This window comes from Miniopterus schreibersii, assembly GCF_964146895.1.
Source record: "Miniopterus schreibersii genome assembly, chromosome: X".
NCBI classification, from domain to species: domain Eukaryota; kingdom Metazoa; phylum Chordata; class Mammalia; order Chiroptera; family Miniopteridae; genus Miniopterus; species Miniopterus schreibersii.
Genome location: NC_138104.1, coordinates 6,959,876 through 7,031,232, shown reverse-complemented (window position 1 = coordinate 7,031,232; position 71,357 = coordinate 6,959,876). Strand labels below are relative to the sequence as shown.

At 43.8% G+C, this 71,357-nt stretch overlaps 3 protein-coding genes and 1 pseudogene across 7 annotated transcripts in view; 3 read left to right on the top strand and 1 right to left on the bottom strand.

Annotated features, from left to right (window-relative positions):
- LOC308551709 (zinc finger protein 449-like) overlaps positions 1–7,931 on the bottom strand; it is a gene marked incomplete at both ends in the record, with an annotated part of 8,387 nt that extends 456 nt beyond the window's left edge. The window contains 4 exons of the mRNA XM_081126355.1: positions 1–287; positions 560–661; positions 5,093–5,285; positions 7,473–7,931. The exon at positions 1–287 is cut by the window's left edge and continues 456 nt beyond it. Coding sequence (XP_080982481.1) covers positions 1–287; positions 560–661; positions 5,093–5,285; positions 7,473–7,931 — 1,041 coding nt within the window. The remainder of the gene's footprint in view (positions 288–559; positions 662–5,092; positions 5,286–7,472) is intronic.
- Positions 7,932–33,782: 25,851 nt separating this feature from the next.
- ZNF449 (zinc finger protein 449) lies at positions 33,783–48,745 on the top strand. Of its 4 annotated transcripts, none has more exons than XM_081125604.1 (6): positions 33,799–33,838; positions 34,179–34,337; positions 35,889–36,333; positions 38,128–38,320; positions 45,525–45,638; positions 45,830–48,745. In XM_081125604.1, the coding sequence occupies exons 3-6, from the start codon at positions 35,980–35,982 to the stop codon at positions 46,711–46,713; spliced, it is 1,545 nt and encodes a 514-aa protein (XP_080981730.1). In that variant the 5' UTR covers positions 33,799–33,838; positions 34,179–34,337; positions 35,889–35,979; the 3' UTR covers positions 46,714–48,745. The 4 variants fall into 4 exon arrangements, with proteins under 4 accessions (XP_080981729.1, XP_080981732.1, XP_080981730.1 ...); XM_081125605.1 differs by lacking the exon at positions 34,179–34,337 and adding an exon at positions 35,103–35,289 and having other exon boundaries at positions 33,804–33,838; XM_081125603.1 differs by lacking the exon at positions 34,179–34,337 and having other exon boundaries at positions 33,783–33,838.
- Positions 48,746–49,518: 773 nt separating this feature from the next.
- Positions 49,519–55,471, top strand: LOC308551708 (cAMP-responsive element modulator pseudogene; annotated as a pseudogene). Its single transcript has 3 exons — positions 49,519–49,572; positions 53,365–53,642; positions 55,352–55,471. The product of its transcript is annotated as a cAMP-responsive element modulator pseudogene (transcript).
- A 6,758-nt stretch (positions 55,472–62,229) lies between these two features.
- Positions 62,230–65,912, top strand: LOC308551418 (small integral membrane protein 10-like protein 2A). The gene is made up of 2 exons (XM_081125919.1): positions 62,230–62,994; positions 64,634–65,912. The coding sequence occupies exon 1, from the start codon at positions 62,391–62,393 to the stop codon at positions 62,625–62,627; it is 237 nt and encodes a 78-aa protein (XP_080982045.1). The 5' UTR covers positions 62,230–62,390; the 3' UTR covers positions 62,628–62,994; positions 64,634–65,912.
- The last annotated feature ends 5,445 nt before the right edge of the window (positions 65,913–71,357 follow it).

The following is a 71,357-nucleotide window of genomic DNA, read 5'->3' as shown; positions in this document are numbered from 1 at the left end:
CTTTCCCAAATGAATTTTCAGGTGCCCCTTAAGTACCTTCTTAGAAACAAAACCCTTCCCACACTGAACACATTGGTGTGGCTTCTTTGGGGCACTCGTTTGCTCATGGGCCCTGGGGTTCCAAGGCTCTTCCTGGTTGGATCTCTCATCTCCCTCTCCCGGAGAGGGATTCTGATCATGGACAGGCAATGTGAGGTATCTGGGTAGCTGCTCTGTGGGAATTCCCAATGGATTGTTTGGCTCCTCGAGGTCTTCTGGAAAGTTGGGCTCAAGAAGTGCATTTCCATCTAAAGAAACAGAAAATGGATATACACTCTCCTCGTTTTTTCTGCTTTGACACATTTTCTCTGCCAATATCAAAATCAAGAGTATGGATAGAAACCGCAGATGTCACCATGTTCCAAGGGAAATGGAGAGCTAGGGACCGAGAAGGGTTACACTCAACGGCTAATGGTAAGACACAAACTTCCAGGTGCCATCCCCAACCTCTTTACAACCCTGGGAGTAAGGGTGAATCTTTCTTTAGTTTCTTCCCAGCAATCCATGAACCCTCACTTACCAATGTTGAAGTCAACAAATTGCAGTAGTTCTTCCAGTTCCTTGCAATCCTGTAGTTCCTTGGCCCAGGGCACTTCAAGTTCAGGCTTTGGTGGTGGGGATCCTGGCCATAAGTAGAGACGGGAGGGAGGATAGTTTGAGTCAACACAGGTTTCTGCAGAGTGCAGGTCTCTTTCTCGGACACGTGGCCTCTCCACATCTGCCTACTACCTTCTCAACATTGCTTCACCTGGAGCCTCTGGCAAGGCCTTTGTGTTGTGCATTTTTCAACGAAAAATAAGAATGCAACCCAAATGGCGGGGGGGGGGGGATCCTACTGTGCTCAGTTCAAAGCTATTTTCCTCCAATCTATGGAAGGGAAGCAATCAATTCTGGTGTGAAGTGAATGCACTGAATGAGCCCCACATCTGTTTGGGGAATGGAATTAGGTAGGTGAGGGCCAGACCGTGAATTCAATCTTCCTAAAGTGTTGCCATACCAAAACTGAGAAGCACTGTCCTACTCACTGCCACCTGAAGAGAGAGGGAGGCCACAGTGGGGGTTAGGAATGGCTACTGGAATAATTTTGGTAGGACTGTCAGCCTAAGGACAAGCAGGAGGCGTCTCTACACTCACTGTCACCCTGTGTCTTACCACCCTCTCCTCAGTGAGAGCCTCTCTGGCTCCAGCCTCTTTCCACATGCCTTCCTCAGCTCCAGCCAAGTTTAAGGGTCTGCAGTAAAGTGTGGGTTGGAAATGGCTCATTTCAGACTGAAATACAGGGCAATGAATAAATATTAGACTTAGTAAAATGACATGAGCAAAGTTAGTTTGGCTAATGTTAATGTGAAGGAACATTTAACTTTTAGGACATTGTACCAAAGCATAGGAAGGCAACTAAAATACCTTATTTTCTATTTTCATAAAGAAAAGACCATATGTTTCAAATGAAGAGAATTTAAAGTACAACTCTTCATTTTGTTTATGCTTGCATCTCAAAGGTAAGGTAGGGATGAGAGGGTATGAGCCCAGGTCAAATAAAACTGGATGTCATGGATCAAAGGACAGCAACCTTCAAGTGAAAGTGCGAGAAGTCTGGAAAGTGGGGGGTGGACAGCAGCACAGCCTTGGGGTGGCAGAAACCTGGAGGCCTGAATATCCCCATTAAGAGGGACGTGAACACAAGTTAAGAATGGCAGGATGTGTTCACATGCTGGTTCATGGACTTGATAGTCTTCAGGCTGTAGACTTCATCACAGATCACCAAGAAACCAACCCAGACACCTGCCCCTCAGGGAAAGGCAGCTAAAGACACAACTAGTCAAGGAATGAAGCAGCCCCGGAGGCAGGATCTAGCACCCAGGAGAACAAGGCCAGGAGTATCATCACCAGGCAGCTGCGTCTCATGGACTTACCACCAGTCCAGCTGCCCCTTTCTGTGCAGCACCAAACCAAAGAGGACTGAGAACTGTCACCTGACTCCCTCGCCCGGCACAGTACTCCTTGGTGCCCGCTTTCAAAGAGGCTGGCCCAAACTGGAGCTCCCTGGTGGTTGTTAACCTCACATGCTTCTTCACTGTCTACCAACCTCACCCCCACCCACCTCCCTCCTGTGTAACACTCAGATCTTTGTGGCTCAGGTGCACTCAGCCTTCACAGTCTGGACTCTCAAAGCCCTGCTCCTACCACTATCACTCACTAGTTTGCATTCCCCAACCTATGCTCACGCCCAGGTCAGCTAAGGGCAGTAACCATCCCCCTTTGACCCACCTCACACCCTTCTGACCTCAGTTCCCATCCTCTACTCATGCATTCAATAAAATACTGTCATAAATGCTGAATGAACTGGACACTGTTTCACAAGATTTTCACAGACGTCAGCCCACCTTCTGTCTGCCAACACGGGGAAAACAGCCACGGCGCTCATTACAAGGCAAGCCTGTGAGTGGAGGCGAGCAGACACTAGCACTCATAGGCTGTAGTGGGACGGTAAGTTGGTACAGTAATTTTGGAGGACATTCGGCCATGTCTATTAAAGTTTGAGATGTATATGCCCCCTAACCAATTGTTCCTAGCCTAGATATTTGTCCTGCTGACACATGCCCATGGAAAGATGCTCACTGTGTTTTATAGCTTGGCCCCAGGGCACTTTGGTCAGTCAGAAGTCATGCCTCGATGCCTACTTCAGTTGGCAGGGCTCTTCTCTTTACCCTCAAACGCCACAGTAACCAGTCCAGAGGTTGTGCTGGAAATGAGCCTAAGTTAAGGGCATGAAAGAGCCCTCTTTGTATTGGGCCCCAGATTGTTCATTTTTCACTCCCGGCTGGGACTCCTTACTCAAAAGCCTGCAGGCGCCAAACTCAAATTCTCACATATCCAATTACTTAAAAATTAGCCCCCAGAAGCAGATTTTTAGCCATTTAGAGCCGACCTCCTTTCCACAGCTAAGAAAATATCACCCCACAGCTGCTAGCCACTGAAAAGTTGGAGCCTTCTGGTTATATGACCCCAAATTGCTGTTGCCCTTTGGAATTCTCTGACCTATAGACTCCCAGTGTGCTACTGGGCTATGACATCACCAAGACAGGTAAGCCCCCGCCTCCCCCCCCCCAACCCTTGCTCCCTGGGGAGTTCCCTTGTCCTCCCCTTCCGACCCCTGGCTTCCCTCACAAGCACACCTGACAAAGAGTTGCCCAACAAAGCTTGTGTGTGCTACTGCCAACTCCTGGTCATATCTCCTTCCTAGATCAGCCCGCAGATCCCTTGGACCCTCTGCAAGTGGTAAGGAGGATGAGACTTTGGGGATCAGGAGGTAGACATGGAGACCTCCCAGTCAGTAGGACAAAGCATAGTGTATCATTTTAATCTGTGATGAGAAAGGGGTACTTTCCTCTCCTCCTAATGGATATTATTTTACTTGTTACATCATTCTATCTCTCCCTTGTTAAATATACTGGACTTTCCTGTGCTTTAGAGAAGGATGTATTCAAATCAAGAGCAATAGTGCTGCTCAGCATCATATATGATCTCTGTACCTGGCACTGTTGCTAAGAGAAGAATATTCACATGGGAATGTTCTACGGGAACTCATACGCAGAAAGATGTATAATTCAACCCACTGGCTAGGTTCTGACACTTGTTGCAGGCATACACACAGAGATACAGATTTTTAAAAACTTGTTAACGCATCAGAGATGTAGGTAAGGTAAAGAATGGGATATTAATGGCAATATTTTATGTAGTTTGGCTTCGACCTTAATGGATATACATATGTCCTTTTGGGTTTTTCCTCCTGGTCACCGCTATGGAAAACAAGACAGAGTCCATGTCCCTACATGCCCAGCACTTGCTAGAGCAAGCTACAAAACTCGTTACCAGGATGAAATGAATAAATGCGGAAAGCAAGACAAATTCGTGACCAAACAACCACACTGTGACAGTATGAGATGAATTCCATGTGGGTGGTGGCATTGCACAGATCACATATGGTCCTACTCTTGGTCCCCTGGAAGGGACCAAGCCATCTTTTCCAGGGAGAGGGTGGGGTCTCACACGTACTCTTCCCCATTGCCTGCCAGACACTCAGAGAAGAGAGATGGCACTTGGAATGGAAATCACAAGAGAGAGGGTAAAACCATAGGTAAGCACCAGAGCTAGAATTTCTATTGGCTTCAAGAGCAAATGGGTCCCAAGTGTCAAGGATACCCATTCTCATGCACTTAGGACACAGAAAGCAAGGATCCCAGGCAAGGTACCTGAAAGCTTAACAGATTTTTGAATTCATATATAACAATCTTTTCTAATATGATATCTCCCAGGGTCTGCCCAGAGAACCTTGTGCTTTCTCCCTCTATAAAATCCTGCCAAGTCCTCGACCACCCTCGAGACTTCCATGAACTTCTAGGAGACTTTCTTCCCCGGGACTTTCTCCCCCTGAACTAACTCCTGTATTGCCTGCAGCAGTGGTTCTCAAAGGGCAGTATGTTCAGCACTCACCTAGAGAGCTTGTTTAAAATGCACCGCAGGTGATCCTGATACGGAGAATCTGCTTACCACGCTTGGAGAAACGCTGTTCTATCCATAAAAATGGATAGGATAGGTATTTGTTTTACTGGCACAAGCAATTAAATCCTCTTAAAGGATCTGGAGTGAGTATATTAATAAAGTACCATGTTTGAATGTGGCTCTTATGTTATAAGAGCAACTGAGGCCCTTGGGACCCACAACACCACAGATTCCACGGATAAAAATTGGCTGGGGAGATTAATCTTCATTCATACTACCCAAACTCTCATCCATTTCCTGTATAACATTCTGAGTCAAAGCCTCCTTCCTGAGCAGGCTTATTAATTAGCTTAAGGGATTTTGAATCCTGTTCGATCCAATACTGGGCTTTGTGTCCAGATATTCCCCAAGAGACACTCCCTCCTACTACTCTTTATAAGAGCGATCCATTTTCATCCAGTATTCGGTGTTTCTAACCAACCCCAACCCTGGACAGCTCCTGAGCTCTCAAAATAGAAATCAAGGAAAAGAAATAAAACCCTTGCCTTACCAGGGTCCAGAAAGGACTGGCCTTCCCCAGCAGCATTGGGGCTCAGCTCCTGTAGAGTCCAGGCCTCTGCCAGTGGGTCCTCAGGGTCAGGTTCCATTGCTTGCAGTGGGGGTACCTCCAGGTGGACGTTTAAGGATATGTCTGCCATGTCAACCGTTGCCAAATCTGCCAAGAGCTTTTCCTGACTATCCATCTGGAGGAAATGCCAGAACACATCACTCTAAAGTCTATCTAGACCAGCAGTGCCCAGTAGCAACATAACGCAAGCCACCCAAGTCATTTAAAATTTTCCAGTGCTCATATGAAAAATAAAAGAAATAGGTAAAGTCGATCTTAATAATATGCATTATTTAACCCAATACATCTAAAATATCATAATTTCAAAATGTAATCAGTATGAAGAATTATTAGTGAAGTATTTCACCTACTTTATTTTTCACCTTAAGTCTTCTGAATGGGGTGTGCATTTCATACTTACAGCATATCCCAATTTGGACTAGCCACATTTCTAGTGCTCAAGAGCCACCCTTGGCTGGTGCCTACCATGCTGGCAATGCAGAATGAGACTGCACAAAGACAAAATTTCATGTGGTAAGCCAAACAAGGAAGGGAAACTATAAACTCATTCTACCCTAGGGGCAGGAAACTTTGGAAGAGTCCTGTTCATGCAGGCTAACTGCAGAGCCCCATCTACACCCAAGCCTCCAGTGCCCCTGATGCCCAACTGGAAGCACTTTCTCTCATCCCCAAAGATGCTGCCCTGTGCTCGGCTATGGCATGGCCTCAAAAACTTTTACTTGGTGGTTCTGAACTGAGGGCATGGCCACCGCCCCAGAAGGTGCTTTGCATATGATGGCAGGTGATGGCTTTCAGAACTAGTGGGCGGAGATGGGAGTATAGATAATTCTGGGTAGCTCATTTTGTTAGAGAGTCATCCCGATGAGCTAAGGTTGCGGGTTTGATCCTGGTTAGGGCACATACAAGAATCAACCAATGAATGCATAAAGAAGTGGAACAACAAATCAATGTTTCTTTCTCTCTCTCTCAAATCTATAACTAAAAGAAAATAATTTAGTGGGCGGGGATGGGAGTATAGATAATGCACAGAACACAGAATTGTTCCAGGTCCCCACCAACTTTGGAGTGTCTCTCGCAAACTTTCATGTAGGTAAAAAGAACCTGTCAAGACTCTCACCTTGTTGGTCATATAATCACAAAATATTTTTGTATATTTTAGCAAAACTATAATTTTCTAGGTGAGCGCTACTTTGGAAATCAAAGTCACGGTGATGTAAAGTACAGCATAGGAAATATTGTCAATAATATTGTAATAACCATGCATGGTGTCGTGTGGGTACTGGATGTTATCAGGGGGAACACTTTGCAATGTATATGATCATCTAACCACTATGCTATAGACCTGAAACTAATAGAAAATAATACTGAATGTAAGATTTGACTTTGGGCGGTGGGCACACAATGCAATATACAGATCATGCATGTGTCATAGAAATGGACACTTGAAAGCTATATGACCCTATTGACCGGTGTCACTCAATAACTTTAATTTTTTTTAAAAAGAAAAAAGTTTTAAAAAAGTTTTTTTTAAAAGAAAGGCTATACTACCAATTGCTCAGATTCACCAAGGTTTTTTCCCATCTTGGAAAATCACACCACCAGCAGCACCACTGCTCATAGTGTTTGAGCTGTATCAGTCTGAATTACTGCCTGTCGCCTTCACAGTGAGTCTGTGCAGAGGGGCAAGCATCTGACAACTTCATGAGGTCTTCTGGCGCACTCAAGCCCAGACATGTGCACGTTGAAATGTTTTCTTAGTTTATAATAAACTACCTACCTATTCCTTTATATTCCTTCTAGAGTCTACTTGACTCAGACTTGACCAATTTTGCTTGCAAAGAGTTATGTAGTAAATATTTTAGGCTTTGTGTGCCACATTCTGTCTGTCACTAACTCTCCTTCTTCCTCTTTTTTAAAACAATATTTTAACAGGTCAAATCCATTATTAGCTTACAGGGTATACCAAACAGGCTGTGGGTGGATCTGGTCTGCAGACCCTAAAGTGTAATACTGGTGATTTTTGAGGAATGACTGTAGGTAGGTTATGGGGTAGGTTATGTATGAATTTCATTTAAGTATATTTACTGGGGCATTAGGAAATATTTGTTACAGAAGGGGAATTGGCTATGATGAGGTTGAAAACCACTGACCCATATGTTTTCTCCAGCAGAAGAGAGCCATGAAAACAACTGTGGAGAAATCTTGGCCTGAAGAATGACACAGACACAAAAGTCTGATCCAATACCACCTGCCTCTGATACCCCTTTGGTCTAGTTACCAAGATCCCAAACTCTTTTCTCACCTGTGTCTCCAGTGTCTCAGGTTTGGTCTGTAAGTCTTCTAGGAGTGACACAACTTGTGTCTCCGGTGTCTCAGGTTTGGTCTGTAAGTCTTCTAATAGTGACACAACTGTCTCCGGTGTCTCAGGTTTGGTCTGTAAGTCTTCTAACTGTGACACAATGCTTTCTGTAGTCTCTGGGCATTGCTCTGTCACCCAGGTCTCTAGCTCCTGGGGTATAACTGTTAGGTATTGTTCCAACGTTAGAAGCTCCATCATCTGTGACTTAGAACGAATCTTTGGCTTCAGCCACTCAGAGCAAAGCTCCAGGAGTTTGTTGAAAACTTCACGAGGCCCGGCTGCTTCTTTGTACTGGAACTGCCTGAAGCACTGACGGAAGACTTCAGATTCTTTATCACAATCTTGAAACACCAAGCCCAGATTCAAGGAGGCCTGGATTGCAAAACTGAGGGCAGTATCCATTACCCCCTTCCCTCAGCATACAATTGACCTGGCATCTGAAGTCTCAGGTTCCAATTTGTTTCTTTGTGTATTTCCTGGGTGTAGACACCTACAGCTGAGGAAAGGGCAAATGAGAAAGAACCAGGGGTGGTTACCAGAGGACCTCATCTCCCTTATTTGCTTGCCTTTCAGCAAAGCCCTAAAGTCACAGGTTGTAATCTTTAGGGAAGTTTTTTAAATCTGATGAAAATGTTCCGGGACTTCTTTAAGAAGAAAGAAAGAAAAAGAAGATCAGTTATAAAGAATAAAATAGCAATAAATGCATACCCATCAATAATCACTTCAAATGTAAATGGTTTCAATGTTCCAATCAAAAGACATAGGGTAGCCCTAGCTGGTTGGGCTCAGTGGTCAGAGCGTCGGCCGGCCAACTGAAGGTTCTGCGGTTCGATTCCAGTCAAGGGCACCTACCTTAGTCACAGGTCAGATCCCAGGCCCCTGTCAGCGCACGTGCTTGCGGGAGGCAACCAATAGACGTGTCTCTCTCACATCGATGTTTCTCTCTCTCTGTCTCTCCCTTGCCCTTCCACTCTCTCTAAAAAATCAATGGAAGAAATATCCTTGGGTGAGGATTAACAACAACAACAACAACAACAACAATAAGACGTAGGACTGCTGAATCAATAAGAAAACAAGACTCGTATATATGCTGTCTACAAGAGACCCACCTCAGAAGGATAGGCAAACACAGACTGAAAGTAAAGAGATGGAAAAAGATATTTCCCGCAAATGGAAATGGAAAAAAAACCCTGGAGTAACAGTACTTATATGACAATATAGACTTTAAAACAAAGGCTATAATAAGAGACAAAGAAGGACACTACATAATGGTAAAGGGATCAATCCCACAAGGGGATATAACCCTTGTAAACATATATGCACCCAATATTGAAGCACCTAAATACAAAAAGCAAATCTTGATAGACACGAAGGGAGAGATCGACAGTAATACTGTCATAGAAGGAAATTTTAACACTCTTTTTCTCATCAATGGGTAGATCTTCCAGACAGAAAATCAACAAGGAAACAGCGGCCTTAAATGACACGCTAGACCAGATGAATTTAATTGCTTTTATCAGAGCATTTCACCCCAAAGCAGTAGAATATACATCCTTTTCAAGTGCACATGGGACATTTTCTAGGATAGACCACATGTTGGGAAACACACCAATCTCAATAAATTTAAGAAGGTTGAAATCACACCAAGCATCTTCTCTGACCACAATGGTATGAAACTAGAAGTCAATTACAAGGAAAAAAATAGAAAACACATAAACAAATGGAGGCTAAATTATATGTTACTAATTAATGAATGTGTAACAATGATAACAAGGAAGAAATCAAAAGATACCTTGAGACAAATGAAAATGGGAACAGAACAACCCAAAATCTATGGGACAAAGGGAAAGCAGCCCCAAGACGGAAATTCTTAGCTTTATAGGCCTACCCCAAGAAACAAGAAAAACCTCAAACAATCAAAACTTACACCTAAAGGAACTAGAAAAACAACAACAACCAAAGCCCAGAAGAGTAGAGGGAAGAAAATAATAAAGATCAAAGCAGAAATAAAGAAATAAAGTCTAAAACAGCAATACAGAAGATCAATGAAACCACCGACCTGGCTCTTTGAAGGGATAAACAAGGTTGATAAACCATTAACTACACTCATCCAAAAAAAGAGAAAGCGACCAAATAAATAAAATCAGAAATACAAGAGGAGAAGTCAAACTGAAACCAAAGAAATACAAAGAATTATAAGAAAATATTATGAAAAACTATATGCCAACAAATTGGACAATCTGGAAGAAAAGGATAAATTCCTAGACACATACAATCTTCCAAAACTGAATCAAGAAGAAACAGAAAATCTGAACAGACCAATTACAACTAATGAAATCGAAGCAGTAATCAAAAAGATTCCCACAAACAAAAGTCCTGGACTAGATGGCTCCACAGGTGAATTTTACCAAACATGCAAAGAAGAAATAACACCTATCCTTCTCAAACTATTCCAAAAAATTCAAGAGGAAGGAAGGCTTCCAAGCTCATTTTAAGAGGCCAGCATTATCCTAATTCCAAAATCAGATAAAGACAATGAAAAAAGAAAATTATGGGCCAATATCCCTGCTGAACATACATGCAAAATTCCTCAACAAAATATTAAACAAACAAATCCAGCAATACGCTAAAAAGCTCATACGCCATGATCAAGTAGGATTTATTCCTGGGATGCAAGGTTGGCACAGTATCCTCAGATCCGTTGACGTGATACACTACATAAAAAATGAAGTACAAAAATCATAAGATTATATCAGTAGGTGCAGAAATGCATTTCACATAATTCAGCACCCATTTATGATAAAAAGTCTCAGCCAAGTGAGAAAAGAGAGAACATATCTCAATATAATAAAGGTCATATATGATGAGCCCACAGCTAACTTCATATTTAAAAGGGAAGAACTAAAACCATCTTCCTTAAGATCAGGAACAAGACAGGGATGTCCACTTTCCCCGCACTTATTCAACATAGTACTGGAAGTCCTAGCCACAGTCATCAGACAGGAAGAGGAAATAAAAGGCATCCAAAATGGAAAGGAGGACGTAAAACTGTCATTATTTGCAGATGGCATGATACTGTATATAGAGAACTCTAAAGATTCCACCAACCCCCCCACACACAAAACCACAAACACACACACACACACACACACAAACAAAAAACAAACCCTTACTAGCACTGATAAATGAATCCAGTAAAGTAGCAGGATACAAAATAAATATCCAGAAATCGGTTGTATTTTTATACACCAATAATGAACTACCAGAAAGGGAAACTAAGAAAAGAATTCCATTTGCAATTACATCAAACAAAATAAAATAACTAGGAATAAATTTAACCAGCAAGGTAAAAGACCTGTTCTTGGAAAGTTATAAGACACCAAAGAAATACATTGAAGAAGATACAAATAAATGGAAACATACACCATGCTCATGGATAAGAAGAATTGACATCGTTAAAATGTCCATACTTCCCAAAGCATCTATAGATTCAACGCAATTCCTATCAAAATACCAATGATGTATTTCACAGAACTGGAAAAAATAATCCAAAATTTATATGAAACCAGAAAAGACCCCAAATAACCACAGCAATCTTGAGAAAGAAGAACAAAGTTGGAGGTATCACGTTACCTGCTATCAAACTAACCTACCAAGCTATAGTAATCAAATCAGAATGGTACTGGCATAAAAAGAGACATACCTAGATCAATGGAACAGAGAGCCCAGAAATAAACCCACACCTACATGGTCAGTTAATATTTGACCAAGGAGGCAAGAACATATAATGAGACAAAGACAGTCTATTCAATAATGGTGCTGGGAAAATTGGACGGATACATGCAAAACATGAAACTAGACCACCTTATTACATCATATACAAGAATAAATTACAAATGGATTAAAGACTTTAATGTAAGACTTGAAACCATAAAACTACTACAAGAAAACACAGGCTGTAAAATCTTGGACATTTCTCTTAGCATTATTTTTTCTGATATGTGTCCTCAGACAAGAAAACCCAAAGAAAAAATAAACAAATGGGACTACATCAAACTAAGTAGTTTTTACACAGCAAAGAAAACCATCAACAAAATTAAAAGACAATATACTGAATGTGGAAAGATATTCCCCAATGACAAATCCTATAACAGGTTAATATCCAAAATCTATAAAAAACTCATCCAACTCAACACCAAAAGACCCCCAAACAATCCAATTTAAAAATATACAGAGGACCTTAATAGAGACTTCTCCGCAGAGGACATACAGAGAGTCAACAGACATATGAAAAAATGCTCGACCTCACTAATCACCACAGAAATGCAAATTAAAACCTCAATGAGATGTCATCTCGTGCCTGTCAGAATGGCTATCACCAATAAATCAACAAACAAGTGTTGGTGAGGATGTGGAGAAAAGGGAACCCTTGTGCACTGTTGGTGCAAATGCAGATTGGTGCAGACACTATGGAAAACAGGATTGGGATTTCTCAAAAAGTTGAAAATGGTACTGCCTTATGACCCAGCGATTCCACTTCAGAGTACATATCTGAAGAAACCCAAAACACTCATTTGGAAGACTAGATGCACCCCTGTGTTCATTGCAGCATTATTTACAATAGCTAAGAGATGGAAGCCACCCAACTGCACATCAATAAGGAATGGATTAAAAGAGTGGTGGCACACCCTGGTAGGTATGGCTCAGCTGGTAGGCCGTCATCCCGTGCACCAAAAGGTTGCTGGTTCAATTCTCCATCAGGGCGCCTGCCTGGGTTGTGGGCTGGATCCCCAGTAGGGGACATGCAGGAGGCAACCGATTGATGTTGCACTCTCACAGCGATGTTTCTCTCTTCTCCCTTCCTCTGTCTCAAAAAAAAAAAAAAAAAAAAAAAAAATCAAGAAACTGTTCTTTAAAAAAGATGGTGGTACATATATATAATGGAATACTATTCGGCCATAAAAAAGAAGGAAATGTTACCATTTGTGACAGCATAGATGGGCCGAGAGGGCATTATGCTAAGTGAAATCAGTTAATCAGAGAAAGACAAACACCATATGATTTCACTTATATGTGGAATCTAAAGAACAGTGTAAAGAAACAAAATACAAACTCATAGATGCAGAGAACAGACTGATGTTTTCCAGACAGGAGGGGGCTTGTGGGGTTGGGTGAAAAATGGGAAGGCATTTAGAAGTACAGGTGGCAGTTACAAAACAATCACGGGGATGTGAACTACAGCATAAGAAATATAGTCAATAATATTGTAATAACTATATATGGTGCTAAGTGTGTACCGGATATTTTGGGGGGAACACTTTCTAAAGTATATGATTGTCTAATCACTATGCTCTACAACTGAAAGTAATACAAAATTAAGCTGACTGTAAACTGTAAAAAAGAAAACGAAGGTATGTTAAAAATGTAAATGCTGCCCGGCCGGGCGTGGCTCAGCGGTTGAGCATCGACCTAGGATCCAAGCGATCGGGGTTTGATTCCCGGTCAGGGCACATGCCCGGGTTGTGGGCTCGATCAATGACTCTCTCATCATTGACGTTTCTCTCTCTCTCTCCCTCTCTTTTCCTCTCTCTGAAATCAATAAAGATATATTAAAAAAAAAAAAAAAGTAAATACAATTGACAAATAGAATTGTTCTTGGCAAAAAAAAAAAAGAGAGAGAGAGAGAGAAAGAGATTTGGATGAAAATTTTAGACATATTGTTTAAAAATCACTCTTTGCCAGAAATATAGTTATTTATATGTAGAAAATGTTTTGACTTATTGTGAGACATCTTACAATATAAAGCAACAACAACAAAAATCTGATGAAAGCCATGGACTCACTTGCTAGAAAAATACACACACATTTCCAATTCTGCATCCAATTTCTAAAAAGTTTATAAAATGTCCAAACCCATCCATAAACACTCTAGAACTATGTTTTCCAATATGGTAGGCACTAGAGCCATGTGGATATTTACATTGAAATTTATTAAAATAAAATGTCAGCTCCTAGCTACATTGCAGGGGTAATACTTACTATACTAGTGAGGAAACCTGAAAGTTCACCTAGCTTTGAGTAACCCTCAGTCACCTTCAGTCACCAGCATCTCAGGGAGAGCCATGCCCTGCAAAGGCAGGAACTCATCAACCCCTCATTCTCCTCCACTTCAGATGTGCAGTTTAGCCAACATCACCATGAACCTCATCGTGCAATGGCATTCCAAGTGGCTTTCTCATGAGAAAAACACTACACAGGGCAGGCCCTGAGTACAGACGAGGGCACTAAGGCTTGAAGCTTTGGAGGGCCGAATAACATGTCCCAGGACGCACAGTAAATGCCAGAGGGAAATGGCGATGAGGTTAGAAACCATAGACTCCCACAGTGCTCATGTCTCAAAACATCCGTACTAGCCCGGCCGGGCATGCCTGGGCGGTTGAGCATCGACCTAGGACCCAGGAGATGACTCTCTCATCATTGATGTTTCTCTCTCTCTCTCTCCCCCTCTCCCTTCCTCTCTCTGAAATCAGTAAAGATATATTTAAAACAACAACAACAAAAAACAACAACATCCATACTAGATCTAAAATATGAATTCAGCAAAGTAGCAGGATACAAAAAAAAATAATAATAAATAAAATAAAAATAATAATATAGATAAAATAAACAAAATTCATAAAATGAAATTAAACAAAATAAAAAATAATAAAAGAGATTAATCAAAGAACTTACATGCATTTATGGACACAGACAATAGTGTGGAGAAGGCCTGGGGGGGGTGGGGGCAGAGAGGATCAATGGGGGAGGAAAGGGGGACATCTGTAATACTTTCAACAATGAGGAAAATTTTTTAAAAAAATAAAAATAAATTAATAAAAACATTCAAATGTTCTTAGTGTGACCTCTGAGGTCACAGGTGTGAAGACTGGTACCTGCCCGTGTGCTATGGGTCCTTTCTCTCTGCATTTGCTCACACAACTCACGTACCTGTCTTCTTCCCCAGACGGTATCAAGAGAAAAAAATACTCATGACTCTCTTCCTGCCCAGTCATCAAAAAACTTCACTCTATTCGAATCTCATCCCCAGACTAGTTTCTTAAATGATACCCAGAGCCTCTCTCTGTAACATCCTCTTTTATAAAACCGCCTTTGGGGGATCAGATTGCATGGAAAGCAAACCGCAGTATGCCTGGTACAGAGACGGCTCTGCTCCGGAGAACTAATTCCTAGGAAGCTTCTATTCCCCAGACTAGGTACCTAAGTGTCGCTGGAGGGCATCCAGGAACCCTGCCGGTTTAGGCTGAGGGCCCACCTTTCATGTTCTCCAGCCTCACAGCTGGACAGCTCTTCCCTTACTGACCCAAACCTTACCCCACGTCTCCCACGGAATTGACCCTCCGGGTTTCCCTCCGACGGCCCTTCACTTCCCCACAGGCCTGATGGCTTCTTTCCAATGAACACGAGCTCACCGGGCCCGTAAACACAGAGGCGCGTGCAAAGAGACAAGGGGCTCTGTGAAAAGAGGGCACTAGGGGAAAGGATAGGGGGACAAGTCCCAAACCTTCTAAAAGCTGGTTTAAAACCCGAGACCAGGCTCTGTCGCTTGGGCGTCCTCCATGCACCAAATGGTTGCCAGTTTGATTCCGGCCGGGTCGCAGGCTCGATCCCCAGTAGGGGGCGTGCAGGCAGCAGCCAATCGATGGCTCGCTCTCACATCGGTGTTGTTTCTCTCTCTCTCAGTCTCCCTTCCTCCCTCTAAATCAATAAAAATTTTTTTAGAACTAAAATAAATAAAATCGGACGCCAGTGACGAGCACCCAGGCGAAGATGTGTCGCTCCCGGGAGGACCGACCCCTGGAAGCCAGGCCGGGTAGCCCGGGGCGGCGGCGAACCCCGCGGTACAGGGGCCTGCGCTCTCTGTTCCCACCCGCGTCCAGTGGAGGTAATCCTCTGACGCCCGCGGTCTCCAGTACTCTCTCTGGAACCGCGTGGACGAGGGTTGGACGTGAAAGTTGCTGTGCCTTCTGGGTGCGAAGGATGCCGCCTCTCCTTCCATTTTCTCTCTCCTTGGCGGGAAGGGGTCTGGTGCCCGCCGCTCCTCCATTTCCCGCTCGCGTTCAGAGTCTGGGGCGTGTGCCCTGCTATCTCTCCAAATCCCGGGCCGGCGAAGGGACCTTAGCCAGGTGCTCGGTGCCACAGCTCCTTCCATTTCACCCGCCAGTGAAGGGGGAGGTAGCGGGGTGCCCGCCTCCCACCGCTCCTTCCACATCCCCCGTCTGTAAAGGGACGGTAGCTCGGTACCCCCACCCCCCTCCGGCCCCGTCTTCGTTTCCCACTCCCGTTGAGAGTCCGGGCTGTGTGCCCCTGCATTTTCGCCGCCCGTGAAGGGACGGTAGCCCGGTGCTCCGTGACCGCCGCCCGCCCCTCCTCCATTTCCAGGTCCCATTTGGAGTCGGGTGCCCGCCGCCCTTTCCCAATCTCCCGCCCGTGAAGGGAAGGTAGCGCGGTGCTCCCTGCTCGCCCTCCTCCATTTCACGCTGCGGTTCAGGGTCTGGGGCCGTGTGCCCGCCGGCGTGTGCCTGCCGTCCCTGCATTTTCGCAGCCCGTGAAGGGACCGTAGCCCGGTGCCCGCCGCTCACCCCTCCTCCATTTCCCGCTCCCATTTAGGGTCCGGGGCAGGATGCCCGCCTCTTTCCATATCCACGCGCTTGTGAAGGGACCGAAGCCGGGTGCCCGCCGCGCACACCTCCTTCCACATCCCCCACCCGTGACGGGACCGTAGCCCGCGGCCCGGTGCCCCGCCCCCCCTCCTTCGTTTCCCGCTCCCGTTTCGAGTCCGGGCTGTGTGCCCGCCACCCCTGCATTTTCGCCGCCCGTGAGGGGACCGTAGCCCATTTGCTCGCCGCCCGGCGCTCCTTCATTTCTGGCCGTCGAGGAGGGACGGGCTGGGCGCCCGCCGCTACTCCCGGTCCCGCGCCCGTGAGGGGAGCGGCGCCAGCCACCGCTTACTTTCCCACGCGCACTGAGGAACAGAGGCCCCGCGCCCGAACCTCTCCCGAGCCCTCAGCCAGGTCGGTGCCCCGGTCGGCCCGTCGGAGCCGGAGCATCCACCCGAGCCCGCTCCCCACGCCCGCTGGAGTCGGCACCTCGGGTCACTAGGGACTCACCTCCTGCCAGACACCGACGCCGACGCGCGGAGCTCTCCTGGCAGGGCCGGTGCTGAGGGTCCTAGAAGTCCTGACAGCCTAGGCTGCTCCGGGACCCGCGCCACTCCGGCAGAGCGGCATTTTCTCCCTGGTGTCTGTGGGGGCGGGGCGAACAGGGTCTTCCTCTCCGCGCAAGTTCAGTGCCGAGTTAGGCGAAGAGGTGGGGGGAGGGGAGGTGGGAACTCGTGAATTTCACCGCAGAGCCTGATAAAAACTCAGGTGTCCGCGCCACACCCCAAACCCTGAATTTTAATAACTGTTCCAGGGATTTGACTGCTCTGTTCTTGTTCTAAAATTTGCGTTTTGACCCTTTAGGAGTTTATGCCTTATGAAACATGAGGGACCTCCAACTTGAGAGAAACAATGGGCCAGATAGAATTATTAAAAAGTCTCAAAAATTTAAATAGTTACCACGTGAACCAGCAATTTCACTCCCTAGTACGTGTACATCCAAGACTACTCAAAACCTACATGTCCACACGAGCAATCGCACACAAATATTCATGTCAACTTTATTCATAAAACCAAACAGTGGAAACAACACATATGTCCATTCATTCATTACTGGATCAGCAAAGTGGTACATCTGTGCAATGGAGGAGTACTTGGCCATATAAAAGAATGTAGTAGTGATGCATTCTACCACATGACTTTTGAAAACATTGTGCTACCTGAAAGAAGCCAGTCTCTCAGTACTCTACATTGTAGGACTCCATGTGTAGGAAATGTCCGAAATAGGCAAACCCATAGAGCCAAAACTGAGATTCCTTGTTGCCAGGACTGGTGGTGTTAGGGACCATGGTGATGATTGCTGAAGGGTATCTGTTATCTTCTGGAGGTGATGAAAAGGTTCTGGAACATGTAGTGATGTTACATGGCTGCACAGTTTTATGAATATACTAAAATCACAAAATTTTACATTTTAGAGGGTGATATTTATGCTATGTTAATTTTGTCTCTAAATGAATAAATCAAGTCCCCCGGAGCTTAGTTGGCCCTGTTTCTAAAAGTACCTCTGCTATTTCAACATATCCTGTTTTAAATTTTTTTAATTTGTTTTTCTAAGTATAGTTGGTATACAACCTTATATTGGTTATATTAGTTTCAGGGACACAATATAGTGATTCAACATATTTACACCTTGAAATGTGATCACCCCACTGATTCTAGTAATCATCTGTCTCTGCCTAAACTTACCAGAATATTATTGACTATATTCCCCTACCCCTTTCCCCCATTCCCACATCTCCTCCTTTCTGGTTACCATTCTTTTGGTCTGTGCTTCTATGAGTCTGTTTTTGTTTTGCTTTCTTTCTTTGTTTTGTTTCCTGCCTTATTTCACTTAACATAGTACCCTCTAGGTCTGTCCATGTTGTTGCAAAAGGCAAGATTTCATTCTTTTTTATTGCTGCATAATATTCCACTGTGTGTGTGTGTGTGTGTGTGTGTGTGTGTGTGTGTGTGTGTGCATGCACGAGCGCACACGTGCACATGCCACATTTTCTTTTCTTTTTCTTTTTTTAAAATATATCTTTATTGATTTCAGAGAGAGGAAAGGAGAGGGAGAGAGAGAGACAGAAACATCAATGATGAGAGAGTCACTGATCGAGCCCGCAACCTGGGCATGTGCCCTGACCGGGAATCGAACCCAGATCGCCTGAATCCCAGGTCGACGCTCAACCGCTGAGCCACGCCTGGCCGGGCGCCACATTTTCTTTACCCACTCATCTGCTCATGGACACCTAGTCTGCTTCCACACCTTGGCTATTGTAAATAATGCTTCAATGAACACAGAAGTACGTATATCTTTTTGAATCAGTGCCTTTCTTTTCTTTGGATGAATGTCAAGGGGTGGAACTGCTGGGTTGTATGGTACATCTAATTTTAGATTTTTGAGGCATCTCCATACTGTCTTCCATAGAGGCTACACCAGTTTGCAGTCCTACCAACAGTGCACAAGCGTTTCCTTTTCTTCATATCATCACCAACACATGTCATTTGTTGGCTTTTTTATAATAGCCATTCTGACTAGTGTGGGGTGGTATCTCACTGTGGTTCAATTTGCATTTTCTTGATGATTACTTGTGCTGAGCATCTTTTCATATGTCTGTTGGCCATCTGTATGTCTTCGTTGGAGATATGTCTTTTCGTATCCTCTGCCTATTTTTTTATTGGATTGACTTTTTGTTATTGAGTTGTATATATTACTTTCTTATATTTTTTGAATATCAACCCTTTATCAGATGTAACATTCGTGAATATATTCTCCCATTCAGCATGTCGCCTTTTCCTTTTATCGAAGGTTTCTTTCTCAGTGCGGAAGCCTCTTAGTTTGATGAAGTCCCATTTGTTTATTTTTGCTTTTGTTCCCCTTCCTCGAGGAAACTGACCAAAAAAGATGTTACTGAGACTGATGGCAAAGAGTTTACTTCCTATGTTTTCTTCTAGGAGCATTATGGTTTCAGAACTTACATTTAAGTCTTTAACCCATTTTGAGTTTATTTTTGTATATGGTGTAATAGGTTGGTCCAGTTTTGGTTTTTGCATATATCTGTCCAGTTTTCCCAACAGCACTTGTGGAAGAGACTGCCATTAATCCAGTGTATATTTTTACCTCCTTTGTCGTAGATTAGTTGACCATATAGGCGTGGGTTTATTTCTGGGCTCTCTATTGTGTTCCATTGATCTATGTGTCTGTTTTTGCGCCAGTACCATGACGTTTTGATTATTATAGCTTTGTAGTATAGTTTGAGATCAGGGAGTGTGATCCCTCCAACTCTGTTCTTCTCTGTCAAGATTGCTTTGGGTATCCAGGGTCTTTTTTGGTTCCATATAAATGTTAGAATTATTTGTTCTAGGTCTGAGAAAATGACATTGGCATTTTTACAGGAATTGCCTTGAATCTGTAAATTACTTTGGGTAGTGTGGCCATTTCAACAACATTAATCCTTCCCATCCATGAGCACAGTATATCCTTCCACTTACTTGTGTCCTCTTAAATTTCCTTCTCCAATGTCTTATAGTTTTTAGAGTACAGGTCTTTCGCCTCCTTGGTTAAGTTTATTCCTGGGTCATTTACTCTTTTTGTTGCAATGTCAATATATCCCGTTTTGACTGGAAAATTCTGCTTTCTTCCTGATAGTCTCAGATTAAATTATAGGTGCTTTTGACTCTGCTCACAAGACTTGCCTGGCCTGTTAGTAGGAAGGCAGCAGCTCCAGGAGCCCAGAGTTCCCTGTGTGTAACTTTCTTCACATGGTCCCGTCATTACTTCATATATTCATTTGTCTCAGACACCAGAAATTAACAGCTGTGTTCAGGGGCCTAACAGTGCCTACTGGTCCTGGTGAGAGCCCAGTAAGTATCTTTCTGGTTCAACCTGAGAATTTCACATGTCTACCGTTTGTGCTATGAATATGTTCACCAGTCCTTGTCCAGCTATGATCTGGTTCTCCAATATGTTGACCAGCATGTAATTTGGGTCATTCTGTCCTCTGTCAATCAAGATGTTCTGTGTACCATGCCTTTTAGGAATAAACTTTGGGGTGTATGCTAAGGAAAAAATGCAGAAAAGTATGTATTATTTAGAGATTATAAGCCTGTTGTTAGCAACTTGTATTATGATGTCACTCTGGTAAAGATGGCAAGACTCAGCATGGATCCCTAGAGGACTAGACTGGCCGCAGTTTGATTCTGACAAAAAGTGACTTCTATTCAAAAGTACTCCGATGGTCAACATCTAAACAAACAAAAGAACACATAACATCTCTAAGCTGAATGGTTCATGAGAAGTGCAGAAAGTTTGAACCATGATGAGCAAATGATGCCAACAAACAGATGGAGAAGAAAAAGAACTCCTTAAAAACATCACCATTTCTAACCACCCTTATAATAATTTATTTAAGCAAATTCGAGGGGCTTCCATTCAAGATGGGCTTATTTGAAAGTATCAGCATAAATTGGTTTAAGTACAATTTCTATATGAGCAACATGTCTCCAGAACCCAAAAATGTGGGTGCTGACAAGGTCAGTCAATAGCTGTGTCAGAGTCAGAGGAGGAGATGTGACTACTGAAGCAGAGGTTGGAGCGATGGGAACGATGAATTGGTGAATGTGGGCAGCCTGTAGAAGCTGGACAAGGCAAGAAAACAGATTTTTTCCTGGAGTGCCAAATGAGTCCTGCCATCCCATTTTAGACTTCTGATTTTCATAACTACAAGATAATACATTTGTGCTATTTTGAACTACTATGTTTGTGGTGATTTGTGACAGCAATAATAGAAAACTAATACAGGGGACTTAATGAGTGGACCTTGACATAAAGGTTGAGGAAATCCTCCATAAAAGGCCATTCATTTTTTTCCAAGTTTAAGAACAGGACAAATTAGACTGTTAAATGGTAACACAGTTGGAATGATTACCACTTCTATCAATAGATTATGCACACTTGGTTTCAATTCTTAAAGGGCCTGTTTCAATTTATATTAGGCTTCAGCAACTATTTCGGGGAGGGGAGAGGGCAGTGTCATGGGGTCCCATTTTGTCAAGTTCTTTGTAAGTGCCAAAGACTTAATTTTGTTTTGTTAATCATCGGGCCACAGTGTTCATGCCAATTTGAGATTTTTTAGGGCAATGGGCACTATGGCTATGGAAAATTTAGGCAAGGCAAAAGTTCCAATGCTTAGAGTGAGTTATACTTATGTACTCTCTATTTAATGTTTGGTTACTGCCTTCAGAGTGCAGGGGTACTTTGTTTAAATTTAATGGGATTCCCAGGTACAACTGTACTTTGAACCCCAGTACTGATAAAGGCCATGAAGGTTTACAAATTGGTGCATTTTAGTAGATGTTAAACTTAATCCTGAACTCAGAAGCATAAAAGCCAATCAACATCCTTTTATCTTTCCGTTGTACAAACGGTCCTCAACTTGTGATAGTTCAACTTAGAATTGTTTAACTTTACGATGGTGCAAAATCGGTACACATTCAGATGATGTCCCAGAACAACCTCTTATGACTCATGCTGGAAACAAGTGTGTGTGTGGTGGGGAGGGATCCGGGGAAAGAGGGCCCTGAGTCCCCTGGATTAACTGGATTTTATCATCTTTTTCAAGCTTTCTAGTGTGTGCTCTCTTTTGCAGCTGTCTGTGGTGTCCAATATGAAGTCACTTCCCACATGTCCTCAATGATCCTCCAGAGAAGGGCAGATACACACATAAAACCCAACATGGCCTCCAGAAATGTGCTGAACTCTTAACTCTTTAGGCAACCGGAGATTCTGAGAAATGATGTGGATCTGTCAAAGTGACTATGGATGCTGCCATCAGCCACACTAGGGTAGAGTTGGCCTTTGCCAAAATTCATGTGACTTACCTGCTTATGCTTGCCTGTGATTTTTGAAAATGCAGAAAAAAGACTCCTCCTTTTGTCAGCTATTAAAATAAAACTACATCTTCACTCCTTGTGATTTGATGTGTTTTTATGCCACACAGCTTTCTTGATTTACACCGAAGGGGAGCCCATTCATTCTCACATTCTAAGCAGCAGTTCTCAGACATTGGGGATGGCAAGATCTGCTGCATGTCAGAGATCTTCCACCTTTAATGTAAAAAGGCAAGGGAACAGTGATGTAGTACAAGTCATTCCTGGATCCAGGACTCCTCTCCATGGGCATTTTGGAGAGACAGCCACTATGCTCCCCTCTAAAACTTAGTGGCTTACCCTGGTGAGAAGACATTAAGAACAGGCTATGAACTGGGTGGGAAGCTTAGGATACCCTTTTATATTATTCTGATACTCATGAGAACATCATTCAGAAACTACAGCTGTATGTGTTTGTTGGTTCTAGTAATAATAAGAAATGAGAACACAGGCATTTTGATATGAGAATATCACACCTTCAGGCCTTCTAAAGGCAGTGTTCTTCCTATTGTCCCCAAAGGAGTGGAATCCCCAGGTCCTTTTATTTGTGCCACATGAAGTAAATCTGTTCAGGTCACAGTTAACAGAAGAGAATTCACTTGACTGAAGTGAAGCCAGCCTGTAGTTCACCAAGACTAGTAGTGCAAGGGCTTCCAGAAAAAAGGGTCCCCAAAGGAATTGCTGGGAAAGGCAGATACTCAAGAAATTGGAAATGGGCTTTAAGTGGGAAATTGGGCATTCAGAAGTGAGAGCTAAGCTGAAGGGAGGAGAGGGAGAGCTAAGGGGTAGGAGCAGTGATGGATGTGTGCAAGCCAAAATGACCAGTAAGATTACGCTAAAGGAAGGATGAAGAGCTCGTACCAGCACACATTCCAAATGCGACTCTTCTGTAAAGTGCAATCCAAAAGTAAACTCCAAGCAGTCTTTCTCTTACCCTCTCTGCTCTCCCTTCACGACTTGTAAATCATTTCCACAACACCTTTCTTGTCCTTCTCCCCAGCCTACAGCTCAGGGGCTGTCATTTTGTCTCCTCAGCCCAGTCTCTCCCAGCTCTTACTGTGCAGATGATTTAATCCCTCCATGCCCCTTGCATACCCCTGCTCTGATCCGGCCCCTTCACTGCGCATGCTCTGATTTGGCCTTGACAGAGTATAGCCAGTCTCTCTTCAGAGGGTCAGGTGTGGCTGTGGGATGGAGAGGAGGGTGTCTGAGCACCACTGAGCTATGACTATTAACCCCCTACTTGTGAGCAAACAGAGCTTGTGGGTGGAGGGACGAGAAGAGTTGGGTAGAGTCAGGAGGAGACAAACGAGGGATCAGGGACCCATAATCGCCTGCCTCCTACAGTCCACTGGCATCTAAGGGAAACAGGAAACTTCAGACGTAGAGCTCCACAAACCAACAGGGATAAATCTCACAATCATCTTATTGAGAAGCAAAACCAACAGCACAGTGAAATGTAGCTATGGTGAATGACATGTGCCAGGCAGTCTTGGATATATATGGACATAGTAAAAGTGTCCACACCAGTGGGACAGGAGGTCCAGGTGGAACTATATATCACCTCACACTTGGCTGACTCCCCCAAAATTGGTATCGACAACTCCTCTTCTCACAAGGGGTGCCTATCCTCTGTGGAGGACTGGTAACCAAGGCAATCTCACACAGATCATGTAAACTCTGACCACTCAGCCACAGGAAGGTGTGAGCTACCATGAGAGAGTCTGGGTGGGTTGAACCAGAGAGGCCCTCTTCATACAGGCTCAGTGGTGTGCTAAGCTTACAGGAGGAAAATACTGTCCACTTCCAGGGAAGATGTGGTCTCAAGATGTCCATTTGGATGGTTTTATCTGCCTTTTCACAATCAGAATCACAAATAAGTCATTCAAAAGGGAACTGGTTGCCAGAGAGACAGAGAGAGAAAGGAAGATTGACGGGAAGCCAGGTAGTGCTGCAAAGGACCAGCCACATTCACACTCATCCTCCTTAGGAACCTCCTGCCGCTTGGTTTGTCAAGGGGCACACAGTCCTCCTCTCACATGATTTTTTCTTCCTACGGCACTTGACCCACATCCACTGTCTAATGCCTGGAAAACTAATTCCAAATGTCTCAGGAAGATCCTCAAGGACTCCCAAAGGCTCTAGAAGAGAGGTTCACAATGCTCACCCTTCCTTGGTCTTTCTGGACTGGAGTACAGGAATAGGAACAAGAAGTGGATTTGAAACCAGGAAAATGTTGCTCTGCTCCCTCCATTTTTTTTTTATTGGCTGCCTTACTCCCCTTATTCCACTCCAAGTTAATGCCATCTTGGAGGGAAAAAGAGGAGGAAGGGGCTCCATGATGTGTGTGGAGAAGGCTGTGCTCTGGATTATGACCAGAGACCCTCCAGCAGAATGCTGGAGCTATTTTTAATGTACATGCACAGGTTGCCTGTGCATTCTGTATACTTACACATGTGCATGTGCATAATATCATTCTTCTGAGCTCCAGGGCATCCAGTGCCTGAAACACTTTCTCTTTAATCTCATATCTACCCACAGGACTGTGATTATGATGGAGGACTAGATGCAGAGAAGGCTGGGCCCAGAACAGAACTCCTCACCTTCCCTGTTCTCTGCCACTCTTGACCCTCTTGGTAGTGATAGCACCTTCCCCCTACTCAGCTTGAATCTGCTTCTCCCCTAACCTCTTTTTTGATCCCATAGTAAGTGAACAAATCCCATCAACTAAACTGCCCCAAGGATCCTTGGCTTTTTTATTTCCCAGCCTGACAAAAGAATGTGTCCGAATAAATGAGCTTTTGCAAGAAGGAGGAGAATCATTGATGCAACAACAACCAGATAAAGTGGGACAGGTAGGATCAAGGGCACAATGAACAAAGGAAGGAGCAAGCAGTATTTCCATTTGGGACTGGGAGTATTTGTGGAAAAGTGCACCAAATGGAGCTGTCCCTCCCTGAGTGACCATTCCTTCCCCTTCCTGCTTGTGCTCCCTTCTGTCTCCTGGTTTCTGCATAAGACAGGTGGGCTCAGAATTGTCAATGAGATCTGGGGTAGTGTGGACTCTCAGCAGGCAGAGCAACCTGAGGGAATTGTTCACCTGGGGGCTGTGTCAGTGGGTAGAGTCAGATAGTGCCCATCAGTAACAAAGATTCTCCCAAATCCTGCAAATACATTTTTTTTTTTGAAAGATAAAATTTTTTTTTCTTTCTTATTATAGTGGTGGAGACAGAATTTCATCTAAATGTCATAGACTTAAAATCACTTACATTTGATACTTGTGTACAAAAAGGCAAACAAAACAAAACAAAGTTAGAATGCTAATATTAACAAATGTCACCTCAATAAATTTATTTATTTTTTAAAAAAAGAATATCTTTGGACAGCAATTGGTTCAGTCCTTGATTTCCAGATGAAAAATGTAAAGCCTGAGGTTTAGAATTGCACAATAAAACAAGCTAATGTAAGCAATTGGTATTTTACCATAGTTAATATATATATTTTTTATTTAACTAAGCTTTTCTTACTGTTTTGTTTGTTTGTTTGTGTTTTTTTTCTAGCATGGAGAGCTTTGATTCATGAAATAGCTGACAACTGTTTTATGAAGTTCAGCTACAGAATAAGAGAAAGTTCCCAATGGACAAGCAAGCATTTTGACACCACTTAGAAGTTTTGAGGATGTTGGCACTTTCTAGAAAATTTGTAATTTCAAGTAATAACTCAGCCATTTAGAAATGTAACTTTCTTTATATCTCTACCTTAGGTCAACTTGCTTATGAACTCTTATGTCTACTGATGGAAGAAATTATTGAACCTTGCCCCTTGAAGGTGACTCAGTCTCTTCTAGTTTAAAACTTAATCTTGATTGTGCAATTACTTACTTATTTTGTTCTGCATTTCAGTTGTGTAGATTTAAAATCCAATATCCTTATAAGGGCTGCTTTCTTCTCTTATATGTACTCCCTCATGTCCCTGTCCCCTTCTTGTCTTTCTCCCTTTCCTTCTTCCTCCTTCTAGTCCTCAGTCGCCTCTTCCTCACTCCTCTTATTCTTCCTCCTCTGCTTCTCCCCTTGCTTTTCTCTTCCTTTCCCTCTCCTCCTCTTCTCTCCCTACCCAATCCTTACTTCCTCCACCCCCTTCTTCTCTTCTGCATCTCACTCCTCTTCCCCCTCTTCCTCTTCCCCAAGAAATTATCTAGGTACAGATGACTGCGAGGAGAATGAACTTGTCTCTTTTGCGCTCTCACCTCTCTTAGTCTTTGGCTGTTTGCAATTTCCCCCCTGTATCTTTGGTGCATGGGTATAACTGATCCTTCCTGGCCTTTGGCACACACCAGCATCTGCTGGTGATGATGGCTGCTGCCATGACCTCCAATCAAGATAGTTTTACACTCTGGGCCATCTTCTTCCAAGTTCCAGGCCTCATTTTTTTACCAGTCTTCTCAGCATTTCTATGGAGTCTCTTCTGGGCCTATAGCTGAAACTCACTCATGCTATCCATAAGCCTTGGGGAACTCAAGGGCACTGTCTCAGGGTCTCTCCCCACTAATTGCCAGGCTGTCATTTCTGACCTCCTCTTGACTCCTCCTGATGGTGTGGGGCACTGAGAGGGTGTCTTCCTCCCAGAGCTCCAGGTAGAATGGGGGGCAAGGTTCCATTCTGCTCTGGGATTCCCAGTCTTTCACATTTCCTGTCTCAATACTCTCTCCTTCCTTTCCAAGCCTCTTTCCAGAGTCACTTCAGAGAGTTACACAGGTTGTGCATTCTGCAATTAAAGTAAACCCATTCACATGTGATGCACCTTGGAGTTGTGCCGTGCACAGCCTGTCTAGCAGCACATACTGACACTGTGTCCAGCCCCCCTCCCCCAACTCTAAAAGTGCTTTATTCCCTCTTCTGGGAGGGAAAACAACACTTTATCATATCCTAGAGCCTATTTATCTATGGCTAAAAATGCATATCTCTAGGCTCTGAGCTCTAAGCTTTGGTTACCTGGGGGTCTGCATATACTTCTTTCTTTTTTTTTTCCTTTTTAAAAAATATATCTTTATTGATTTGAGAGGGAGGAAAGGAGAGGGAGAGAGAGAGAGAGATGGAAGCATCAATGATGAGAGAGTCATTGATCGGCTGCCTCCTGCATGCCCCCAAGTGGGGATCGAGCCCACAACCTGGGCATGTGCCCTGACAGGGAATTGAACCCCTATCGCCTGGATCCTAGGTTGACGCTCAATCGCTGAGCCACGCCCGGCCGGGCTATACTTCTTTCTTTTAACAAAGCCCAGCCCTTGCAAATGAAAACATTAGCTTTCAAAACTAAGGTCTAAACAGTGAGCTTCCACAACCTATTTTAGAAATCCAAAGCTACACCTTGATTGGATGCTGGTTTTTGCCATTTTTCTGTTGAAGGGGATTCCTCAGTTTCAATGGGGAGGGGTCATGAGCAGCAAAAATGATTTTGGGAAAGAAAAATCTTAGTTTCCATCTCTAAATATTTTACCATTGCAACTTTTTGTGGTGGTTAGGTAGGTCTGAGTGAGTAAGGCACAGTAGATTCAGAACTGAAATTCTTCCACAAGGTCAAGAACACTTAAGAATGGTCCTATATTCAAAGACCAATCCCAAAAAAGAGTTTTGCCATGTCCACCTCTCCCTGCTAAGAGAAGGCAGATATGATAAGGATTGGTGGGGACAAGAACCACGAAGTGAAGTGATGGTAACGCAGACCCCAGTAAGCTGTGCTCTTCTGTCCCTCCCTGGGCCTGTGTTGCAGAAGAGGGTCTAAGAATGCCCTCCACCACCCAGAGACACTTTACTGCTGGGAAGCTCCAGCAAAGGAAATCAGGCCATAAGTTCCAGGCCCAGACAATGTCCCCCAATCCCCTAATGGCAGGACTCCTGCCTCCAGCAGATACCAACACTGGAAACATTCTTTTTCCAAAAATTAACAGAATCCCTTTCCCTACCACTAGGTGGCCAGGGTTAGGGAAAGCTCCTTTCACGGGCCTCAAGCAGCATCAGCAGGGAAGACATGCTATAAATCAAGCACCCCAATATAGCACCACATAATCTCTGAAAATCATATTGTCATTACAACCATAGTCCACAACAGTAGGCCAGGACTGCATGCCAAACCTAACAAGGGGGACTCCCTGCTAAAGTAAAAAAAAAAAAAAAAAAAAGAATCAACTGTCTCCTAACAATGCCCCAAACAAAGAACAAAGAAGGTCACAACTCAAATGAGAAAAGATAACAGACTGACCCTAACACTGAGATAATTCAGATATCAGAATTCTCTGGTAAGGATTTTAAAGCAACCATCATAAAAATAATTCAAAAGACAATTACAAATTCTCTTGGAAAAAACAAACAAACAAACATAAAATCTCATAAAACAAATAGAATTTATTTTTAAAAAGAACTGAATGAGAATTACATAACTGAAAAATATAGTAACCGCAGGTAGCCACAGTGCAGAGATTTCTGAAAACTAAACCCAGACTATCATCCTGCCAGTGGCTAAATTACAATGCAAATTAAATCATACCAAACTTCACAGGGTGTCTTCTGTTAAAGTAAGGGCACTGATTGGAAAGAAATGGGATCCTGAATATTGGAATGGGGACATATGAACAGATCCCACTCAAGCTGGGGATGGTGAACCCCTAAAATCTGCTGAGTCTTCTCTACCAATAGAAACAGCCCTTCCACCCCTGTCTGAAGAGGTTAAGCCTACTGCCTCTTAAAACCTTTAATGGATTCCCCTGATGTAGCTCACTTCCAAACAAACATTGCTGATTGTCCTCATAATCTACCCTTCAACACCTGTCTTCGCTTCTTGACTAGCCTTGAGTCCCAGCAGGTTCCAAAATGTGAAGTACAAAGAGTGACCCATGAGGAGGAACACTACATGTCAAAAGAACTGTGTTACTTTTCCAATTTACACAGTAATAAACTTGGGGAATTTGTGTGGAAATGAATATTAAGAGTGTGAGATAATAGTGTGAAGAGCATAAAGTTGGACTGGGCTGAATATATGGATATAGACCCATTAAGCAGAGATTCTGGACTCAAACACACAGCTCAATTGGGTTAGAAAAGGTGCTATCACTTTGGTTGGTTGGTTGGTTGGTTGGTTGGCTGAAACATGGACCAAATGGTAGTCTACACTAAATGATTTGAAATGCTAGCACTGTCTTGGTATACTGTATCTGAAAGCTTAGGGAGTTTGGAATGTAAAAGTAGATTTATCATGTAAGACCTATTCACCCACCCTGGGAGAATATACATTTCATGACTGTGAGAAATACATTTATGAGGAGAACCCCAACAACTCTGAAGAGCTCTGCATTCACTCTTCTCTTTAGGTCATAAATTACAGTGGTAATTATTGCCACTGAACCAGTATCTTTAAATGCAATGGGGATAACTGGATCCCAGGGTGACAAGGGCCAAGTGAGGGCACTTAATCAACAAAAAACAAGGTGGGCATAGTTACTGTAATGGACATCAGAGTCAAAGAAGTAATGAGAATGGTTTGACTCACAGAGACTTATAGTGTTGGCTAGTTGATCATAGTGTCCCTTGAAGAGAAATAGACGGGCAGTCTACTAAATTCTTACTTGAGCTGTATAAGCGAAGAGTTCTAGGTCAAGTCCACTGAAGATTAATTTAAATGACCAAAACAGAGATATATGGCCCCAAATCAATTCCAAGACTTGAGCAAGTTTACAGACCTAGAACCCCTTGAATGAAGGGGGAGACCAGGTCCCCAAAGGAAGGACCCCCTCTATACTGCCAAAAATATATACTGTTAATCTTTCTGCCAGGCTTCCCCAAAGGGACATACAGTATTTTACCAGGCTGAATGTGCATTAGGGAAAAGGAATAATCAAACTTTCCAGGGAGTATTGAGCACTGTTTCTGAGTTGACACTAATTCCAGGAGACTCAAAGCGTTACTGTGGTCTACCAATCAGAGTGGAGGTTTATGTAGGTCAGGTCATCAATGGAATTTTAGATCAGCTCCATCTCACGGGGGGTTCTTTAAGTATCTAAACTCATCCAATGGTTATTTCCCCAGTTCCAGGATGTATAATTGGAATAGATATGCTCAATAACTGGCAGAATGCCCACAATGGTTCCCTGACCTATGGAGTGAGAGATATTATGGTGAGAAAGGTCAAGTGGAAGCCACTAGAACTTCCTTTACCTAAGAAAATGGTAAACCAAAAGCAATACCACATTCCTGGACGGATTTCTGAGACTAGTGACACCATCTAGAACCAGAAACATGCAGGGATGGTGATTCCCACTACATCCTCATTCAACTCACCTATTTAGCCTGTGTAGAAAACAGACAGATCTTGGAAGATGACAGTAGTTTGTTATTAACTTAACCACGTGGTGACTCTAATTACAGCTACTATTCTAGATGTGATTTTATTACTTGAGCAAATTAACGCATCCCCTGGCACCTGTTATGCAGCTATTGATCTTGCAAATGCTTTTTTCTCAATAACTATTTGTATAACCACCAGAAGCAGTTTGTTTTCAGCTGGCAAGGCCAGCAATACATGTTTACTGTCCCACATCAGAAATATATTGACTTTCCAGCCTTATGTCATAATTTAGTTTGTGGAGATATTAATCAATCTTCCACAAGACATCTCAAAGTTCTATCACATTGATTATGATAAGCTGATTGGACCTAGTGAGCAAGAAGTAGCAACTACTCTAGAATTCAGGGCTTCCATGAGTGTCCCTGGGCTCCAGCTTGAAGCTCAGAAATTTTCATGTGGTTTCCTGAGGCAAAGGCTTCTCCAAAAGTACTTCTGTTCCCAACCTGTTGTTTGTACCCTGGAACCAGCCTACCATCACTCATCATCACAACAGGGTCCAATGGAAATGGAAATTATTACAGGAATCTGAGGGTAAACCTTCAAAAGGAAGCCAGTCTGTTTCTTTGGACCCAACAAAATAAAAAGATGGTTTAAACTAGAAGGGGTTTCTGACACCATGTCCATGAGCAAAAATGTGTGTATGTCATTGTGTGTGGAGGGTGTGGAGAGAGGGTCCTTGCCAGTGTACAACTTACCTCGTAGATCTTGTGATGTACTTCATTCCCCTTTCACTCCCCACCTGTCCCTGATACTCCCATTCCTTGCTTCTGGATAAGCTTAGTTGGGGAGCCCTGGGGGCACTGACCTCAAAGCCTCAGTGCCAAACTGTATTTCCACATTCGCCATTAACTGAGATCCATCTCTGCAGAAGAGACCAGACTGCTGGCCTTAATATAACAACAGCTAGCAGTTTTAAGCACTAACTACTTGCCAGCAATGTGATCAAAACATACATGCTACTCTCCCTTTAATCCTCAAAATAATCCCAGAAGCCATTTTACCAAGGGAAAAATTGAGGCCCAAGGAGGAATAGTAAGTTGCCAAATGTCACATAGCTAGTGGGCAGCCAGGAGAGACAGGATTTGAACTCCTTTGATCTAACTCCAGGGCTAACACTAACTATTGCAGCAGCGACACTGGCTCCCCATGGAAACATGCACCCTTCACTATTCACTCTGTGCACTTGGTGGGAAATCTGGAGGATGAAAGTTCCAGACTAAACTACAGAAGATCACTTGGCCTTGTAAGGTGTACTCAGGGCAATCAAGACAATCCAAATGGGGAAGTAAGGCTCTGATGTCACAGTCTTTGGGGCCAAACACCCACAGGTCTGTCACTCACCTATTCCCTTAGTCTCACAAGCTGACTCTGCCTGTACTCTAAGAGTCACAGCTTCTTTGCAACTCTGCACCCTGTCGTGGATCTCCTGGGACAGGATGGTCAGAAATTGCTCCAACATCAGCAGCTCCATGATCTACTTCATGGTGTGCATCTCAAACCAAAGCCACCCTCCCATGGCAAAGCTCCAGGAGCCACCTAAGTGTTTCTCCAGGGGCCAATAGCAGAACCGACAGCAGTACAGGTGGGAGGCCTCCATGCTGTACGTTTGGTGGAGCAGGAACAGCTCCTGGCTCCCAGCGCAGGAACATCTTCGGTTTCAATCAGGAGCCCTTTGTGCTCCTGGGAGCCTGGGCCAGGCCATTGTCAGACTCCTGGACCACTTTGGCTTTGAAATCAACTGCAACTGCTGGCAAAGGTGCCCCCAGCATCTCTTGCAACAATAAACAGAATGTGTAGGAGTCGGTGTTGCTGAGGCTCCATGTCCCAGCCCATAAGCCCAAGTCTAGCTCTGCTGGAGCTGTTTCCAATACTTTGGCTTCTGTGAGTTTGGGAAGGTGGTACTCCTGCCTGCTTGTCTTGCTTCCATCAGGGCCTGTGGAAGGCACAATGGCAGGCAGCTCTCTACTCTCTGTATTGAACCCACGCAGGACTAGATCCTGCTCTCACACAGGAAGTACCAGCACTAAGATTTGTGTCCAAAACCCAACAGTACTAGCTCCAAGCCAAAATGATGACAACTTTACCAAATGACAACATAGTATCTGGCTGCCCTACAACTCGCCACTGACCACCGGGGCGGGAAAATTTGACTCCAGAGGCTGGACCAGTGAGAGACCAATTGGAAAACAATAAGGGTGGGGTGTAGGGCAAACCTAGAAACTTGAGAACAGGCTGAAGGGTGAGAGGAATAAGAAGGGTAGGTATGTGGAGGCTCCAGTCTGTAAGAGAAGAAAATACAAAGGTATCTCAAGGCTATTATGAGCTGTGAGCCAAAGAACAGAGTCACAAAGAGAGCTTATTAAAATGCAAATTCTAGCCTGAGCTGGTGTGGCTCAGTTGGTTGGAGTCCTGTCCAATACTGTGAATTCTAGAGCTATGGAGAGATCCAGTGCTTCAGAGTGTTGGGATGGGTGCCCAAAAATGATTTTTTTAATAAGCTCCCCCTAGAAATTCTTCCTATATAGAGAGATCTGAGAATCAATGTGGACTCCAAGAAGGAATTTATCCGCTGAGATGGACTCCCATGGTCAATACAGGGCCCAAATTTTATAAATAATGAGAGCTTAGCAGCTATTTGCTGACAGGGGCTTCCCCAGGGGAGTTCAGACTGAACTCTGAGCTTCCTGCGCAATGCCTGTTTAAGAACATCTGAGTCAACCACTACAAGGAAACCCTGGTTTCCTCTTTCCACCATTAGACTGAGAACTGCCTTGTCCAATCAGAACTGCATATTTGGGGACTTCATTTACATAAAGCAGACCTAATTGAAAAGCTGAGCAAGAACTTTCACTATAAAAGACAGCCTCCTCTTCGTCTCAGTGGAGCAAAATTTAAGTTGCTACCTAAATCTGTGTCTCTTGAGCTGCAGCTCCTTTATGGGCAAATAAAGCCTTTTTATTCTTTATTACAGTCTAAAATTTATTTTGGTTTACATCCCCAACTGCTCCTAGTATTCTTGGGATGATGGGAGAGAAGCCCTGGCTAGGATCAAAAACATGACAGGCCCCACCCAACCCCCTGGGATTTAGAGGCCTCTGACCGGAAATGGAATCCCTCCCAAAGAAAAGCTCCAGCCCCTCTCACGTCAGCAACCTTCTGCCCACTCTCCACCCACAGGGAACGGGTGGCCTTCGGCCTGTCGGGAGTTGTAGTCTGATGCGCTGCCCTGCGCCTGCGCACTGGGTACTGCACCGAGTGAGCTGGTAAATCGTGGGCGCCCAGGCGGTGAGTCCCGGTGCGTCCGGAGGGCGTGGCCGTCCCTGGGGCACGGGGAGTGGGGCTCCCATCCCGTTTGGGCTACAAAAACTGGTTGCCTTCAGGCCTGACCGGGCGGCGGTCCCCTCTCCCGCCTGGGTCCCCGCCACCCCTCCTTGAGACCGGGCCGGGCCTTCCCGAGGGTCCTCCCGGGCTGGCGTCGCCCCTCCAGGAAGCGAGACATCTTCTCCTGGGAGAGCGCTGGGGCCGCACCCTTTCCATCAGCATTCGATTTTAAACCGGCTTTTAGATATTTAGGGACCTGTCCCCCTATCCTTTCCCCTAAGTGCCCTCTTTTCTCGACGCCCAGTGCCTTTTTCCACGCGCCTCTATATCCACGGGCCTGGTGAGCGCGCGTTCATTCTGGAAGCTTTGGACAGAAGCCATCAGGCCTTTGGGGAAGTGAAGTTTTCATCCGGAAGGGCCATCGGAGGGAAACCCGGAGGGTCAATTCCGTGGGAGACGTGGGGTAAGGTTTGGGTCAGTAAGGGAAGAGTTTCCCAGCTGTGAGGCTGGAGAACATGAAAGGTGGGTCCTCAGCCTAAACCTGCAGGGTTCCTGGATGCCCTCCAGCGACACTTAGGTACCTAGTCGCGGGAATAGAAGCTTTCTAATAACGTGTTCTCGTGAGCAGAGCTGTCTCTGTGCCAGGCATACTGCTGTTTGCATTTCATGCAATCTGATCCCCCAAAGGCAATTTTATAAAGAGGATGTTACAGAGAGAGGCTCTGGGTGTCATTTAAGAAACTAGTCTGGGGATGAGATGGGAACAGAGAAGTTTTTTGATGACTGGGCTGGAAGAGAGTCTTTTTTGCCCCCTTGATCTGGTTCAGGAAAGAAGACAGGTAGGTGAGCTGTGTGGGTAAATGCAGACAGAGAGGACCTATTGCACTTGGGCAGGTACCGGTCTTCACACCTGTGAAGACATGTATGTGACTGCCTTTCTCAGAGATTGCACTAAGAACATTTGGATGTTTTGAGAGATGAGCACTGCAAGAGTTTGTGGTTTCTAACCTTATCACCATTTCCCTCTGGCATTTGCTATGGGTCCTGGGGCATGTTATTCAGTCCTCCAAGCCCGAAGCCTTAGTGCCCTCATCTGTACTCAGAGCATAAAACTAGTACCCACCTCCTAACATTGGGTGAGGGCTAAATGAATTTATGTAGGAGGCTTGGAACAGCACCTGGCACTTAGCATGCTGAATGCGACAACCGTTCTTCATTATTACTGCAGACCAGATTCCTGATGGCCTGCCCTGTGCAGTGTGTTTTTCTCATGAGAAAGCCACTCGGAATGCCTTTGCATGATGAGGTTCATGGTGATGTTGGCTGAACTACACATCTGAAGTGGAGAAGAATGAGGGATTGACGGTTGCTGCCTTTGCAGGGCATGGCTGTCCCTAAGATGCTGGTGATTGAAGGTGACTGAGGGTTACTCAAAGCTAGGTGAACTTGCAGGGTTACTCACCTCTGTTTTATGTAGTGCTCCTTCATATTTCTTCTTTGGCTCACCTATATTCAGACACACAAGAAAATTGTTATTAGACTGGGAGTGGAGATATAGGCCATCAGATCTATACGGGTTATTTTAAAGAAAGGGATTCCTAACCTTGGGTCCAAGGAATTCTGGAAAAGAGCTGTCCAATAGAACTACCTGCAACAGTGTCTACTGAGCACTTGAAATGTGAATAGTATGAATGAGAAATTGAATTTTTATATTTAAATAATTTAAACTTAAACTGGCACATGTGACTATTGTCTACCATGTTGGACAGAGCAGTTCTAGAGGGTCTATAAATGGACGTGAAGATTTTGTGAACTTTTTGAGACTGGATGCAGAATTTGAAGTGTTATGTGTATTTTTCTAGGAAGTGAGCCTATGCCTTTCATCAGATTCTCAAAACCACTGAAAATAATACAATATGCTAATTTTAGGGCTTTGCTGAAAAGCAAGCAATTAAAGGAGATAAGGATGCCCTTTGGTAACCACTGCTGTTTCTCTCATTTGCCCTTTCCTCAGCTTTAGGTGCTCCATCAAGAAATATACAAAGAAACAAATTGGAGTCTGAGACTTCAGGCCTAGATAAATTGGACACTGCTGGAAGGGGGCAATGGCTGTTGCCCTGGGTTGCGCAATCCAGGCCTCCTTGAATCAGGGCTCTGTGTTTCAAGAGTATGATACTGACTCTGAAGTCTTTCGTCAGCGCTTCAGGCAGTTCCAGTACAAAGAAGCAGCTGGGCCTCATGAAGCTTTCAACAAACTCTGGGAGCTTTGCTGTCAATGGCTGAAGCCAAAGATGCGTTCTAAGGAGCAAATCCTGGAGCTTCTAGTGTTGGAGCAATTCCTAACAATTTTGCCCACAGAGATAGAGACCTGGGTGAGGGAACATTGCCCAGAGAATAGAGAAAGAGTTGTGTCACTGATAGAAGACTTACAGAGAGAACTTGAGATACCAGAGCCACAGGTGAGCATTTGGGATCTGGGTAATTATATCAAAAGAAGTAGCAGACACATCTGGTACTAGATTAGCCATTTTTTCTTTTTGTCCCAAGATTTCCCTGCAGTGATTTTCATATTTTCCTTTTGTTGGAATCAACATATGGGCCAGTGATTCTCAACTATTAAGCCCAACTCCTTAAATATTTGGTAATGTCCTCTTTACTGTCCTAAGATGAAATTTATAGTGTAATCTACTTACATACACAAAATCAAAACCATCATATAATAAGTGCTCTATGGTTTGTGAGCCAAAAACAGCCCAAGGCCTCTTTTTATACAGCCCATGAGCTAATAATGGTTATTATTTTTTTAAAGTGTTGTTTTTTTAAAAAAAAGAATAGGCAATAGACCAACACAACCCAGAAAGCCTAAAATATTTACTCTCTGGATCTTTCCAAAACAGTCTCCCAATTTAGAAGGAAATAAAAGAAAAGGAACATAGTGTATTATAAACTAGTAGGCATTTCAGAGTATACATGTCTGGGCTTGAGCACACCAGAAGACCTCATGAAGTTCTCAGATGCTTGCCTCACTGCACAGACTCACTGAGAAGGCAACAGGCAAAAATTCAGACTGATACAGCTGAAACAATATGAATGGTATTGCTGCTGGTCATGTGATTTTCCAAACTGACAAACAACTTTGGTGAATCTGAACAATTTGTAGTATAGTATTTCTTTGATTTCCAAAGTAGTATTTTCCTAGAAAAGTTAAGTCAAGCTAAAATTTGCAAAAATATTTTTGATTATGTGACCAATAAAGTGATGTTTTTGACAAGTTATTTTTACCTACATGAATGTTTGCAGGAGACACTCCAAAGTTGGTAGGGACCTGGAAAGTTTCTGTGCTCTGTGCATTATCTATACTCCCATCCCCGCCCACTAAGTTATTTTGTTTTAATTATTGATTTTAGAGAGAGAGAAAGAAACACTGATTTGTTGTTCCACTTCTTTATGCATTCATTGATTGATTCTTGTATGTGCCCTAACCAGGGATCAAACCCACATCCTTGGTGTATTGGGATGGCGCTCTAACTAACTGAGCTACCCAGCATTATCTATACTCCCATCTCTGCCCACTAATTCTGATAACAACCACCTGCTACAATATCTAAAACATCTCCTGGGGTGGTGGCCCTGTCCTTTTTCAGAACCATCTAGTAAAACCTGTTTGGGGCATGCAATAGCCAAGCATAGGGCAGCATCTTTGGGGATGAGAGAAAGTGCTTCCAGTTGGGCATCAGGGGCACTGGAGGCTTGGGTGTAGATGGGGCTCTGCAGTTAGCCTGCATGAAGAGGACTCTTCCAAAGTTTCCTGCCCCTAGGGTAGAATGAGTTTATAGTTTCCCTTCCTTGTTTGGCTTACCACATGAAATTTTGTCTTTGTGCAGTCTCATTCTGCATTGCCAGCATGGTAGGCACCAGCCAAGGGTGGCTCTTGAGCACTAGAAATGTGGCTAGTCCAAATTGGGATATGCTGTAAGTATAAAATGCACACCCCATTCAGAAGACTTAAGGTGAAAGATAAAGTAGGTGAAATACTTCACTAATAATTCTTCATACTGATTACATTTTGAAATTATGATATTTTAGATGTGTTGGGTTAAATAACGCATATTATTAAGATTGATTTTACCTATTTCTTTTATTTTTCATATGAGCACTGGAAAATTTTAAATGACTTTGTTGGCTTCTATTATATTGCTACTGGGCACTGATGGTCTAGATTTTAGAGTGATGTGTTCTGGCGTTTTCCCCAGATTGATAGGCAGGAAATACTCTTGGAAGACCTGGCAGCAGTTGGAATGGCAGACATACCACCACACCTCCACATGGAGGTACCCCCACTCCAAGCAATGGGACCTGTCCCGGAGGTCCCAGTGGCAGAGGCGTGGATCCCACAGGAGCTGAGCTACAGTGCTGCTGGGGAAGGCCAGTCCTTTCTGGACCCTGGTAAGGCAAGGGTTTTATTTCTTTTCTTTGATTTCTGTTTTGAGAGTTCAGGAGCTCTCCAGGGTTGGGTTTGGTTGGAAACATGGGAAAAGGGATGAAAATGTATCACTCTGATAAAGAGTAGGTGAGGAGACGTCTCTCAGGGAATTGCCAGCCACAAAGCATGTTAGATCTATTGGGATTCAAACCCCTTAACCTAATGACCCTGCTCAAGAAGCCTATTTTTCTTTTTTTGGTACAATAAACATAATCTTACATCAACTTCTTTTTTTTTCTTTTTTTAAAAATTTATCTTTATTGTTGAAAGTATTACAGATGTCCCATTTTCCCCCCTCAATTGAGCCCCTCTACCTCATTCCCACCCCCTCCCCAGGCCTTCACCCCATTATTGACTGTGTCCATGGGTTATGCATATATGCATATAACTTCTTTGGTTAATCTCTTCCCACCTTCCAGTCCCCTTCCCTCTTTCCTCTGAAATATGATCGACTGTTGCATGCGTCAATGTCTCTGGATCTATTTAGTTCATCAGATTCTTTTGTTCATTAGCTGCTTCTTAAAGAAGACCCTTCAACATTTCCTGTAGTGCTGGTCTGGTGGTGATGAACTCCTTTAGCTTTTTCTTATCTGTGAAGCTCTTTATCTGACCTTCAATTCTAAATGATAGCTTTGCTGAGTAGAGCAATCTTGGTTGTATTCCATGTTTTTCATCACTTTGAATATTTCTTGCCACTCCCTTCTGGCCTGCAAAGTTTCTGTTGAGATATTAGCTGACAGTTTTATGGGAGCACCCTTGTAGGTAGCTAACTGCTTTTCTCTTGGTGCTTTTAGGATTCTCTCTTTGTCTTTAACCTTTTGCAATTTAATTATGATGTGTCATGGTGTAGGCCTCTTTGGTTCATCTTGTTTGGGATTTTCTGTGCTTCCTGGACTTGTATGTCTATTTCCTTCACCAGGTTAGAGAAGTTTTCTGTCATTATTTTTTCAAATAGGTTTTCAATTTCTTGCTCTCTTTCTTCTCCTTCCGGCATCCCCGTGATGGCAATGTTGGTATGCTTTAAGTTTTCCCAGAGGCTCTTACACTATCGCCATTGTTTTGGATTCTTTTTTCTTTTTGCTGTTCTGATTGGGTGTTTTTTGCTTCCTTATATTCTAAATCACTGATTTGATTCTTGGCTTCATCTGCTCTACTGTTGATTCCCTGTAAACGATTCTTAATTTCAGGTAATGTAGCTTTCATTTCTGACTGGTTCTTTTTTGCCATTTCTATGTCCTTTTTCATGCTATTGAAGTTCTCATTAAGTTCCTTGAAGTTCTCACTAAGTTCATGAGCATCCTTATAACCATTGTTCCAAACTCTGGTAGTTTGCTTGTTTACATTTCATTTAGTTCTTTTTCTGGAGCTTTCTTTTCTTTTATATGGAAATTTTTCTTTGCCTCTGCATTTTGGCTGCTTCCCTATGTTTGTTCCTATGTATTAGATAGAGCTGCTACATCTTCTGGACTTGGTAGAGTGGCCTTGTGTAGTAGGTGTCCTGTAGGGCCCCGTGGCACAGTCTCCCCAGTCAACTGATCTGGGGGCTACAAGTGCACCCCTGTGTGGGCTGTGTGCACTGTACTGTTGTAATTGAACCTTGATTGCTGTTGACATCACTGGAAGGGATTGACCCCCAGGCCACTTGGTTGCAAGGATCAGCTGCAACTGCAGCAGAAGCCGACCCTATGGAGCAGGACTTGCTTCAGTGGGGCTTTGGTGCTCACCGAGTCCACCCCTTGAGTTTGGTGCTCATAGAGGTGGTAAGGTTGTACTCTGGCATTGTCTGAAGCTGTCCACCAGGTGCACGGGCTCTGGGGCCTCCCAGGAGGTGCAAGGTCAGCCGCCGCCTGTGCCCTGCCTTGGGACACCCAGCATGAGCTACAAAGTGATCTGCAGATGGCTGCTACTTGTGTTGGACTTGGAGGTGCCAAGGAGAGACCAAGCTGTGAACCAAGGCCAGCTGCTGCTAGTACCAGGCCTGGCGCTACTTAGCAAGAGGTATGGGGTATAGAGAGGCCAGGTGTTGCGTGTTTGAGAAGTTTTAGGAAAGTTGGAAGCATGAGGCAAGTGAGGCCAGTTGTATGGAAAAGCCCCTGGAAATGGCTTGGGTGGGCCTGCAAGTTGGGTAGGGCGGGGTCTCTGGGAATCACCAGGGCAGGTGCGAATCGTGTGAGACAGGTTGATGGAGACTCAGATATGGTGCCTGCCCATTGGCTGTGTGTGGGGGCTCTCAGAAAAGGAATAATGGGCCCTGGCCAGTGTTGCTCAGTGGTTAGAGTGTCAGCCCATGCACCAAAGGGTCACAGGTTTGATTCCTGGTCAAGGCCATGTACCTGGGTTGCAGGTTTGATCCCCAGCCCCAGTTGGGGAGGGTGCAAGAGGCAACCAATCAATGTGTCTTTCTCACATCAATGTTATCTCTCTCCCTCCCTCCCACCCTCCCTTCCACTCTCTCTAAAAATCAATGGAAAAAATATCCTTGGGTGAGGATTAACAAAACAAAAAAAAGAAAGAAAAGGGACAATGGCTTCTTCTAACAGTTCTGTCTGGCAGAAAGCTATCCCCAAACTCTCAACCTGATGCCAGGCAATTCAGTTCCTTCCAGTATCTTCCTGGTTCCTTTCAACATGCTGCCCCAGTGCTGGAGCTCAGAGGGAGTGAGTCTGAGTAAGTCTGTGTATGGGCCCTTAAGGAGGAAATGCCTAGGAACCCAGCAGCCCTCCATCTCACTCAGCCACAATTCCTGCTGGTTTTTACAGCCAGAAGTTATGGGGTCTTTTCTGCCTCAGTCTGGAACCCTGGGTTGAGAGGCCTGGTATGGAGCTGGTACCCCTGCTCCTCAGGGAGGACCTTTGCAGCCAAGATATCCCTCCCAATTTTAAACCGCCACACATCGGTATAGGAGCAGCCTGTTCTTTGTCTCTGCCCCTTGTACCAACCAGTCTTGATGTGGCTTCTTCTTTATATCCATAGTTGTAGGACTTCTATTCAGCTATATTTCAGGCAGTTCTGAATTATGGTTGTTCTGTAGTTTAGTTATAATTCTTATGTGGTTGTGGGAGGATTTGAATACAGTATTTAGCTATGCTGTCATCTTGACTGGAAATCTGTGTATTCCTTTTAATATACTGCTGAACTTGGTTTGCTAGTATTTTCTTCAGGATTTTTGCATCACGTTCATAAGGGATATTGTTTTTAGTTTTGTTTTCTTTTCTTTTAGTGTCTTTTTCAGGCTTTGGTATCATGGTAATGCTGGCCCCACAGAATGAGTTAGGAAGTGTTTCTTCCTCTGAATTTTTTTTTGGAAAGTTTGAGAAGCATTGGTATTAGCTCTTCTCTAAATGTTTACTAGAACCCACCAATGAAGTCATCAGGTCCAGGGCTATTCTTCATCAGGAGATTTTTTTATTATAGATTCAACCTCCTTACTAATTCTAAGTCTATTCAGATTTTTCTGTTTCTTTATGATTTAGTCTTGGTAGGCTTTGTGTTTCTAGTAATTTGTCCATTTCATTTGATTTTCCAATTTGCTGATGTATAATTTTTCATAGTATTCTCTTATAATCCTTTTTAGTTATGGAAAATCATTGGTAATGCCCCCACTTTAATTTTGAATTTAGTGATTTGAGCCTTCTCTCTTTTTTCTTAGTCCATTTAACTAGAGGTTTGTCTTCTTTGTTGGATCTTTTCAAAGAACTGGCTTTTGGTTTCATTGATTTTCTCTATAGTTTTTCTAGTCTCCATTTTGTTTATCTCTGCTTAATCATTAATTTTTCTTTCGTTCTGCTAGCTTTGGGTTCTATTTTTTTCTCTTCTTAGTTCCATAAATTGTAAAATTATGTTGTTTTAGGATCTTTCTTGTTTATTAATATAACTATTTATACATAGGGTGGGGCAAACATAGGTTTACAGTTGTGAGTTTGTGAAACACAGTTTATTCTTGTATTATAATTTATTAATTACTGAATTATTTTCCATATGAACAACTGTAAACCTACTTTTGCCCCATCCTGTCTAGCTATAAATTTCCCCCTTAGCACTGCATGCAGTGTGTCCCATAAGTTTGGATATGTTGTGTTTTTATTCTCATTTATCTCTAAGTAATTTCTAATTTCCCTTGTAATTCCTTCTTTGATCCATTGGTAGTTTAAAACTATGTTATTTATTTTTCACAAATTTGTCAGTTTCCCCGTTTTCTTTCTGTTATTATTTTTCTAACTTCATCCTGTTGTGGCATATCTGTCTTTTTAAATCAATTGAGAGTAATTTGTGGCCTAACATGGTTATATAGGGTGTCCCCAAAAGTGTACACACATACTTTGAGTAATTATAAAGGTAGTGTTTATTAAAATACATGTCATTTTCAAAATTGAGCTATCAGCTGTTAAAGTGTGTGTACATTTTTTTAGACAACCTGTATATTACCAATGGGGAGGAACTTCTATCATTTTGCTATTTGTTTTCTATATGTCTTAGGGCTTTTTTGTCCCTTATATTCTATATTACTGTCTTTTGGGTTTAGTCGATTGTTTTGTAGTGAAATGCTTAAATTCCTTTATCATACCTTTTTGCGTTTATTCTATGGTTGTTTTCTTTGTGGTTACCAGGGGGATTACGTTTAACATCTTGAAGTTATTACGCTCTAATTTGAATTTATAACATCTTAATTACAATACTGTCCAGAAACTGCAGTTATTTAGAGCGCCATCCCCACTCCTTTCAGTTGTTGATGTCACAAAATTACATCTTTATACATTATGTGCCCCAAAACATAAACTAATAATTATTTTAAATGCATTATTCTCTTAAATTATATAGAAAAGAAAATGGGGAGTTATAAATGTTACCATAATACTAGTTTTTAGACTAATAATTGTGTTTTTAAAAATGTATTAGTCACTTAAATCAGGTAGAAAACAAAAAGTGAAATTATAAACCATTGTTACAATAATATTAGCTTCTATAATTGCCCACTATTTACCTTTATTGAGGTACTTATTTCTTCATATGGCTTCAAGTTACTGTCTAGTATCCTTTTTATTTCATCCTGCAGGACTCTCTTGAGCATTTCTTTCATGTCAGGTCTAGAGGTAATGAATGCCCCAGTTTTTGTTTATCTGGTAATGTCTTAATTTCTCCTTCACCTTTGAAGGATAGTTTTGCTAAGATATAGGATTCTTGGTTGAGAGTTTATTTATTTTAACACTTTGAATATGTTAGTCCACTGCTTTCTGACCTCCAAAGTTTCTGATGAGAAATTTGCATATTTTCTTATTAAGGCTCCCTTGTATGTAATAAGTCTTTTCTCTCTGCTGCTTTCAAGATTCTCTCTGTCTTTGGCTTTTCAGAGTTTGATTATAACATATCTTGGTGTGAGTCTCTAAGTTCATCCTATTTGAAGTCTGTTGAACTAATTAAATGTTTATATTCATGTCTTTCATCAAATCTGGGAACTTTTGTCAAATACTAGGTAATAATATTTAATCATAAATCTTTCTGCATATGCATTTCCATTCCCATTTTAATTCGCTCTTCTTAGCAACAGTGGTACAAACATCACATATGGTTCTGAGAAACACTACTGATCTTGATTTTAATACTTTCTAAAGCACAGGAAAGTCTAGTGTATTTAATAAGGGAAAGATAGAATGAATTTAAAAAGTAAAATATACCAATTAGGAATAAAGGAAACTACCCCTTTCTCATCACTCTTAAAGTGATATATTATGCTTTTCAAAATGATGCAAGACTTATTATTCCATAATTTAAACATTAATTATACTTTTACTGCTTTTTTAAAATAATGAAAACATCTTAGATGTAATACATGAAGCACATCCTATTGTAGGCTAAGTGGAAAGCACAACTTGCTGGCAGAGTGGAAGAAGAAATTTTAAAGTAATGGAAGAAGCCAATTGATTTTATATTAAAGTTTGGAATATGTTCTCTGTCAGCAAAAAGTGAAGTTGTTGGTATATATGAAATGGAAATACACACACACACACACACACACACACTCACACACTTCTTTATCCATTCATCTGTCAATGGACATTTAAGTTGTTTCTATATCTTGGCTATTGTAAATAATGCTGTACTGAATGTAGAGGTGCATATGTATTTTCAAGTTAATGTTTTTATAATCTTCAGATAAATACCCAGAAGAGGAATTGCTGATCCATCTCTTCACTTTCATTCTATTTGTATCTTTGAATCTAAAGTGTGTCTCCTGTAGACAGCATATAATTGGACTTTTTAATCCAATTTGATAATCTCTGCCTTTTGATTGAGTTGTTTAATATAGATTATTAAACAAAACTTAATCTTGTTTTGATATAATGTTTTGAAATTTAAATTTCCATCAAAGTAGCTTGCTACTGTTATTTTAATAATACTAATATGTAAAGATCATTCTGCATTTAGATCTCAAATCATCCGTTTCCAACCCACATTTTACTGCATACCAATATTCTTTGACAGAGCTGAGGAAAGCAAGGAAGGGGTGTGGATAAGAGGATTTGAGCCACAGGGGGCTCTCAATGAAGAGAAGGGTCTAGGATGTAAGGGGAGCAAGAGTAATAGAAACTTCTCGTTTATCCTTATATTGACTGTGAGAAACACTATTTGATGGATATTTGGGTTAATTTCAAGAGAATCCACTTGGAACAAACATAAAGACTGATTTTGCTGCTTGCCAACCTAGTCAATTTCCATTTTAATTTGAAAATTTCAACTGAAATTATTTCAGTAGTTTCATAACTTCTACTTTTACCGCTCCCTCTTCACTTGGTACTCAGTAGTAACATTTCTGTTTTAATATGCCAAAACTTTATGAAAATTTACTTCATATTTTGGCTCTAACCTAATTAAATCTATTATCAAAATAGAGACAGAAGTAATTTAATGCAGTGATTTCAGCACAGAATTGATTCCCTCTCCTTCCATAGATTAGAGGAGAATAGTTTTGAATTGAGCACAAAAGGATGTTCTCTCCTTTCTGTTTTCTTCTTATCTTTTAAAACAGTCTTGTAAGAGATTCCAGGTGAAATAATAGTAATTAAGGTGGAAGTAAATATTAACTGGCTGTATGTCCAAAATATCATCCTGAACCCTGGAAAAACTGTTGATAACCCAAACAATTATGCTTTTCATCTTTCTAATGACCAGGATATCCAATACCAAAGCTCGATGTGAGCTTTCCATTGGAGCACAGAGAAGAGGCATGGGTGAAGGAACTACAAGATTCCAAAGAAATTAAACAATTACTTGAATCCAAGATAGGTAAGTAATTGTTCACTGATACTGGAGAAGAAAGAAATGAAAAATTCATCCTTAGTCAGGGTAAAGAGTTTTGGATTCTATTAAGTAATCTATATATCCCTACTGGTAGCTTAATATAAATCTTCATTTACCCTCATGTTATTTTCTTTGTGGGACACAGTGACATCTGCAGTTTCTGTTTCTTCTCCCAGGTTTTGAGATCGGGATAGACAATGAAGAAGATACATCGAAACAGAAAAAACTGGAAAACATGTACCCATTTCTTGTTCCTTTAGAGGGGAATGCTCTCCCTGATCCCATTTTGCAAAAAGACTATGTGCAGTTAGAAAATCAATGGGAAAAACCCACAGAGGATTTACAGACAGATTTGACAAAACTTGTAGATCATCAGAATCCCTCTACAGGAGAGAAACCTGAGAGCTCTAGCTTGGAAGAACCTCTCAACCCTAGAACCCATAAGAAAAAGAGTCCAGGAGACAAACCTCACCGGTGTTCTCAGTGTGGAAAATGTTTTGCCCGGAAGTCACAACTTACAGGGCACCAGAGAATTCATTCAGGAGAGGAACCTCATAAATGCCCTGAATGTGGAAAAAGATTCCTTCGTAGTTCAGACCTTTATAGACACCAACGGCTTCACACGGGGGAAAGACCCTATGAATGCACTGTGTGTAAAAAGCGATTCACTCGGCGCTCACACCTCATAGGGCACCAGAGAACCCATTCTGAAGAAGAGACATATAAATGCCTTGAGTGTGGGAAAAGCTTTTGTCATGGATCAAGTCTTAAAAGACATCTGAAAACTCATTCGGGTGAAAAACCTCATAGATGTCACAATTGTGGGAAAAGTTTTAGTAGACTGACAGCTCTTACTTTGCACCAGAGAACTCACACTGAAGAGAGACCTTTTAAATGTAATTACTGTGGGAAAAGCTTTAGACAGAGACCAAGCCTTGTTATTCATTTAAGAATTCATACAGGGGAGAAGCCATACAAATGTAGTCATTGTTCTAAAAGCTTCAGACAGAGAGCAGGCCTTATTATGCACCAAGTCACTCACTTTAGAGGACTTCTTTAAGAATTATTAAAGGAAACAGGTCATACGGAAATTGGCACTAACTCAAAAAAATCTTAACCTGAAGCAGTCTGTTTGTCTTGGAAGAATCTTTTTTGTTTGAGCTTATAAGAACAGATTTTTTTTTTTTTTTTTTACTATTAAAAACCTATCTCCCAAGGCATGTGAATTCTAGAGTATCCACTTACTCTTGCAACTTTCCTAGATTTGATGTATTCTATCTTTACAACTCATTTTTTTAATGAAAATGAAAAGTTTTGTGTCTGAAACCAACCGTATCACACATGAAAGCATAAAGCATATAGGGTAGGGTTGATATAATGGATAACCTTGTCTATCTGGCATATCTATTATAGCAGAACCATAATTATTCTGCTGTCATTATTAAAGGTGGTTATATTAGTTTAAAGCTTTGTTTGTGTTCCAAGTGGCAAGAAAGGAGACAGTGTGTTTTGTCAAATAATAAAAATGTGTCAGGAACATATGGATAAAGAGGATTTTATTTGCCTCATAAGAACTGGGTTATTTTCATTGACAATTTTTATGTTTAAGAAATTAAGATTTTAACTGTTTTGAATTTTGCAAAGTTTGCTAATCTGCTTATTTGGCTGTTTGGGGTAATGCGGCTTAGAGCTATTAATTTAATGATTTATTTTGTTCACAGAATGAGTAAGCTCTATGTGGAAGACTCCATTCGACAGTTGAAGTCATACAAGTACAATCTAATTCAAATTAGATTGACTTGGAGCCAGTGTCCATTGCTTTTTATTCTCCTTTGGTATTCAAACATATGTCTCTCAGTGCTTTTTAAATTTTACTCATTCTTTAATTCGATGTCTCTCTAAGTGTGTGTCATAGAACACTTAGTTCTAAAAGATATTCTGCAAATAAGTTTGGGGTCCCTTCCTGCTATTTCCCCTTTCTAAATTCACAGTGCACATCAGAGTATGAGAATCTCTGACAAGTCCTTCAGTAAAGGCAGAAAAAGCACCTCTGTTGGCTCAATGTTTTGACCCTAGAATCCTTTTTCATGTGCACCCAAGTAATAACCTACAGAACTAGTGTTCTGCAAATATTCCTTGGAACACATTGCCTTTAACATATATTTCTGTATTTATCAATATAGTCTTATTACTCCCAAGCCTAGTTATCTCCAGTCATTTGAAGGGTGTTATGAAAAAAATTTTTAGACATATATGTTTTTTATGTAATACACACATAAACATACATATTTTAAGGAGGTGAGGCTCACTCAGATACATTATAAGTTGCTCAGTGATTCTCAACCTCTTCGAATTTTACTTATAATCACATACACACACATTGCTACTTATATAAATGTTCTCATATAATCGTAGTAATGACTCAAACTCCTGTAGAAAGGGAAGAACTCTCTTTGTCAGTTAAAGCTGTTAATATGTGAAAATATTCATTCAGCCTAGTTCCTTGTTATAAAATATAAGAAATAGGACATTCAAGTATTTTCCCTTTATGAAGATACCAGTCATCCTTTCCTTAAACTAGAATTAGGGAAAGTATATTTTTTCTATTCCACTGAAGTTCTTGAAAGTCATATTTAATATAAGTATTTTGGGAGTATCTACTTTGTGCCTAACTAGTCCTGTCCTAGGCTTAATGGAAACTAGTGAAGAAATCAACTCATGGGCCAGGTTCATAAAGAGTTTATAATATCTTTAGTTAAACAAGAGTTGGGAAACAAATGGAGAACAATGCAAGAGAGTTTGTATTAAGTGCCAAATCATATCAAGTGCTCAAGCCAGGATGTGTCTTTAATTCTTGTCATCCCGGTCCCTGTATGATGCTGCTATAAATGTGGGGTTAAAATTGAGATCCTAGTAGCAATAAAATGTAACTTGGGAGGAGTCTGAATGTAGAAATGAAAAACACTGAATGTAATGGCTTCTCTTTTCTCTCTTGTGGAATTGCATTCCAATCAGAATAGTGCCTTAGAATGGATGTGCCCAACTGCTCTGTATCTATGCAATATTTTAATAAAGTGGAAATATATATGCTCTTTCTGCTTCAATCACATTAACTAAATTGTTTGCACAACTTAGAGCTGCTTCCATGAGCAGTGGCAACAGGCACCACAATTGACTCCTGTCCCTAAGCTGGAATCACTTTACTCTCTGCCACCATGATGCTGGGTTTATGTATCATCTTTAGCATTTAATACAGTCAATTCTTAGCTAGTAGGGTGAGTTGCAGTCATAATATGAGCTCATCCTCCCCCTCATCTATATAATAAACACACATCACTGGATTTTACAAGGTAGAGAACATCCCTATTTATTCGTGGCACTGAATCAACGAATATGTGAAATAGTTCTTGGAAAAAGAGATCATAGAACATTGTGTGGATGTCCCTAATTTTATTTCAAAAAGATAAGGACAAAATACAGTACCTACCTATCTCGTGATATGAAGAGCAAAAACAGTACCCACCTCATAAGTACTAGGAAGATGAAATGAAATATATTTTGTTCAGACCCTACACAGTGTAGGCTTTCAATAAATATCCAGCGTATTGTATTTTACTTTTGGTTGTTTAATGATGAAAGAATTTAAGGATATGGACTTTCCTCTAAATGCAGCATTGGTCACATTCCATAGTTTTTATATATAATGTTTGTATCAATATTCTCTAGAGAAACTGAAGCATATATATATATATATATATATATATGGAGAGAAAGAGAGATTTTTTATAGGAATTGACTCATGTGGTTATGAATATTGAGAAGCCCCATAATATACCATCTGCAAGCTGGAGAAAAAGGAAAGCCGATGGTATCCTTCAGTCTAGAGTCCGAAGAACTGAGAACCAGGGGATCTGATGGTGTAACTCAACCAAAGGCCTGAGATCTGGAGGCGGGGGAGGGGGCATGTAAATCCTGAAGCCCAAAAGCCAGAGAACCAGAAGCTCTGATATCTAAGGGCAACAAAAGATGATGGTCCCAACACAAGAATCGAGGGAATTCATCCTTCGCCTTTTTGTTCTATTCTGGCTCTCAATGGATTCGATTGATGAGGGCAGATCTCTGTACTCATCAAATGCTAATCTCTTTTGGAAGCATCCTCCCAGACATACCCAGAAATATTTTACCAGCTATTTGGGCTTCTCTTAGCCCAGTCAAGTTGTTATATAGAATTATTCATCATTGTTATTATTGATAATTTCAAAATTGTTTGTTATTATAGTTTTCATTAATACTTCTGACCCAAGAGCTGTACAATATTCCCATTTTCTACTTAGTTTTTGCTTTTGCTGCATTGTGATTAGAAAATGAGGTTCATTCTATTTCTGCTTTTAAAGTTCATTTAGTTTTATAAAGACATATTGGATAAAATTTGGTAAGTATCTCAAAGACCCTAGAAAACAAGGATTCCTTTTGTAAGGCACAAGTTTAGAATACAGCATTGGACCTCTCAATTAGGTTAATGTTTTTAGGAGTGTCCTTGGTGCTTATGAAGGGGCAGTGACACAGAATAGATGACCTTGCTCCCCATTCTGAACACCTGCATTCTTGTATTCTCCATTCCCCTCTTAAGAGTTTTATATTTTTGACCAATTTTATGGATGTTTTATAGTAATTACTAATAGCTTCCCAGCTATCAAAGCTGGCAGTTAAAGCTGGAAGCTAAAGGACCGAGGAGAGACCTAGCCTTTCCACACCAGACTGAGAAAGCTCTCCCTTGTGAGTTCATAGTGGTTTGTACTGAAAGCAGAGAGAACCTGCAACTCTGTAGCAGTGGTCCTCCTGAATCAGCAGGGCTTGTTTCACAGTGTGGAGGTTGTCTAGGCTAAAGTCAAGGTAATCAGGGAACATACAGGTGAACCAGTCCCCCAGTGGCTCACCATCAGGTCGGGTAGGAGAGACATTACACTCTGCCTTCTTGCATTTGCAGTCACCATGACATTCTGAAGAGAAACTTTCTGGGCAGCTCCAGGAAACTGCATGGTCTTTGTTCCTGAAACCCTCTCTCATTTCTAGCCTCATCATATGAGCTGAACATTCTTATAAAGAACCAAAGCTCACACTTAAAACTTGGGCAGCCCCTGATTCTTTTTTTTTTTTTTTTTTAAATAGGAAGGGAGAGGGAGAGAGAGAGATAGAAACATCAATGATGAGAGTCATTGATCGCTTCCTCCTACACGCCCCCTACTGGGGATTGAGCCCACAACCCAGGCATGTGCCCTGACCTGGAATTGAACTGTGACCTCCTGGTTCATAGGTCGACACTCAACCACTGAGCCACGCTGGCCAGGCCTCTGATTCTTTTCTAGTCCTCTGTGACAGATAAAGAACAGATGGGAAAGCAGCTCATCTCTTAGTTTTTCCTTAGTATTAGTAATCTGTTTACTTATCCCCCCAATTATGGATTTTTAACTACTGAGATTGGGCATGGTGGTAGATTCTTTTCTCACCAGAGTGATGTATAGGTTAGTCTCTATCTAGCCTTTCCCAGCTTGCATTTTCAGACAGGACTTCTCAGACGTCCAGGGAGGCCTAAGTTCACATTTTTAAGAGTCCAAAGATATTAAAATCTTGTATATATTTCTTCTGAATGAGTGAAACCCATCTCAATCCCCAACAGACATGATACACTGATTTTCTTTTCTTCTTCTTCTTTTTTTTAAATATATCTTTATTGATTTCAGAGAGAGGAAAGGAGAGGGAGAGAGAGATAGAAACACCAATGATGACAGTGTCATTGACTGGCTGCAGCCCACAACCTGGGCATGTGCCCTGGCCAGGAATCGAACCCTGATCGCCTGGATCCTAGGTCGACGCTCAACTACTGAGCCACGCCCGGCTGGGCAGACTGGTTTTCAAAAACAAAATTTTACCACCAAAGATTACCTGAAAAGTTGATTCATATATTAGACAACCAGTTTACATTCAAAAGATATGTAACTACTGAGTCACTGAAGAATTCCATTAGATTTTTGTTTGAAATGAACAATATGAGCAGTCCATTTTGACTGTGCGACCTCTTACTGCTGCACTCAGAATTTCCTTTCAACAGAGCAATGAATATTCCATCCATGATCTTCCCTCTCCTGGACACTCCTGCCACCACCTTCACCTTTCAATATGGTCTGCATTTTGAAGTGCTACATTCTGAAAGGAAGAATGTCCAGGATGAAAAATACTCTGTACTTCATGCCAGATTCTTATATTTCTTAAACTACTCGCTTCATACTCCCTTTCAAAACAAAATAACTTTACTCTCCAGTCTTACCCTGCTCTGACTCCTACATAAACTGACCCGGATTTCATGCTTCTAGAGAAGTGAAGAGCATGAAATAGAGAAAGCAAACCATCCTTCTGAATGCAACTTTGGCCTTATCCTTCAACTGCTCCAGCTGCCAAAGAACTATGGAAGTTGAAAATATCTCTCTGTGTCTGCAACACCTTGCATGAGAGTGATGAATTCAGACCTGGATGCTCCCTCTGTCTAGCTCAGCAATCTTCAGGTTCCATATAGACCTCCTCCTTGACACACTGAGTTCTGAACAATAGAATCTCTAAGTTTTGGAGTCTGGTTTCCCCTTAGGGAGCATTATCTTAACTTTCTCACAGCACTACATTCTGATTTACCTCCTTAAAGGCACCTGATGTTCAGTGGAGTAAGTTTTAACGTTTATTGTGAGACAACAAGAATGATAATACCTGGAATTGTTATTGGTCAGGATGTTACTGAACTCAAGGGGATTGCCACTTGGGGTGGTCTATTCAAGAATAAGATGTGGCTGTCATTAGGTTGTTTTATTTATTTGTAATAGGTAAAGGAGACAGGGGATTCACATCCAAAGCTCTGACTCTCTGAAGGTTAATTACATGTTGATTTCTTCTTTGCAGTTAGCTAAACTTATCCAGTTGCAATTCCAGTCAAGCTCATCAGTTTCAGCTGCATCTGCAAAATACCGTACTACATTTTAGCACTTAGCAAGAATAGCACTTCGTAAGAACTGCCCAGACCTTGAGACTCTTGTCCTATCTAACAAGGAGACAAGAAACACTAAGACAAAGACTCAAATAATGTTAGTGTCCAGTGTGTGTCATAAAAAATGACTGCTACTGGTCCCATCTAGGCAGAGAAGCCAGCTGCACAACAGAGGTGACTGGGGTCCATTTGGGGCCAACTGCAGTAGGATGCTGGGTGGTGGCGAAGCTCCCAAGGGGCAGTGGGCTCATCATCTCCACCCCTTCCCGTCTGTAATCAGTGGGGTGGTCCATTACAGAAATGACATAACGGAGGGTTATATGAAGGAGGAAAGAGGGAAGGAGCAAGGCATTGACTACAAATGTCTTAATATGAGCAAATGTGGCAGGAAAAAAAGTATTAAGACAAATGATCATGGAAATAATTGAATGCCAGCAGAATGGAACAAATTCTGTGTAACATTCTGTGATAGAGAGCAAATCTGCTCATATGCAGACTTAGACTGATCAAAATTCAATCTCTGATTTAGCTCAGGTTTCTGTAGCTAGATCAGGTACCAGAAGCGGCTTCCCAGCTATAACTCTAATGCAGTTGCCCTCAGGCCAAACCCAACAAGTCTGGGGAGTAACTGAGACAACATAAACATTGGTTATTTAGTTGCCACAAATACAAACTGTTCAGGTAGCAGCAATTGGAGAGACAGATGAATCTGCAGAATCAGAAGGTGTAATCAAATTTCATAAATGTAGAGGAATCATTTCATGAAGACCCTTTATAGAAAAGTACTGAATGAGCTTTCCTCCCATATGCCTCCTGTTTCCAAGATTGAAGAAGAAAAATCAGAGGAACAAGGAATGCCATCTAACCTCATTACCATGGCAATACCAACTAGCATATATCAGACTAGCAGGAGGTAATACAGTATGTATGTTGCAGTAAGATATGATACAGTGCTAGCTGTATTCTCCTCTAGTTATAGTAAAGCAACACAGGTTTTACATTCAATTGTCCTATTTAAAAATGTATCATTAATACCTAACCTGTGTATTATAAAATGAAAAGTTGTTTTTTTTGTTAAAGAGAAATTTTTACTGATAGCTGTCTATACTTTTGAAAAGTAAAAATTTTGTTACTGAATATAGAAGACAATTTGGGGTAAAAATAAGGACAATTTTTCTATTTATATGTTTATATTTGTGTCTTGTAAAAGTTTAAAACTTATTTTTTGTTATCTTTATGATGCATGCAAACATGATAAGACACAAATATCTGTATTTGATTCTTGTTGGGTTTTGTTACCAAAACTTATATATCATACTAATCTAAAGGAAGTGCATTTGTTTTCTAAATTATATTTTAAATGTAATTCTGTTTTCACTACTCTCTACTGAGTTCATTTGTGTTGCAGTTTTTTCCTAAAAGAAAGTGGGAAAATGCTTTTTTTACCATAGCAATCAGACAGATCATTTTTACTTAAAGTATTAGTCACTAAACAGAAGCAGCCACATTTGCTTTTTTAAATGACTTATATGAATTAATATTAAGATTCAGAGTGAGACAACAAGTACAGATGACACTTGGAATAAAGTTAGTGTTCAGTGTTTGATAACAAGCATATAGATCTGACTATGGAATAATTTTAGGTTCAAGCATGAAACAACACATTGGAGCAAAGTTAAGATTTTGTTTAAACCACAAGCACAAAGACAACTACCTGTTCCATGTGAGACAAAAACAGGAAATTTTCACCAGGAAAGGTTATGGTTCAGTGTGAGATACCATGCATGAAGGCTGACGAATCTCAGAGGGAAGGTAGGTGGGTCGGAAGAGATTAACTGAAGAATTTATAGGCATATATACATAACCCATGGACTCAGACAATAGTGTGGAGAAGGCCTGGGGCAGGGGGTGGATGCCGGGTGGAGGGGATCAATGGCGGGGGAAGGGGAAAGGGGACATCTGTAATACTTTCAACGATAAAGATACACTTAAAAAAAAGACTGCTGGAATGAGGCTGTTCTCAGTATGAGAGACAATCCTGAACATGACTGTTGGAATGAGGGTAAGGTTCATGGGACAACACAAGCAATTTGATGGCTGCTCAAATAAGATTATGTTTCAGTTTAACACAACAAGCATAACGATGAATGCCAGAGTGAATTTATTCATCAGTGTGAGACAAAAAGCATCAAGCTGACTGCTGAATGAGGTTAGGTTTGGTGTGCAACAGGAAGAAAAGAAACCACTGGGGGAATAAGTTTAAAATTCAGTGTGACACAATAACCATAAATATGACTACTGGAATGAGGCAAAGGCTTAGAGTGTGACAACAAGCTAGAAGATCACTGTAGGAGTAGGATAATGTTCAGTGTGGCACAACAACCAAGAAAATGACTGACAGATTATGGTTAAAGATCAGAGTGAGACAGTAGTGTGACAATGAACACTGGAATAAGGTTAAAGTTTAGTGTGAGACAATAAGCATGATGATGACTGCTGGAATAAGATTAATGTTCAGTGTCAGATAATAACTATGATATGAGGATGACCACTGGAATAAGTTTGTTTCAGTGTATGACAACAAGCATGACGATGAATGCTGAAAAAGTCAATTATTAAGTGTGAGACAACAGGCACAAATCGACTACTGCAAATAATTACACTGCAGTGTGAGAACAAGAATGAAGATGACCACTGCAGTGAAGTTAAGAAATATGGTCTCTACTATGGAGCAAATCAGCAGTGCCCAGGAGTGACCCAGCCACTGGTGGTAGTCCCTGTTTCTTAGAGACCCAAGAAAGGGGTTTCAACACCATCTTTAATGATGGCACAGGGGACGAGAGAAGGGGGGCTGTCCTTTGCCAATCCCTCCACCTCACACTACATGGAGAGTCACTTACTTGTCTGGCTGGTCTTGACAATTAGTTCTGGTTCCACTCTCTTCATGTTACAAGCCCAGGGGGTGACCAGTACTAGACTTTTCCCACCAACAGGTCTTAAAATAGATGACTGTTGTACATGCTATGCACATATGATTATCTCTACATGCTACATGCCCTAGAAGGCTGACACTTATAGACTGTATTACTTGGGCTCCCATACCCTCTGGCTGGTAGTTGGGTTTGACCAGTGGTAAGTGACTTCATGAAATCCAAGGTGGAAGGAGAGAGGCCAAGTTGTTTACTCCTTACTGCAACTCTGACTGGTCAGTCTGTCTCTGACAGTCACTGTGTCCCTCTACAACTGTACCTCCTGACGAGTGGCCCTTCCTCCATGAATCTTTACTGACAGAAATTAGATTAGTAGTTGCTTAGGTATAGAAGGCAAGAAAAGATGGGAGGAAAAAATTACAAAGGGGCATGAGGAGACTTGAGGGTGATGGATGTATTCACTTCATTGTACTGATGGTTTCAAGAGGGTATACCTATGTCAAACTTATTCAATTACACAATATAAATATGCTCCATGTATTGTATGCCAATTATTGTATGCTTCAATAAAGGTGCCTAAAAAATGAAATGAACATTGTCTCATCTCATGTTATACATACACAATTTTTTTAAGCTGGAGCAGGAAAGTTCTCTCTCTGTATGCAGACACTTCCTGCAGCTCCACTCTCCTACTCTCGGGCATTGTGAGCCAGAAGCCACCATTCTGACTTGTTAGAGGAAAACTAAAAATTATTTTGAAACAGACAACAAATCAAAATGTGAAACTAAAACCATAAGATTTCTAAAATAAAGCATAGGAGAAGATCTTGGTAACTTTGGGACAGGCACAGATTTCTAACCAGAAAGGAAATTATAATATAAGGAGGATGGGATTTCAGGAAGGAAGGCAAACTGATGGAGTGAGTAAAAGTCAGGGCAAATATAATAGAATAATCACCACATATGAGTTTTTAAGATCATGTTCTATGGTTAAAGCAAAAACTATAACATCATCTGATGTGGGTTCAATGTACATAGAAGAAATACTTGTTATTCATATAGGGTGGAGCAAAAGTAGGGAAAAGAGTTTATTCTTGTGTCATTATTTATTAATTATTGTATTATTTTCCCTATAAACAACTGTAAACCCACTTTTGCCCCACCCTGTATTTAAAAGGGAGGACAAAACGACCTAAATGGAAGTAAAATTTCTTTACTTCCCTCGAAGTGGTTACGTGCTGACACCCCAGTAAACTGTGATATGTACATATGCATATTGCATTTTTAAAAATTATAAAATAAATAATGAAAATATAGAATAAAATAAAAATGATAAAAAGCTATAGAAAGAGCTATATTCAGAAACATTATAACTAACTAAAAATGGAATTACTGCCCGGCCAGGTGTGGCTCAGCGGTTGAGCATCGACCTAGGATCCAGGCGATCGGGGTTCGATTCCCGGTCAGGGCACATGCCTGGGTTGTGGGCTCGATCCCCAGTCGGGGACGGGCAGGAGGCAGGCGATCAATGATTCTCTAATCATTGATGTTTCTATCTATCCCTCTCCTTTCCTCTCTCTGAAATCAATAAAGGTATATTTTTTTAAAAAAATGGAATTACTATTGGAAGGCAAGAAAAGGAAAACAGAGTAATGAGAAGCAAAATTAACAAACAGAAAATAATGGCTTTCTTATACTCTAACATATTAATAATTACTTTAAATGTAAAGGTTTAAGAATAGCAATTAAAACACAGAAATTGGCAGAGTAAATTTTTAAAAAACATCATCCATCTCTATGCTGCCTACAAGAACTTCACTTCAAATTTTTATGTGATTTTAAAGATTTATTCATTTTAAGAATAGTTTTCTTTTTTTATCCTCACCAGGGAATATGTTTTTGTTGATTTTACAGAGAGAGAAAAGGAGAGAGAGAGAGATCTATGTGAGAGAGGAATATCAATCCGTGACCCAGGATCAAACCCACAACCTAGGTATGTTCCCTGAGAATTGAACCCACAACCTTTCACTGTATGGGACAACACTCCAACCAACTGAGTCACACTGGTCAGGGCATCATTTTAAGCATAGTTTTATGCTTCTTTACAAAAACATTTTTTCCAAATACAAAATAAAATGACTTAATTTTATAATGAGCATAAATATTAGTGAACTTGGAAGCAAAAGAGCCTGGAATTGTAAAGGCTCTTTCAGGTCCTCTACTTTAATGGCTCCATCATGGAAAACTTAATTTAACAATATCCCTGACCAATAATTAAGTTCCAAGTGGTGCTAAGACACTGAAAATGACAGCAGCCTCATTGCTTCTCTAGGTTGTCCATTCCTTAAGTTGGCCTAGGACAGTTTCACCCGACTGGCCTAATTTCCAAACCACAGAATGGTACTGTGGTAGTTTAATCCCTCTCCAGCATAGTAGGCCTTCAAGTATTTGAAGGAGATCTCATATCTCTTTCTTAAGTCTTTGTTCTCTAAACTACAAATGTTTCAAACATTTATCACAAAGCATAGATCCAGTTCTTTCATCACTCACATCGCCTTCCTCTGGAATCACTCCAGAGGAATCCTCTTCTTAAAGCCATAAAACAAATCTAAAAATATCTAAAAGAATTGAAAGCATACAGAGTTTGATTTCTGACCACAAAGGGATCACACTAGAAATTAATAATAGAAAGATAACAATAAAATCCCCAGCCTGGCCAGAGTGGCTCAGTTGGTTGAGTGTCTCAACTGGCTGAGTGTCGTCCTATGCACCAAAAGGTTCCTGGTTCAATTCCTGGTCAAGGCACATGCCTAGGTTGTAGGTTCTATACCTGGTCTGGGCACAGGTATGGAAGGCAGTCGATTGATGTTTTTCTCTCACATCAATATTTCTCTCTCTATCTCTATCCATCTCTCCCTTCCTCTCTCTAAGCATATCCTTGGGTGAGGATTAAAATAAAATCTCCGAACATGTGGAAAATAAACAACACACTTCTAATTAATTTATAGAATTTCTAAATAATAATAATGAGCATGTAGAAACTCAAACTAAAAGCACAATATCATGTATAATTGCTTTAAATAAAATGAGTACTTAGGAATACATTTATCAAACATATACAGGATCTGAATGCATAAAATTATATAAATTTTGATGAAAGAAATTGAAGATCTAAATAAAGAGACATAGTATGTTCATGGATTGGAAGACTAAACATAGAAATGATGTCAATTCTCCCCCAAATTGGTCTGTAAGTTTAATACTATTTCTAGCAAGGATTTTGTACCCATAGACAAACTTATTCCAAAATTAAGCAGACAAACACTAGTGCTGGGAGAGCTAAAGAAATGTTGAAAAACAAAAAGTGGGAGGAATCATTCTACCCAATATTAATATATACTATATAGCTACAGTAATCAACATAGAGTAGTACTGGAGAAAGGATAGACACATAAGTCAATGCAACATAATAGAAGACAGCAAAATAGTCCCACTGAAATATGCTCGAATATGACAAAGATGAAAAAGAAATTCACAGGAGAAAGGCTAGCCTTTACAACAAATTGTGCTCTAGCAACTGGACATTCATAGTCAAAAATTGAACCTGGACTTTAACCTCCAAGCCTTACATAAAAATTAACTCAAAATGGACCACAGACTTAAGTGTAAAATTGATCTTTAAAACTTTTAAAAGAGAACATAGGAGAAAATCTAAGGATTCATAAAAAAATTCTTACATATGATGCCAAAACCACAATCCATAAATAAATTGGACTTCATCAAAATTTAAAACTTTTGCTCTGAGAATGCCCTTGTTAGCAGAATGAAAAGACAAGCTACAGACTGGGAGGAAATTATTTGCAAATCACATATCTGACAAAGGATGCATAGCTAGAATATTAGAGAACTCACAAAACTTAATAAAAACAGTTCAATTAAAAAATGACAGGCCCGGCCGGGCGTGGCTCAGCGGTCGAGCGTCGACCTAGGATACAGGCGATCGGAGTTCGATTCCCTGTCAGGGCACATGCCTGGGTTGCAGGCTCGATCAATGACTCTCTCATCATTGATGTTTCTCTCTCTCTCTCTCTCTCCCTCTCCTTTCCTCTCTCTGAAATCAATAAAGATATATATATATATTTAAAAATGACAAAAGATATTTCACTGTAGAGGATATAGAGAAAGAAAATAAGCACAAAGATTCTCACCATCATTACCATTAGGGAAATACAAATTAAAACCACAACAAGATATGGCTATATACCTGTCAGATGGTTAAAATAACAAAATAACACCAAATGCTAAGGAGGATGCAGAGAAACTGGATACCTTCACAAATTGCTGATGGGAATGTAAATGTTACAGCCACTCTGGAAAACAGTTTATGAGAGTTTTAAAAAAACAAAACATATAATCCATTTTATTCCTTTTCTATAATATTCTTGAAAAGCCAAAATTATGGTAATGGACAACAGAGTGGTGGTTGCCAGGCATTAAGAAAAGAGAATGGAAATGGGTGTGTTCAAAAAAGGGCAACATAAAGGATCCTTATGGTGATGGAACTATTCTGAATCTTGACTGTGGTGTCGGATTGAACCTACGCATGTGATAAAATTGCATAGAGCTCAGTACACACACCTGCACACACACATGTGAACAAGTAAACTGGGGAAATCTGAACAAGATAGATTATGTCAATATTCTGATTTTGATATTGTACTGTAGTTTTGAAAGATACTATCACTGTGGATAATAGGATAAAATATACATGGGGTCTCTGTATTTTTTTTCACAACCACAAGTAAATCTACAATTATGTCAAAATAAAAAGTTTAATTAAAAAATCAATTGCAGTTCTATATACTAACAATTTACAATGTAAAAACCAAAATTAAACACACACTACCTTGTACAGCCCCTGCAAAGAAAATGAAATACATATAACTCTAACAAAATATGTACAGGGTGGCTGAGTGAGAATAAAGAGGTATATATTTTTGTATCTTGATTGTAGTGGTGGTTACACAAATCCTGACATGGGAAAAAATTGGTAGAGCAATACATGTGTACACACAAATTAATGCAGGCTAGAAAATGGTAAATGCTGAATTAGGCTCTGGTCTAGTTAACAGTAATGTACCAATGTCAATTTCCAGGTTTTGATACTATACTACATCTACAGAAAATGTCACCATTGGGGAAGCTTGGTGAAAGGTACAGGTCTTTTTTTGTACTATTTTTGCAACTTCCTGCCTATAATTATTTCAAAATAAAATATTAAAAATAAATGAGATGAGGCTAATAATAGGTTTCACAAATGATTGGCAGAAACAGGCTGTGCAAGTGAATGAGGCTGGATCCAGTCTGGAACAAAGGGTTTCTATGTGGCTCAAGTCTATATCCCTGTGGCCCTTTTATCAAATAATTAATATTTTCATTGTATTACACAAGTAAAACTTATATACATGTAGATATGCATACATATACACAGTAAAAAGTGTTAAGTCGTCCTTCCCACAGCCTTAACCGGAGGTAAACAGTGTTGAGTAGTTTTATATTTTTGCCCTGGTATTTTTTATGCATTCATACCCATGCATAGTGACGTTATTGATAAAATTATGATGCCACACAATAATCTAGTGTCTCTGAAACTTGTTGTTTTTCCTTGACCATGTAGGTATGACAATTGCTCAATATGAATGTGCTGAATTCCATAAATAGTTACAAGGATGGCATAGGGATATTCACTTGTGAGGAGTGAGCAGACATTTTGAGACGGCTTTAATACTGGGGCTAGTCCTCCTCCTGAAAACTCGGGTGAGGGCTTCCTAAATATACTTCTTGCAGATAGATTTTCAAAAGTCATAACTATCATGACGCGTGAGGATAACTATCATGAAAATGTGATCAAGTTTGGGTTGGATTTAGTTTAGAATAAAGATGAGATGAAACCATGAAAGGGCTTTTAAGCCCACCAGTAAGAAAAAAGACAAATGAAAACCTGAGAAGACCTTCTGCAGTATCCAAGGCAAAGAGAGACTAAGAGGAGTCCTTAGAAATCACTATGGGGTGAAAGGTAGGGGCAACGGGGCAATTTACGAATAAAGAAAAATACACATAACCAGCAAATGTACCAGAAAGGATATTTTGTGGATTTGGTGAAACTCCATAGTGCATTGGTACCAGATAATTGTGAATTAAAGAGAGGAAAGACAGGTTGGGTGGACAGATCTTCTGTGGAGAGAGGGGGAGAGGTGTGTGTGTGTGAATGGGCGGAGAGTTTTAGGTGGGCCTTCTGTACAGATTCAGTATACCAGTTCAGAGCTTCAGCCTTCCATTCGGTTCTAGGGCTTTCCACAAATCAATCCCTGGGGAGCATCGCCTTCTAATTAGCTCAGGCCCTCAGGCTCTGCTTTTAGAAGCCTAGGTATGTCAAATGGGCGGTCATGGGCAGGACTTGCCAAGGGGGCTGGTGCCACTAGTCTGGGGAACCTCGGCTGCTGCAGCTCTGTGGCTCTTGGCAGGAAAGGCGGAGAAGGTAGGGGCGGAGCTGCGCCCTAGGCCAACAGGCCCTGGAGCCAGCAAAGGGGCGGGGCTGTCTGCGGGCGGCAGGGGAGGGGCAGGGGCTGCCGCTGCCTCCGGAACCCTGCTACCGGGAGACTGAGCTCCGAACCCCGCAGGAGGACGCCCCGGGCTGGCGGGTCGCTCCAGTCCTCGCGTCCACCTGCCGCCCGCTGGAGCTCCTGCGGGTCGGCGTGGCGGGAGCCTGCAGGGCCCATGGCGGCGTCCGCAGCTCTGTCGGTGGCGGCGGCGGCGGCGGCCCTGTCGGGTCTGGCTGTACGACTGTCGCGCTCGGCCGCGGCCCGCGGCTCCTACAGCGCCTTCTGCAAGGGGCTCACGCGCACGCTGCTCACCTTCTTCGACCTGGCCTGGCGGCTGCGCATGAACTTCCCCTACTTCTACGTGGTGGCCTCGGTGATGTTCAACGTCCGCCTGCAGGTGCGGATCGAGTGAGCGCGCAGGAGGGTCCAGCGCCCGCCCCAGGCGGGACAGACAGCCGGGCCCCCAGGTGTCCCGGACGCAGCACGGAAAGCAGGCGGGGCGGCCCGGGCCCCGGGACCCTACGGCTCCGCCAGAGGACGCCGGCCACTGAGCCACCGAGGCCACCGAGGCCACCGAGCCCCGGACCCAGCCGCGACCTGCGCGCACGTTCTGCGGCCGGGGCCGGGTTGCCCAGAAACGAGCCAAACGGGCCCTTCCCTTTGGGCTCGAGAAAATTATCTGAGTGCAGCCGACCTGTTGCCTCACATCGGCCGAAGGGGGGACCAGAAAGAAGAAATGCTGCTGCGGGGACTTGCTCTGACTGGCCCTGACCAAAACGGTAGGCTGCCAGAGAAAGGCTGGACCTGAGGGCTGGAGGGAGGCGGTTGCCATGACATCTTAGGCGTCCAGGCCCCTTGGGGGTTTGGGGAAATGTGGAAGGGACCCGGGGAAGCCAGCCCAGAGAGCTCAGAGCCGAGCGCAGGCAGGCTGGGCAGCCACGGGCTCTTCGCAGTCCCTTGTCATGATTCTATGGGGGCTAGGGGGGACTGTGACTCAGGCATCGCGCATCTGAGAGGTTCAGCCCGTCACCCATAGAGACAGGGTGTACCCTCCCGCCCACAGCCCCGTTCCCGCCCCCCTTTCCCCGGAGGCCCAGGAGGTGTCACCTGAGCCTGAGGGAATGGAGGTGGATGGGCTGGGGTGGCCCAGGGGAAAGCCCTAGAGGAGAAAACATGCTGCCACACTTCCCCTCCACCTTCCTGGGTAGGCAGCCTGGAACCCCAGGTCTGTCCCCTTCTCAGCCCTCAGGCCCCTGGGCTCCCTGCAGCCCCCTGCATCCTGCTCCTGCTGTCCCTTTTGCTCCCCTCCTTCCTCTCTGAGGATGCATTTGGAGGAAGGGAAGAGGGGAAAGGTGCCTTCCTCCCTAGCCCTCCCCCAGTTTTGCTCTTCTGCCATCTGCAGCCCTCCCCATGCCACAGAGTGCCATCCTTTGGCTCAGACAACCTCCAGGAGCGCCCTGTGAACCCAAAGCGTCTGGGGAAACGTGCGTTTCCTTGAGCAGAGGGCAGCTCTCGGGCCGGGGTGGAGGAGCAGATGGAGAAGGGGCTTGTGGAGAAGGCAACACCTGGAGAAACGCGGACCTCCCTGGGTGGGAGGCAACTCTCAAGTCTCCATTTCTTTTGTTCAGGAACCAGTGTCTGTAGCCAGTGACTTGCCCCTTCTCTGGCCTCATCAAGAGTCAAATCTGTGCCCAAGGGGCCCCCTACCCCTAGAGCTTCCTGGTAGCAGCTGAGTGCAGGGCCTGGCTGAGGAGGAGATGAAGGGCCTCCCAGGCAGAGGCCCCGAGGTGTGGGGCAGCCCCCTGGGCTGGTTCGGGCATGGGGAACGACAGGACCATGTCACCTGGGCGCTGAACTCTCCTAGCACGCCTTGAGGGTGTTCTATGCTCCCTACCTACGGACAAGGGAAACGGGTTATGGGAGAGGGGCTCAGGTGTGCCCTTGTCACACAGATAAGACGTGGAGGAGCTAAATCTTCCCTAAGGCCTGCACTCGCCCACCCATCCCCCAGTCTTCCAGAAGACCTGGCCCAGTGGGATGGGGCAGGGGATCACAAGGCTCCCAGGAGAGCTAGGGAGAGAGAGGGCCAGGGTGGGAATGTGAGGGACTGGCTTTCCTTGGAGTAGTATGGGTGGTCACGGGAAAGACCAGGGGGACAGTCAGAGCTGAGACGGGCACAAGAGACACGAGTCCTAGGATTCCCCTGGGTAGCTGAGGTCCTCACCCACAGAGCCAGGTCTTCCCAGCTCCACCCCAGGCTTAACCAAGGGCTCCTCAAAAACTGGACACAAACCTCTCAGTTTGGGTCAGGGAGGTGGTGGCGGCTCCTGGGGACATGATGTGACCAGGAGGGTAAAGGATAAACTGGGGGTGGGAGGGGACTGGGAACCATGCATGGCCCCATCTCTCTGTCCCCAGGCTCAGCTCACCCATGCCCAGGATCACCCAGGAGACTCTCCTCCAGATGGGCTTGAATTGGTCCTGGAGGCCTGGGATGTGCTGCTGACGGGTGTACCAGCATGGCCGGGAGCAGCTCAGAGGGGATCCAGGAGAGACCCTGGCCTTCAACACCCGCCTCTGGTCCCACATCTGCTCTGACACTGGTTGCTGTGTGCCCAAGTACTCAGAGTTCCTGGGACTGAAAACCACACTAGTGGGGTCAGCCCCAGGGACTGAGTGGCCCAGTCTCACAATATCTGCCCTCCTCAGCTGTTCAGCTGGAGCCTGGGTCCTGGGTGAAGTACTCCTCCTGCCTCACCCCAGGGACTGGGGACTGAGGCTGGACCAAGGCTCCCACGTGCCCCCTGCAGTTTCCCACACACAGGGCCTGATGGCTTCCTGCTTTGTGCCAAGTCACCCGGGAGCCCCCGGTCCTGGCGGCCCCTCCTCCACTCCAACCCTCTCCACCCAGGACCACTTCTGGGAGCCTGCCAGCCTGCCGACTCCATCCGTACATCTCCGGGGACAGCCTCAGAGAAAGGAGAGCAACACGGGCTGTATAAGATGGGAGGAAGACCAGGGACCTCCTTGGGGATGGTACACTGATGTGCCCCTTTCAAGCCCAGGTCTCGCTCTCTGAGTGACTGGATCCCCAGCTCCAGCCTCCTCCAGGGCCAGCCACGGAGGAAGAAGGCCTGAGAATGGCATGAGGGAGGCTCCCCACTGAATGTGTGCTTGTGTCCCACAGAGAGAAATGTGTGCCTGAGCCTCAGGGGCCCCTGGCCTCATGGGCCCCTGGCCTCACAGACCTGCTCCCTTGCCAAGAAGCTCCTCCCCATCCAGAGGGGCACAGGAAGTCCTCTGTGGCTCTGGCTCTGGCTGTGTCTGCTCAAAGGGAACGGCTGGGGGAGGGGCCAGGGACTGGTCCTGAGCCTGTGCTCCTGCCTCTGCTTTTCTTACCATTTTGGCCTTGAGTAGTGCGAGCTGCTTCCGCTTTCCCACCTCCCCGCAACCCCACGGGGCCCTGGCTGCTAGACTGGCTCTCGATGCACTTTATTTATTTGCAGTCTGTTTTCCAGGCAGTGGAAATTCTGCAGAATCAGAGTCGCCAACCTGAATAGGATGACTTTCAATTTTGTGTGTGTGTGTGTGTTAACTCTGTACCGGTCAGAGAAATGTTCATGTTCCTGGTGTTGTCAAAACTTCTTGTCTACATTTTAAAAGAAGCCCTTAAGTTCAATAAAAGAAATAGAACTGGAGGCCTCCTGTTTCCGGTGTGGCGCAATAGCCTTGGAGGACAGAGGGGCCTTGGAGGACAGCGGGGCCAGTGCTGAGATCACCACTGATGCCCAGGCGCTGGGGGAGGGGAGCACCCTCAGAGGGCTGTACGTGGGAGGGCCTCTTCCAGAGATTCTGGAGACCCCACTCAACCTGGACCACTGCCCCCATGAGGAGAAGGCAGGAGCATAGGCCTAGCCCCACAGGTGACAACTGTCCCACTCACAACCTTTGTTTGAATAACCTAACACCTAAGTCTGGTCTTCATTTTAGAACCTGGTGTTGCAAAGCACTTAATCCAGTCAAACCCCGAGGGTGGGCTGGGGGAGCGAGGTGAAATAAAAGTCTGTCTGCAGATCATTTTGTTTCACCAGAAGCGCCTCTGTAGCACCAGGTAGCCAGGTTCCCATCGCCTCCCTGCCAGCCAGGTGGGTGCAGAGTTTTGGAGAAGATAAACCACAGGGAGAGAAGCTTCTCTTCCCCCCACCTTAGACCCCAACCGGCCCATCAGAGCTCCACTCCCAGCACCTCCCCAGAGAAGCCAGGCCAGGGTTTCTGAGGCATCTGCAGGGGTGAGGGTGGCAGGCAGGCCGACAGCTGAGTGCAGGAGGCCTGGGGAGGAGTGCAGCAGCCAGGACAGAGAAAAACAAGGCCCCAGGATCCAGAAGGGAGCCATCCTGAGGATGCAGGATTGTGGGCACAAGGAGGAACACAGCCTGGGTAGAGGCCCTGGGCGCACTCCTCACCTGTTGCCAGGAGCTCTCCCGGGGTCAAAGCACCCTGAGAGGACAGACCCTTTCAACATCTGCCACCACAGGAAGGAGGGGCCCAAGTCCCTGCCAGTGCCCTGAGCTTCCCTCCCCTTTGTCCAGATGGTCCTGTTCAGTCCCTGATGTCCTCACGCCCACTCCAGGGATCATGGAGCCCGGCACCACCAAGATGGGAGAGGATCAAGCCAGAGCTCCAAGGCCCCTTCCCGGCTAGGCGTGCCCTGTTTTGGTTAAGACCTGTGCCCTGAGCCCGGCCCCTCCACCAACTACTGTGTGGCCAGGCCTGGTGTGGTTGTGGGCATTCAAGGGGATGTTGTCTAGTCAACATTTGTCCTCAGGCCTTATCACTCTGAGGGCAGAAAACCAAATGAAGGGAACCGACATGTAATGAGGCCCTACAGAACTCCAGGCACTGCGATGGATGCTTTGCTGCCATCATTTCATCATAATTCCACAGCCATCTGTTGGAGGAGGTCATGGAGAGGATGTGACCGCCAGTTGACCCTTGAGCTGGACCTGAGCAATTAGAGACTCCTTACCCCCACCCCTGTCCTTGGAACGTACATTCTGCCACCTTTGCCACTTTGAATGGACAGGAGAGTCCGGGGCTTGGGTGGATGCAGGCCCAGCTCTGGTGGACACTAGGACTTCAGCACTTGGGGACTCCCTATGCACACAGGAGTTGGAGCCACCTCCCTATGCACACAGGAGTTGGAGCCACCTTCCAGCTTGCTCTCCCCCCCCCCCCCCCCCCGTCCACCGTCCACCTCCAACTGGACCAGGGGTGGCGGAGCCCCTCTGGGGAGGGTCACTGCATGGGGGATGAAGGGACTGAGAGGGGACCCGGAAGGGCCCTGGCTGCCTCAGGCACTGCCCCTCCTCGGAGTCCGCCCTCTCCCAGAAGAAGACCACACACAGCCTTGGTCAGAAGCTCGACCATGGCCTGGGCACTCACCACAGGAGACAAAGCACATGGCCCCTGTCTCAGCCGCTGCCTCTCTGACACCCTTAGGTGACAGAGGCCTCTCAGGGTCCCCTCCTCTTGCTTCAGTTGGCTGCTCAGCCTCTAGGGCTCCCTACCCCTCTGCCCCATGGGGACCTGCTGCTACCCCAGGAGCTAGCTCACCAGGACTGCAGGCTCCTTGCCCCTTAGTGCACCTCCTGCAGGGTCTGTCCCCATCAAGGTCAGGCCAATGGGGGTGCAGCAGGAGGGCAGGCTCCTGGGCCACTAATGGGCAGTGGGTGGAGCTGTCTTGGCTCCTCCCATCGTTGATGAAGGCACAAATCTGGACACAACAGTGCTGCCCCTACATAAATGCCTGCTCCCTCTGGACCCAACACTATAACATCCCACATTCCCAGCACTCCCAGCAGGCTGCCCCAAGCTCCTCCCAGGAAGAGGATCAGAATGGGCAAGCAGGACCAAAGCAGTAGAGAGAGAGCCCTGGGGGAACCGCAGTCACTCCACCGGACATTCCAGCTCTTACCGGGATGGAGAGCAGAGGTTGAGTCCCTCCAGCAGGGTGACCAGACCCTCAGGAAACACTGAGGTCAGGCCTCTGCAGACCAGAGTCCTGCTTAAGTGCAGGTTTCGCAAACCCATGGGCTGATGTTTCTGCGAGCAGAAGAGAGTGCTACCACCCTAGCCCTGTCCCCACGGGGCCTAACCTTCAAATAGGCCCTTATTTTTGGTTGGCCAGGATGCACCAGGCTTTTCCTGGCATCTGGGTGTTTGGCACACAGCCTCAGGACCACAGTGCTCATGGCCTGCACCTCCAAACGATGCCTCGGTACTGCTCTCCCTGGCTGCCTCCTGACTCTGACCACTTTTAGAGCAGGATCAAGGTCCACCTCCTCAGACTTCACCCCAGCATCTGCACCCATCCACCCTTCTATGAGCAGTTCCTGGCCCCACAAGAGCAAGCTGCCATCTCCTGTCCCTCCCTCATCCTCAGCCTTTGGTCTCAGCCAGGCCTCTTCTGCTGCCTGGCCCCTCCTCCTGCCTCCTGCTCTGCTCCCCCATTTCCACAACTCTGAGCTCAGGGCACACTCAGCATCCAGGCTCAGGTTCGGCCTGTGTCTTCAGGCCCAGTGCCTGGTGCCTCTGGCACCCTTCTTGGCACCCACCTTTGTCCTGGGCCTGAGGCTACCTCTGAGTCTGTGTACTGCACCTGGCTCACCTCCCTGTTCCCTGGGCCCAATTTCTCAGCCCACCATGGAGGCCCATTCTGGCCCCTTGGCTGACCTTCCCAACAACCCAGTCAGGAAAGGATGAAGAAACAGTGTCTTCCCACAGAGGCCAACACAACGGGTCCCTCCCTTGCTGGCCAGAGAGCCCATGGGGGCCCGTGACTGAGCTGCCTGATGTCCCCAAACAGCAGGCCACCATGGCCCACAGTCTGCCCAAGGCAGTGAGACTACCAGCCAGAGCTTCCAAGGGCTGGCTGCCCGCCCCCACCCCCAATCCCACACAGGCACACTGGGCTGGATTGGCTGCCTGCATGACAAGGGTAGATGCCCCTGCCTGCGCACCAGTCACTGTTGCCATCTCCACGCTCTGTCCCACTTTGGCCACCTGCAGCTGGAACCATGCTGGACCTGGGGCCCTATCCCATTTCTGCAGAGCAGTCCCCAAGGCCACCCCAGCCCAGCCTTTCCCTTGCCCTGCCGCCAACCCTTTCTCGGAATCCTCCCTCTGTGACCACCAAGACAGCCCTCCCTCTCTCTGGCTTCCACGGAGTGCATCGGCAACAACCATTACTGCTCGTCCACTCAGAACACTCCCTTCCACAGAAATCAGGAGTCCCCCACATGAACACCACCTTCCCCCTGCTTCCCCACATACCAATTCATGCCACAGTCCCCAGGCAGGCGGCTCATTAAATGTTAAATGGGCTCCATGCTCCCAGGACAGGCCTTCAGGACACCCTACAGATGGGCTCACGGTGCCACCCACAGGGCCTCAGTGGAGGCAAAGACCCTTGGCCATTCACTTGGTAGCCTGTCTTTCCTGGACACCACTCCATGCCCGACCCATGGTGGGCCCTGGGCACAGACCCCCAGTGGACCAGGGAGAGGATCCAACAGAGAACATCTGAGCGCAGAGCAGTTTTGAGGATTGCGTGAGGGCTCGGCCAGGAGGAAGGTACCCCTGAAAACCCAGGAAGTAATCTGGGGGGTGTGTTAACTCAGAACAACCAGACCGCCCAAGCCAGCAGAGCCAGAGGTGGGCTTCACAGTTCCCAGAGACGGACACCCAAAGACTGCTTTTAAAAATTATGTTATGTTAAAAACAAAAAACAAGACAAAAATAACCAAAGTCAGAGCAAATGTGACAAGAGTCCCAGTGGGTGCACCTGCCACAACGGGAAGGTAATTCCATTGAAATCCCGAATGTGTTTTCAGTGCAATTTTTTTGGCAGGTCTTTGCTAAAGCCTTTTCCAGGTGATGCCCACATGCTTTTGAAAGTATGTTTTATTCTGACGTGATGCAAAATCTCGCCCCAGACCCTGTGTAGTGTTTTCCACCCTCCACTTCCTACTTCCCTCAGTGGCAGGTTTTGACCCCCAGGAGGGCAGAGGGCAGAGTGCCGTCCTGAGAGTTCCAGCTCCACGGCTCACAGTTGTGGGGACATGGGCATGTCACGCCGACCCTCTGCACCTGTTTCCTCGTGTGCCCCCTCCCGCCCACAGGAGTGCAGGCCCCAGGGGAGTAATGTCACAGCTGGAGTCTATGTTTTGCAAAGAGCACACACATTTCTCTTCTGGTCTAGTTTCTCATTTTCTATGGCCGCACCATCACAGCGAGTCTCCACATACATGCCCCGTGCGAGTTACTGCAGTTCGAGGATGCGCTGCTGAGCCAGCTTTTCCCCAATGTCAAATTTAATAAAAAGTCAGACCATATCGCCCTGAGAATCAAGTGAAATTGCTAAAGCACAGGCTCTACAACCTCACACTGACTCCACTCCGCCCACTCCATTCCTGTGCTCCAGGACCTTCTTTCTCTCTCTCTTCTTGCCCCTTTACCAACACCTGCTGTGCACAGGTGACTGGCGCTGAGCTGTAGCCCTTGCAACCAACACCCACCTGGGCTTTCTGATGAAGTTCAAGGGAACAGCCAGTAGATGGCGACGCTCCACTAGCGCAGGCCAGACTGGGGCTGCAGGAAGGAGCATTTCGCCCAGCTCAGGCAGGCAGCTTCCTGTAATTGAGCAAACCGCAAGTATGAGGGGTACAGGTTTTCAAAAGTTATACGTGGTGTGAGCTCTCGAACAAATACGAACCTCTGAACTGATTACGTGCTTCTGATTTCTATGCACGTTACAGCAGTGATTGGCAGATACGACCAGGGAGCAGGGCCCCTCTGTAAGTCAGGGTCCTTTTGGAACACCAGTAATGCTGGGACATGGTCAGTCCCATCTTTAAACTCGGCGCAATGCTGTTTGAGCAGAGTTGGGAGGGGGAAACAGCTGGGGTTGAGCCCTGGCTCTCCAGGTCATGAGCAGGGTGACTATGGCCAGGTCCCTCACACTCTCTGAGCTTCACTTTCTTCACCTGCAAAATGATCAGTACTTGAGAGGTTCTGTGAGGAACCGGTGAAAGAGTGCACATCGCCCTATGAACACTGAGCACGGAGCCTGACTTGTGGAAGC

Bases quoted from the DNA above. Each gene is read 5' to 3' on its own strand.
- ZNF449 (XM_081125603.1), top strand. From the start codon at position 35,980: ATGGCTGTTGCCCTGGGTTGCGCAATCCAGGCCTCCTTGAATCAGGGC. The intron at 38,321-45,524 runs GTAAGGCAAGGG...TCTAATGACCAG, and splicing joins CCAGTCCTTTCTGGACCCTG to GATATCCAATACCAAAGCTC. The intron at 45,639-45,829 runs GTAAGTAATTGT...TTCTTCTCCCAG, and splicing joins ATTACTTGAATCCAAGATAG to GTTTTGAGATCGGGATAGAC.
- LOC308551418 (XM_081125919.1), top strand. From the start codon at position 62,391: ATGGCGGCGTCCGCAGCTCTGTCGGTGGCGGCGGCGGCGGCGGCCCTG.